This window comes from Peromyscus californicus, unplaced genomic scaffold (assembly GCF_007827085.1).
Source record: "Peromyscus californicus insignis strain IS unplaced genomic scaffold, ASM782708v3 Scaffold_7__1_contigs__length_154581171, whole genome shotgun sequence".
NCBI lineage: Eukaryota > Metazoa > Chordata > Mammalia > Rodentia > Cricetidae > Peromyscus > Peromyscus californicus.
This window is the reverse complement of record NW_026294595.1, coordinates 41,940,110-42,001,057: the sequence shown is the minus strand read 5'-3', so window position 1 is coordinate 42,001,057 and position 60,948 is coordinate 41,940,110. Positions and strand designations below refer to the sequence as shown.

The 60,948-nt window shown below is 38.5% G+C and overlaps 1 long non-coding RNA gene across 1 annotated transcript; it reads right to left on the bottom strand.

The window, feature by feature from the left end:
• Positions 1-24,224: 24,224 nt before the first annotated feature.
• On the bottom strand, positions 24,225-35,531 carry LOC128101709 (uncharacterized). Its single transcript, XR_008215169.1, has 2 exons — positions 35,201-35,531; positions 24,225-24,439 (listed from the first exon to the last, which is right to left on the bottom strand). It is a non-coding gene; the product is annotated as an uncharacterized LOC128101709 (long non-coding RNA).
• Between the last annotated feature and the right edge of the window lie 25,417 nt (positions 35,532-60,948).

The following is a 60,948-nucleotide window of genomic DNA, read 5'->3' as shown; positions in this document are numbered from 1 at the left end:
ATATAGGTGAGAGATCTTTACAGGGGCATACATGAATCAAAGATAGCTGCATCACCTAGTCCCACCCCAGAATGCAATACGACAGCTTAGAACCTGGAGCACACTGCACAGCCTGCAAGCAGCTCAACAGGTTGGGGACTGTCCCTTCTGGTGCCTCAGTTGGTCCAAACCTCTTCTAGTAGCTCAGCTGATTTCTGCTTCTTCCAGGCAGCCACTGAGGTCTCGGAGTATTCTTTCCCAGTTTGACTGGATCTAAGAACCTTCTTTGAAGCATGGCTTGTCAGAAATAGACTGTCAGCAGCTTCACTTGTTTACTCTGGGGCGGGGGAGGGGCCTAGAGAATCTGGTCAGTTTCTGGTTCTTCCTGGAGCTATTTTGAGTTGTTTACCCGTTTCTGTTCAAGGAGCTTCCTTATAGAATGAAATCTTTCAACCTCATAGGACACAGTTTCACAGCATTGGTGCCAAATAGAACCGTCACTACAGACCATGCATATAAGACACTGAACTGTGAGTGAGTTCTTACATATGCCATACACAGCCACTTTAATATAAAATGAAAATGAATGCATAGAATTTATAGCACAAATTATTCTACTTAATTTTCTGAGTATTTTAAAAGTCAGGAGCGATAAAATTAAGAAAATATCTTTTTAGGTGCACATAAAGCTTAGCTATGCACCACATCTGACTATACATCCCAAGTAAATAAATAAAACAGAAACTCCACAAACCTCAGTAAATTTTAAAAACATAACAAATATGAACAAGTCTGTGGTTAAATAAAATAACCATGCATAAAAATAGACAGCTAATGACATACTTTCGTAACTCGTCTTTGTTATCTGGAGATCAGCTTTGTTGAAGACTTCTTGGATCAAACTGGAAAAAGATCCCAAACTGAAGCTAATGGAAGCCCTACCTGTCAGTCTCTGGGATGCCAGTAAAACAGTGGGAAGAAGGAAACAATTAGTCAAATAAAAATGAAACTGGAGGAAAGAAATACTTTTCTCAACAAGGAAGGGATGCATCAAGTTAAAGCATAAAAAGGAGAGTGGAAAATGTTTTCTACTTAATAAACAACAGAACATCTCAGTGGAACTAAGAAAAAAATCTTCAAAACTAATCAGCAGCCGGGGCAAGAGTAAAGTGCCATCAAAAGAGTTAGTGTGGCAGATACACAAGAATCACCGTGAAGTCACACTGAAATAAAAGATACAGTGTAAAGGAAAGACATAATTCCTAATGGCTAATTTCCCATACAGACACAATTGATCAAATTTCACTCCAATAGAATTAGAAAGTTTTAAACTTAAAAAAAAAATCTGTAAAATAATCAACAAATGACCCAGGGAAAAGTATCAGGCTCATACATTTACACCTGCCTCAAACAAGATAATCCTAGTAATGGTTATAAATACGCCAGAAAACGCAAAAGGAAAGAGTAAAGCCAGAACACTGCCAAGGTTTTCATTTGAAACAAGTGCCTTGTTGATATGTGAATCTGGCAAAATCAGAAAAAGAAACTGAAGTCCAGTGTCACTGGTAATCATGGATGTAAACATCCCAAGTTAAACAACAGCAAACAGAATCCACAGTGCATTTAAAACCACACATCATGACTAAATTGATCTATAAATATAAAACTTGCTTGATGTTAAGAAGTCTATCCACATAGTCAAAATACTACTTATTCAAGAAGGAAAATAAAACATGTTTCATGGAAATTTTGAAGTCTCTTTGCAGACGCTAATGTTTCTGATCTAGCAAGCACACTGATGTTAGTTTGTTTTCTTAAGCACACTGTGCTCTGGCTCAGTACTTCTGACCATGTAGTATGGAGAGCTTGTCTTGGACACCCAATTTCTGGACCTCCTCTGGGGAGTGGAGTGGCTAGAGGTGGCCAGAGGCTGTGGGTTGGAGACATCATTGTGATTCTGTTCTCACATGCTTGGCATCTCTACTGGGAGGGCTCTAGGCTGAGCTTACTTGGGATGATTACTAGAACACACGCCACACACATCTTCTACGTTGGGTTTGAGCTTCTTAGAGCCTGGTCCTAGTTTAACAAGGTGTGTACAATCATGGGTGATATGAAGAGCTAACTTAGAGGCTCCAATGGACCCTGCTCCGGAAGTCATGCAACATCACCTTAGTCTCATTTTACTCAAGGCAGGCACAGATATAAGGAGGGTGGAAATAATAAGTTTCTCTCCTTGAGAAACTAGCTGCTTCATGTTGCACAAATGAAGTCATGATAGGAGAGTGTGTTGTGACTATTAATTTTTTAAAATGTGAGTTGTTTCAGCATTTTGTTGAATATGTAGACATGAAATGCATACATGCCAGAGTCAAGACAAGACTCTCTTCATTATTCTTTAACTATAGATGATAATCTCTGCAAATATAATCAGAAAGAGCAAGTGATAGGTGATAGTACATAAATCAGAAAGGGTTTTCTTATGTATCTATGAGATATTCATTCCTACAGAGACAGAAAGACACACACACACACACACACACACACACACACACACACACACACACACACACAGATCAGAGAGAGGCTAAGACAAAGAGTCAGAGACAAAGAAATGAGGGGAAAGGAGAGATGGAGGGAAGGAGAGAGGTAGGGAGGACTGAGAGGAGGGAGAGAGGTGGGTAAATCTGGCACAAAGTTAATATAGAGAGCATATAGATGTTCATGGACTTGTTTTTATTTATTAGGATCACAAGACATGTACAACATTGCAGCAATATTTTTCTAGGTATGCAGAGTATATAATAAAAATAGGCTTAGTCTTTGCCCTACAACAGATACCTATCCTGCAGTAAAATATACAAAATATACAATTGACAAAGCAATATCATAAAATCTAAAACAACTTCTTTCCAAAAAAGAATCTGAAATGTGATTAAAGATGCCCTGACTATAACAGGCTTCAGAGAGGGAGGTGGATGTTGATGGAGTTTGGAAAAACACATGTGGATTTGCCAGCTGGAGAGGGAGGAGACGTATGTATAAGGCTAAGTTTGGAAGAGGCCTGATGCAGGTATGGAAGTCAGAGCTCGTGCACATGTGGAGAATGTTTTAAGTGGACCAATGTGCTCCAGGTTTGGGATGAGAGATTGAGGTAGAAGTTCCATGAAGATTATTTGTTCCTGTAGCTCAGTGATTACATTGTTCAAAAATCTCCAAGAAATTTTGTTAGAGAGACAACCAACCATAACAGAATCATCCTACATCAAATCTACTGTATAATAAACACAGTGCTTAGTAAGAAATGCTGGGTTGGGCTGCAAACGTGACTAAGCTGATCGTGTCTTCCTAGCATGCACATACTTTACGGATTAAATCTCCGGTACTACATAAAACCAGACGTGGTGGTTCACACCTGTTCTCTTAGCTCTTGGGAGGCTGCAGCAACACAGAAGGCTCAGAAGTTCAAGGTCATCCTGGGTCACACAGGGATGTTGTGACAAAGCCTGTTCCAGAAACACATAAAATGAAATGGAAGCATAAGAAATATTAGGTTCACTGCCTCTAGTGGTGTTTGCTGGATCACAGCTCCTTCTCTCCAGACTCATGTGTGCCCTCCACGCTCACAAAACCCAAGTATAAACACACCAGAGACTTTGGCGTCCCTCCTAGTCAGTGAGAAGCACCCTGTGACCCACCTCCTGTCATTGTCCGAAATCAAGGAGGAGCAGTGGGTATTACTGTACATGGCCATGTCATTAGCATTCAGGTTTGGTCCGTTGCTTTATGATGAGATAGGACCTGCGTTTTCAGGATGCTCCATTAAATTTTTTCCTAACGCCTGAATCTCTCCACGATAGTGGGCAGATAAGATGCCCTTGTCCTCAGCGTCCTTCATTGTTCCCTCTAACCTGGTTCTCGGGTGGCTCCATTCACCCATTCAGAAGCCTTCTTTTGCTAATCTTTGTAGATTATTTCTCCATTTTTTTGAAGACTGGGTAGTTGGCTCTTAAATGTTTCCTGCAGTCCTTTCATTTCACTGAATTTTAAATATTTCAGCCAATTTGAAGAGTTCATAATGATGAATAAGATTAAGCTTGGAGCTTAACCTTTTGAAACTGGGTGACGCGTTAACTCGGCTGGAACGCTGGTTAATTTAACAGCAGGAGTTGAATTAACTTGTCACAGCTCTGCCATTGTTAAATTTCCTGCTCCTGATCCGTGTCCCAGTCTTGCAGAGCTTGGTTGTACTGGGACCAGAGGATGAGTCTGGGTGAAGAATAAGGTGGAAATGGAAACAGAAAGATGGTATACCTGTTAGGAAGCAAGAGGTACTCAGACAAAGAGGAGGGCATTTTAGTTCAGAAAGCTGGAAATGTGGGGAGGGGGGACATAAGAACTGAAAGGCTCTGAAAGGGTGTGAAGGGTAAGAATCAGATGAATAATGAAGATAAAGAGGTACCAAAGAGACAAGAAGAGGCAGTTGTGGTATGACTTCAATTCTCAGGATGCATTGCATTTAGCATGTTAGGAGCTCTTAATACTGGAAGGATAACCACAATTTCTGCTTAAAAATATCCTATGCACCAGTAGCAGTGAAAATATTGAGCCATGGGCATAATTTCCAAGGCGATCTCAATGCAAGAGACTTTATTGTAAACTTTTTTTCCGCAGAAATATGTACTTGGCACATTGTATTTGTAGATACTTTTTTAATTGTTGCTGTCTAGTGGTTTGGCATGGTGCAATGTGGGAAAGGTGGAGACAGAAAAGAGGTGAAGGACCGGGGAAAGAAAGTCAGTCAGGAGACAGCCAAGTCACAGAGGGGCAAGGGCAAGAGCACACAGCCTCCCTTTCCCCCCCTGAGGACATTTGTGTCAGGAGAGAACAGAAAGCAGAGCGGGGGAACAGGTGTGGCTGAGGAGCAGTCTGTCTTACCCACAGTAAGTAATCACCCTTGCCTGCCTGGGCTGTTCTGTGCGTGGGTTTCTTGCTCCCTGAATAACTCTCAAATATGCATCATCTCAGGTTTGCTATTCACTCTCATACAGGAAGTTATGTGCAGTCGAGGAAGCGGTTTGGCCTTTGGGGCAGAGGCCTAATGGCACCACAAATGCAGGCAAAATAAGCAGCCCTTTAAGCACCAGCCACTTTGAGTGCCATCAATAGAGATCGCCCAGAGCCCAGCTCCTTTTCAACCTTAACTTAGCACTGAAAGGACATTTTCTTTTCTATTTGTATGAGTTTTGTTCCAGGGCTCACGTTATCCCACTGATACTCTAACAGGTTTTCAATTTCTAAGGTAGCTGCCAGAGAGGAGGGCTGGCTGTGCAGGAGCCTAGCCAGTGTTCAGTGGCTGGATCTCAGGCGGATTACCAAGGATTCCAGAGCCTTTGGCTTCTGTCCCAAATTACTTTAAGGTATAGAGAGGAGAAGGCTGGTTTGTCTCATGGATCAAGTAAGGGAAGCGAGGAGGAGAAAGGTGAAAAGGATAAGGAGGGGATGGAGGACAAAGGTAAGATTGTCAGAAGGTGTAAGAAGAGAAAAAGAATGAGGAATTTCTTTTTGTTTAGTTTAAGGCTGGAAACTAAACTCCCAAGGCTTTTGCTTTGCTATTTTGGTTTTGTTTTTACAGTGCTGATGCTTGAACCCAGGGCCTTGTACTGTCTTTGTTAAACCACTGAGCCATACCTCCAGCCCTTCAAAGCATTTAAAATTCACCAACTAGTGCTAAAAGTCACTAAGAGTCTTAGATCCAGTTGGCTAGAAAAAACATAAAAAAGCCTTGTTCTCTGTGAAATGCTTTTGGAGATGAGGATAACTTAGTCTCATCCACTATCCATCACATTTCTCCCATGGAGGACAATGCTTGCCTTCCTCCACACATTAAAACAGAGATTGTATTGCTAGTGAACACTGAGAAGAATCTGGGAGTAAGATTTGCACACTGATTTCAGCTGTGATGGTCTCAGCTACTTGTCTCTATCCCCCTTTTTAAAACAAAGACAAAATTTAAAAATAATACTCCGTTGTCTCAAAAGACATGTAAGTCCAAGAATAAAAATAATAGTATATAGTTTGAGCTGGACTAGCACCAGACAGTTTTTCAGGTTCTAAGAACTTTAAATGAGCAGGTCCATAGATTATGAGCTCTAAAGACTACTCTGGTGGAAGTCTAGTGATGATCTTGAGAATATGGTTCTCAGTATTACTTGGTATAGTCCAAGTTCGACTTGACTTTACATTTTGGTTCAGCAATGAAATTGAATGGGGAAAAGTTAAAGTGTGTGGGGGGAATATGGCTCAAGAATTTCCTGAGATCCACAGTAATTTTCAACCTATCATTTATAGACAAGTACACAGAAGTACACTCCAGGCACAATGGATCCCCATGCTTTATTTCCCTATATCTTCAGGGCAAAAGAGAATTCTCCAGATACACTCACCCCAGAATCATCACCCCCATAACATCCCATCCTTTACATTTCAAAACAGAGTTCAAGAGTATCACAGAAGTCTTTTCCCTGATGTGCTCTGAAGGTGGTTGAACCTCACCTTGATTTTCACCAATGTGAAACCAGAAGGCAATTCAACACATCTGATCTCTCCATGTAGTCTGATAACTGTAGATGCCATAGGAGAGATTTTCAACTATTTGCACCATGCTGACAGGGGCAGGTCCTCAAGTAGTACTGACTTTTAATCATGGTAGACAGTGCCACGGGCATCTCATGTGTCCCTGTGAAAGAGGTGCTATAGAGCCACAGCAAGGAAGCTAAACCTCAAGGGTTCCCTAGCTTTGACTGGGTGTGGTGGTACACATCTGGACTGAGGCAGAAGATGAGAGAGTTCCAGGCCAGCTTGGAGTCCACAACATGATTTTTCTTTAAAACAAAACAGGGAGAGAGAGAGAGAGAGAGAGAGAGAGAGAGAGAGAGAGAGAGAGAGAGAGAGAGAGAGAGAAAGAAAAGGAAGGAAAAGAAAGGTTTTCTGGGTTTTTCATGTAAGCTCTCTGGCTAACAGGAGGAAGTCCTGGATGCTGGGGAGAACATCTGTACTCCAAGTCAAATGACCATCTAGGCACCTTGCTGTTACTTTATGTGCCTGTAATTTCCATTATGACTTTAGACTCTCATCTTTCAGCTTATTTTCATTTATTGTTGTAGCTACAATCAGGGCTGTAATAGGAGAACAGTTCTAGGTAGTGTGCAGATAAAATATGTAGACCCCGGCAACAGTGAGGTCTCCTTAGCCACGCCTCATTTTTCAGTGGGCAGAAACGTGTGTGGGGGTTGACATAAGTACTCCCTGTTGTGTTGCTGCTCATGGCTCACTGGCCCTTTGAGAAGACTGCAGAATAAAAGGCTGCAGAGAGGGAGTGTTGTGGAAGCCAGCGGCGCTGGTGAGGGGGCCTGTGAGTACTAGAGAGGCGTTTGTGTATTCTCACAAATGCCTTCTTGGTATAACTCTTAAATACTAACTGCATTCTCTTCTCTAGCCAGCCCCTTCCGTCGAGTTTCTGTTGCCCCAACTTCCTTTTGAGGCATTAGAGAACTTGAAGGAACCCAGTGTGGTGGGGATTTGGGAACGACTTGAGTCCTGCTGGTTCCTTCCTACCCGGAGGTGTCACTGAATGCCACTCAGACACTCACAGCAGGGCCACAGCTGATCAATAATTTCCAGGACTGTCAGAGGCAAAGCCCAAGGAATGTCACCCAACCAGTTAGAAATAGCACCCTGACAAGAAAATTCCAGGGCAGTCAAAAGATAAATTGTAACATTTGGTTATATTACTATGTGCTAAGACTTGTTCTTGACAGGAGACATTTGGTTCCCATTTGAAGGCTGTGGAGGGCTTTAACTAAACATAGGGGTAGGAGTGTGATGAACGAGGGTTTCTAACAGCTACATTAAGAAATTGAAGTTGTCAAATCTACCCATGAGAGGAAAGCAACCATCCAGACATATACTAAAATGTTCCATTAGAAAACTATTTTAAATGCTCCAAGCCTGGTAAAGCCACCCACTCCTCCCTCAGGAAACGGAAGCCGTATTTTGATTTCTGAATGATTTTTGCTTGCTTTCAGCTAGATAAGTCTATTATTCAATGTAGTGCAATTCTGTTACTTTTAGCTTATTTAATTAAAAAAATTTATATTACGTGTATGGGAGTTTTTTTCCCTATATGCATGCCTGTGCACCACACATGTGCCTGGTGCCTGCAGAGGCAGAAGTTGGCATTGGATATCCTGAACTGGGGTTACAGATGGTTGTGACCTGCCATTTAATGCTGAGAACTGAAGTCAAGTCCTTTTCAAAAGCAACTAGTATTTTTTTCTTTTTTTTTCTATCCCCCTCCCACCATCCACTCCTCATAATAGGAAAGGCCTTCCATCGGAGTCAATAAAGCATGGTATATCAATTTGAAGAAGGACCAAGCTCCTCCCTGCTGCATCTAGGCTGAGCAAGGTATCCCACCATAGGAAAAAGGTTCCAAAAAGCCAGCTCATGCACCATGGACAGATCTTGGTTCCACTGCTAGGGGTCACAAACAGACCAAGTTACACAACTATCACCCACATGCAGAGGGCCAACTGTCTCTTACTACTGAGTCATCTCTCCAGCCCTGTTAGCTTATTTCGAAGTATTACTAGTAATTCCAATTAGATAGTAAATTCCAACACTTGGAATTCTGACAGTTCACTCACTAATTTAAAAAAATCTTGGTAGAGTGATTGTTCAGAAGACACTAAGTAGAAGCTACTGTGTTATGGTATTTATGTAAGATTTAAGATACGTAGGAGTCTGTCTGGTGTTGGAGAAACACAAAATGACCTCTTCTCCCTTGTACTGGCCACAGAAATCCTAGAGGACAGGCACACTATTAACAAAGGCACGTATTGATGACTAGAGGTGAGTGGAAAGGAAACTTGAAGTTTTAGACTCCATCTTTGACTTATATGATAGAAGATTGAAATCCAGACTCCATAAGTAGTCCTGTAGGTTGTGAATGGTCAAGGTCCGAAGTCCCCACAACTCTATACTTTGTTCCACACAGCACTGCTCTCTGGGCAGTGATGAAAATAGTTGACACTTATAAATCTTGAACTTAGAAAGTTCTGAAGCAGTGAAGACTATCATTGTTGCCTACTTCACCTATTTCATCTGTAAAGTTTCCAAACTGTTGTAAAGAACAAATGCTAGTAGGCATATATACAAAACTACCTATGAAGAACCAGTGGGATGGCTTAGATGGGAGAGGCATTTGCTGCCAAGTCCAGAGATCTGAGTTCCATCCCTGGGAACCACATGGTGGAAAGAGAGAACTGACTTCTGCAAGTTGTCTTCATGACTTCCATAGCCATGTTGTGGTATATGCCTATACAAATAAATAAATAATAAACAAATGTTAAAAAATTTACTACTGTAGCCTCTGCTGATCGTCTTCATCCTCACAATCATCCTTACCCACAACTAGAACTGCAATGTGACATATGAAATCAGTCTGATTAAGAACCCTTCAAACAGAGATGAGAATAAGACTGGCTAGCTCTTTAAAAGGGTCTGACTCCATAGAAAACAGAGAGTGTGATGTCCCAACTCAGAGCCAAAGTGTTTACTTTAAATTGGTGGAGACATTTAACAGGACTCCCTGGATAAGACTGGGGGGAGGAGTGCCATACACAATGTTGGTCATTTACTCAACAAACATTTAATTAGTGCCCCTTTATGCCAAGCCAGGTAGTAGGTGCTGGATTGATAAGATTTATAAACCATGTTTCCTGCACTCAGGGAGCTCACAGTTAATGAGGCGTTACCTAATGTACCAATGCTCTTTGGATGGCGACCTATTGCAAAATAGAGCTGTGTGCAAGGGATGGTGGTGGCAGTGAGCAAGAAGCTCACTTTTCCTGATAAGCGCAGGAAAGCTTTCTCTAAAAGGTGTGGTTTAAAACTCCACTCCTCCTTGGAACTGGTCTGAATTTCAGAGGATTATGGCCCAAGAGTCTCCACACTAAATTGAAGGATCAATGGACTTAGCAAAGAAATTCCTTTACCTATAGGCTGGAGTAAAACATGGAGAGGCAGAAATATCTAAAAAATCAAAACAAAACCCTTTTACATTATCTGAGAAGGATAGGCGTGACTCTGGATGGATTTGGAAACAATAATGGATAATGGGTACTGTGTCAAAGGTAAAAGAAGAGACACAGCAAATATATTTATAAGCCTGAATGTTGTCAGAGATAATTGTGTCTTTGATGTGTACACAGAGAGATGAAGAGCCATGCAAAATGTCAGCTTGAGTGACTTAATTATTCCCAGCATAGAGAATTCTAAGATGTCAAGAAAAAGAGCAGACTGGTAAAACTGAATAGTTTATAAGCGTTTTCTGATTTGAGCCTGTTTCATTTTTACGGTGTCCAGAGGAATATTGTCTACAAAGATGCAATGGATGATGAAGATGAGATGTTTTTTAATTTAAATTTATTTATTTTTAGTTTGTCAAGAAAAGGAATATCTAAAAAACTACCCTGTATAAAAAAAGGCAACATCCAAATATATTTCACAGCTTGAAATGGGCTTATGTTTATTCCCTGGTCTATCCCCCAAGGTTAGTGTCAATATGTAAATAGAGGGTATGTTTGTAAAGTTCTTCAAACAATCTGATCCATTGTTTCTTTAATATGAATATGAAAACGTTGGTCAGTTGTTGTGTCTTCAAGAGGGGCTTTCTCTTCAGTTACCTCAGTTAGGGTTATTGTACTGAAGTAGCCATGGTAAAACGTGTCATAAGGATGGCTTCATATATTCTAGTCTGATTTTTAACTTATCAATATTAGTGATAACAGGACCTTTGGAAGAGAGAAAGGTGCCTTACTTACTTTTCAATCATGTGAAGATTTTCTTAGAACAAACACATGGGGATGGTTAATATCTTCTTTTTAATCTTCCATGTCATTGAAAGGAAGTATACTATCCCTCAAATAACATGAAATAAAAACCCAGGTTAGTAAACAAAGATCTAAAAATCTGTGTTCATTATTTGGACTGATGGAACATGGCACGTACAAAGGATTTGACTTTTGTTTAATGGGAATGTCAGTTTTCCTGGCCATACCTTGAGGAGGCATAAACATTTTAAATCGATGAAATCAAGACAACATTCTCAGAAGCACAAAGGAAATTCAGAAAACATGGAAACCATATCATGGTGGGTAGAGCACAGAGAACAAAATCACCATAGTAGAGACAGAGAATCCTGAGGTAAGCATATTTGTTCCTGGTGCACTGAGCCAGTTTCAGACCCCATGGGGGATGTCTGGAACTCAGGGCTAACTGGTAAAGGACACTGGCTGGCCATTAAACAGATTTGGATTCCAATTCTTGTTCCCTAGGGAGTTTTGTGGAAGTTATCTCTGCAGAGTATCGTCAGTTCTCTCATCAAGGACGGTGGTGAGGATGAAACAAAATGGGGTATATTTTCAAAATCCTGAGCCTGTTACATGGCATGGTGAGTGATCAGTGATACATGCTACCAAGGTTGAGATTGTGGATTTCATTTTCCTCAGCCACCTTTGAGAGTTCAATCCAAATGAAGCATTGCAGGATTCTGGGTGGGAGATTTAGTTTCTTCTCAGTGGTTTATATGAGACATCAACAACTTTAAATATTTCCTTTAACAAACTCAAATTAGTGTTCTGCCCACTCTTCAAACTTCAGATGGTTGACTGCCTTTTAAATGAGGATCCTGTCTGCTCATGCACCCAGAGCTGCCTGGGGATGGCAGGAAACTGAGAGGAATGTGCTTCCAGTTGTAGGGATTACCTGGATGGCGGACTCTAGCCAGAGTCTGTGGATCAATGGCTGTGAGAAGGTGTGAGCCAGCTTTCAGTCCTGTCTGCATCTCCGTCTTAGTTCTTGGTGAAACGAAGAACAGGTATGAATTCATGCTCCAGTTCCCAGTGTGGGATTCTACCTCTGCCTTTCCATGCCTACAGTGAAGAGTTTACACGCAAACGGAAATTCCAAACACAGTCTATTAATTTCTTATTTCTTGTGTGCTTATTTTCTGGATAAAATAGAACTGTTGAGACTTAAGGTGACTGGTAAAGACGACGCAAGTTTCTTTTCTTACTTCAAAACCTTAACTATGCAGGAGAAGACACAAACTTAGCTGGAGGCTGACTGGTGAGGACCAAATGAAAATATGAAATTCCTGTGGGGCAGTGGTGTGTGAACGGCTGTCCCTCTTTCTTAGTGCTGTTCAGACGGTTGCCTTTTGCCACCACAAACTCCCGTTATTCCAGTGACTTGATTTCTCTCTATCCACAGTGTAGGGAGAGCAGGTGCCCTAGGGGCTGCAAGAATTGCCTTAACAATCCCATCTAATCTCAATCTTATGCACCTGGAATAATGCAAACATTGGGTACATTTCTGGAGGGCAGTTTTTGTCAGGGTTCTGTTGAAGGGAGCCACATCTTTAGGAGCTTGGACCCAGTTTTTGGGACTGATTAGTCAGGGAAATTCAGGGTCCATTCAGAATCTCCCAATGATTTATGCAAAGACTGGAAAAAAAGACAGTTTCTTTTGCTTAGAATATATCATCTTGTGACTCATATTATTTAGGGTATTGAAGAGAGCCAAATTTGAAAAAATTGTTAGCACAAGGAAACAGTGAATTAAGGAGTGAATTAATACTGACCCTCAAATGAATGAGCATCTTTCAGCTCCCTAAGAATGTGGTTTACTAGGAAAGAAGAAAACAGTTGATGTTTTGTAACAATGTCCAGGATTTTACATTTCCTTTTTCCATCAAGGAATGAAAAATGTAATAATGATATGACTGTCATTTGAAATTAGTTTCAAAAGCTTACTCACTTTACTACTTAAGATCAAAACCTACATTTTTCTGACATTCTTTTGATACTAATTACCATTGCAGCTTAATTGACTTTCATCTGTGGAAAGACACACATACACACACACACACACATACACACACACACACACACACACACACACACACACACCACAGAGAGTCAGAGCAGTGCTGTGTTTTTTACACAAGATGTATATGTGCTTATATACATTTATACTCAGAGTATTGTGGGCATATACACATATATATTATACACACATAAACATGGAGATACATTGTTATTTAACAAAAACATCTATAGAATAACCAGGTCTTAGAAGGTCTCGAATTTATTAGGAAATGTTATAATTATTTTACAAAATAATATACTAGAAGCAGCATGAGGGTGAGTTGAAGAATTCTAGAATTTTCCATAAGACACCTTGCTACTGTGTAAGGCCTTTGTGAATCAGAAGCAGAAGCCATTCTTCCAGCTTTCTTTCCTTTCTTTCTTCTTTACATTTTATAAAACTGCAGTTTTATTGCTACATAATACAGTAAGAAGATTCATCGTAAGGGTTACCTAACAACGTTGGTGGTGTTGATGAATAGTTGCAATTAATACATTCCCTTAATTAGTCTGATACCCAGAAGATGCACCTGGCAGGTCATTTTAATACTACAATTGATTTATAGCTGCTAGAAATGATTTTACCGGCTATCTTCAGAGAGTACAATTAGAGTAGATTTCATTTTTTTATGCATTTTCACTGAGGAATAAACATAAAAGGTCTATGTAATTCAGAACAAAGCAGCTATAATGTACTAATGGTTTATGGATTTTATTAATATTCAGCTAACATTAGAGGCAATTTTAGGAGCGAGCAACCTATTTTCTTTATGAAGTATTCAGTTTTTTAGTATCTGAGTGCTTTGTTTAAAAAATAAACCTTGATATCATCTCATGAGTTGCTTCTATTTCTTTCAGGAAAAATATAAAATAAAAATTTTAGGTGCCATTTACCAATAGCATATACAGGCACTCACATATGGTATATTTGCTTTATAAATACATATAACATTACAAATAAGTCATTAGGCATTCATGTGCCTTAAATCATGCTTCCATTAATATAATTGTTGAGCTAATGGGTGAACTCTGTTAGTAATAGAGGGAGCTGCATTTTGTGGTTGAACAGGTAACAGAATATTTTAAGTACCTGATTATATATCTGGTTTTCATTCTGTTTATCTAGGATATTAATTTTACTAATCGAGAATCTTTGTTCTTCTCTCCCCATTCATATCATGGGACCAATTTGCTTGTTTAGCTTAAGGTAGTAGGACAATGAGAAATCAGTGCCACAGACAAAGCCTAGAGTTTGCTGAAAAGTATTAATGGCTAAATACACCATTTTTACAATTAATATGAACTCTACTTAAAACTATTTAGGTAGTAGCCAATGCCTTTCAAAGGGTCAGTGATGGAAGAAATAAAACACAAATTCATTTAAAATATAGCCTATAACTATACCCAGATCTAGCTACTTATAATGAATTAAGTTTAAAAGTGTGGTGGATTTATGAGACACGGACAAATGGTTTCTCTCAATGTGTAATCACATAGTCAACTGGAGAAAGAAACAAGAGAATTCACCTACTGATTCACAAAGAAAAATCAGAAGCTGTTAAATTATAGGGAGGAAAGTTGAGGGGACTTTAAAAGGATCCATAGTAGCATTTAGTGTTTCAGATTTTGACCTGAAGTTGACTTCTTGGTCCAAGCCACCCAGAACTACTCAGTATCTCTAATGTCCAAGAATCTCTCCTTTGTAAGACCTTTAGAATTCCCATCAGCTCTTCTCGCTTTGCATTATTTCAGAAACTCATAGATTGGTAAAAATCATCCAGTCTCTCTTTCAGACTTCTTCACACCACACATTTCAAAGAGGCTGAGCAATGATCAGAAGCAGAGTTCAGATTCAGGGATGTGACTCTTTAAAAGTCAGTGGCTACACAGAGGAAGTTTATCCGACCTTAGAACATATATTATTAAAATAAAACTTACTGGATGCCATTTTAGAGATCAGAGATTAATTCAAAATTAGAGTTTAATTTGTCTAGAACCATTAAGGCAAAGCAACCCACCAAAATGTTTAAGATCTCTGAGTCTGTACATCTCACATAAAAATCATAAATATAAAAAGAATTTGTGTCAGCTTACCAACCAATACAATAACCCACAGTGGTTCTAATATGCTCGAGAGCAGTGATTCTCAAGCTGTGGGTCATGACCTCTTTGGTTGTCACATATTAGATATACTGCATATCTGATATTTCCATTAGTATTCATAACAGTAGCAAGCTTACAGTTATGAAGTAACAACAAAATAATTTTATGGTTGGGGGTCACCACAACATGAGGAATTGTATTAAAGGGTCACAACATTAGGAAGGTTGAGAACCACTGCTCTAGAATGTCTTAATACTTATAGGAAGCCACCGGATGGAGATCCTGGGACTTGGACATTTCTTAGTAGTCATTCTGGCCTAAGGGTTCAAGAATGATGATACCTGTTGGTTCCAAGTGATACTCAAGGCATCACCACATCTGTGGTTGTACTGAAAGATTCAATAGTCAGCTTCTAAATTACCATGATGGGGACTTCAAGGGGGTCATTTTGCCCATTCCTCCTGATTCCAGGGAGGACAATATGTAATTATCTTGGCTTAGAGAGCAGAGCTAGCTCTGAAGCCAATTGATGATGCTTAGGCGTAATCATCTGCCTCAGGGGGAGCATTATCTTAGGTTGCTAGGTAGTTTTTGTTTATTTCTAATTTTGGCCAGTGAATATTTAGAAATGAATTTTTTGCTGCTTAATTTTATTTGTTATATGGTGTAAATTATATTTTGCTTTGGTTTTCATGCAGCAGGAGTTTTTAGTGCTGACCAGAATCATTGGCAGCCATCTGTGCCTGGCCCCAGGCACGGACTCTCCCAGGAAATGTCTACACACCTGTTTGAAGCACAGTTTTAAGTTCCTAATATCATTTGACAACGTTGCATTAAATCAAAGAGCAGTAAAAAGTTAGCTTTGAATGCAGCTTGGGAGCCCTTATTCTTATAATTTATCGGGCAGCTCCTCTTCTACAATTTATGTAATATTCAGTATGGAAACAACTCTCATTACAATGCAATCTGTTTTCAATTTCTGGTTTAAGCAATGAAGAGTTAGTTGTCCTTGTTGCTGCTTCTTCTAATTCCCCACTAACATCCTTACGAAAACATCATTGTTACTTCTTTCTCCATTGTGTCTAGATACATGACAGAATCAATTTAAGGGAGGAAGGAAGTATTTAAGTGCACAGTTTGCAGGGATTTCAATACTAGGTGGACAGCAGCATTGTGGTAGTAGGTGATACGATTGAAGCTTGTACACATCATGGCTGTGGACCAGGAAATATGGAATGAGATGAAAGATAAAACAGGCTATATCCCTGAGAGACTCAACTTCAGTGCCCCACTTGCCTCCATCAGTTGGTTCCCACGGTTTCCAAAATTTATGCCAAGAGCCACAGAACAGGTGTTCAAACATAAGTCTGTTAAAGACATTTCATATTCAGATTGTAGCATTTGCTACAGTGACCTCATGTTTCTCAAGTCCAACTTTTAGAGTCCTCATAATCTTAACAGTCCTGACATTGGCGAAAAGTTCAAATTCTTCTGAGACCTAAGGCAAACTCCTAGCTGTGACCCTCTGAACAATCTTAAAAATGTTATAAAGTTCCTATCCTAAATAGCAGAGCGAATTTTCCAGATCTAAAACGGAGGAAAAGATGCATGTCAAGGAGAAATCAGAGCCAAGAGTGGCTGAAACTGAGCAGGGCTGATATTAAAATAGGCATTCTCTATCCGGCACCTGGAGCATGTAGAGGCATGGTGTGAGCTCCAAAGAGCTTGGGCAACTCAACCCATGTAGCCCTACCAGTTGCAGCATGCATGACTCTTGGGACAGTTCCACTCCCTTTCTGTAGCTTTCCTCAACAGACATTCCTATTCCTGGCATTACCAACATCTGGGAGTCTCCACTGCACTTTAGGCTCCACCCCCACTGCAGCATGCCCTGGGCTCCTATGCCTCTGTGCAGGGTCTATAGCAGATTCTTGTTTTTTTTTTTTTTTTTTGGTTTTTAGAGATAGGGTTTCTCTCTGTAGCTTTGCGCCTTTCCGGGATCTTGCCCTGTAGACCAGGTTGGCCTCGAACTCACAGAGATCTGCTTGCTTCTGCCTCCCGAGTGCTGGGAGTAAAGGTGTGTGCCACCACTGCCCAGCTGCTTCTTCTTCTTTTTTTTTTTTGACACTTTGTTTTTAAATGAAAGGATCAGATTTTTACCCTGGAACCTAAGGTGGGTGGGGTCTAGTCATCAAGCCCCATTTTCTGTTGTTTCTATGACAAGTGTATGGTTTTTCTTTTTCTTTCTTTTATTTTTAGAATTTTTTTTATTCATTTTACACACCAACTACAGATCCCCTGTCATTTCTCCTCCTACTCATCCTCCCAGGCTCCCCCCGACCCACCCCCATCCCTTCCTCCGAAGGGTAAGGGTTCCCATGGGGAGTCAGCAAAGCCTAGTATGTTCAGTTGAGCGGGACCAAGCCCCTCCCTCTTGCATCAAGGCTGGTCAAGGCATCCCACCATAGGTAATGGACTCCAGAAAGCCAGCTCATGCACCAGGGATAGACTTTGATCCCACTGTCAGGAATCTACAAGGATGACCCCAGATTAAACTACTAGCAATAGCAGAGAGAGTGCCTGAACTGGCTTACCTCAGTAATGAGATTGGCAAATACCCTAATGATCATCATAGAGCCCTCATCCAGTAACTGATGAAAGCCGATGCAGAGATCCACAGCCAAGGACCAGGCCGAGCTCCAGGAGTTCAGTTGAAGAGAGGGAGGAGGAATTATATGAGCAAGGGGGGTCAAGATCATGATGGGGAAATCTACAGAGACAACTGAACCAAGCTCATAGGAACTCACGAACTTTAGACCGACAGCTGTGGAACCTGCGTGGGACCAGACTAGACCCTCTGCATATAGGAGACAGTTGTGTTGCTGGGTCTGTTTGAGGGGCCCCTGGCAGTGTGATCAGGATCTGTCCCTGGTGCATGAGGTGACTTTCTGGAGCCCATTACCTATGGTTTTTCTTTAATAAAGCTAGCATTTAATAATCAGAGGTTCTTTGCCTGTGCCCTCCTTGTCCACCCTTGTCTTAGTCAGGATCACTATTGCTATGATGAAACACCACATTGGGGAGGAAAGGGTTTATTCAACTTATACTTCCACATCACAATTCATCAAAGGATGTCAAGACAGGAACTCACTCAGGGCAGGAACCTGATGCAGAGGTCATGGAGGAGTGCTGCTTACAAGCTTGCTCCTTGTGGCTTGCCCAGCCTGTTTTCTTATAGAATGCAGGACCACTAGCCCAGGGGTGGCCCCACCTACAATGGGCTGGGTCCTCCCTCATCCATCACCAATTAAGAAAATGTTCTGCAGGCTTGCCTACAGCCAGGTCTTATGGAGGCGTTTTCTTAATCGAGGTTCCCTCCTCTCAGCTGACTTTAGCTTGTGTCAGCTTGACATAAGACTACCTGGCACAGCCCCGATATGTCCTTGCTACACTATGTTCTTCTCATCATTTTGTTCTGCTTCTTGTTCTGAAGTCTCACTGTCAACCTGGATTTCAAATAGCACCCACTAATAACCATGCCACAGCCTGTGTGCAACACTGTCTTGAAATTTTTCTCCACCAGAGAAATTAGTCCGTCACCTTTGAATTCATCCCCACTACAACTTTCAGGACCTGGGGAAAAAATAGCCAAATTCTGCTCTGAAATGTGACATGAATGGCTTCTAGACAATTTTTTTTATAGAGTCTTTGTTCCCCTGAAAAACCCCAAGAGTTTAATCTTTATTGTGCACATGCCCATCAGCATTCTTGGCCTTCCAAACTCCTGACAGAACAGCCAATTAAACTGTGGTCACGCCCTCTAAGGCTTCATCAGCCTACAGCTCCACACTCTTCTGTATCCATTTTATAAACCAAAGGGCCATGGACCACATGGTCAGGATTATTGCAGCAACACTCCTTATCCTCTGATATCAATTATCTGTGCCAGTTAATTTTCTTGTCAATGTAACAGAATATCTTACAGAAGCAACTTAAGGGGAAAAAGAATTATTCCTGGCCCCAAGTTTCAGGGAATTTCCATTCATTATGGTGAAGTAGGCATGGTAAAGCTGCTCTATTGGGCAAACTCATGTGGCAGAGCGCCATGCATCACGGCTCAATGCCGAAGCAGGACGCACTGCAGCCCTCCAGTTCCCCCTCCTCCTTCCTACCAGCAAGGCCTCACAATTTCTCAAAACAACGCCATGTCTGGGGACCAGGTATTCAAAGGGATGTATGTGGGGGTTGAGGAGCAAGTGCCAGATTCAATCCACACAGATGATACAAAAAAATAATGCCAATAGAAACATATAATCAATATGTGGTTGGTATATTGTTTTCACATGTAGCAAATCAGTCTTTAACACTTTTGAGAAAGTGGCAGATGCTTTCTAACTCTTTCAAAAAACATGTGTTCCCTGACACAGAGCCCTAGGGGCTACACCCAGCAAAAGCCCATTGTGGTGGTTTAACTGCAGTGCCCTTGATAGCCCTGGGCATTTCAATGCTTGGCCTGCAGTTGGTGATGCTGTTTGGGCGGATTAGGAAAGTGGCCTTGTTGGAGAATGCGCATCACTGAGAGTGGGCTTTGAGGTTTCAAACCTCACACCATTCCCGGTTTATTCTCTTGTTTCTGCTTTGTTTTTCAAGATGTGAGCCTTCAGTACGCCATCATGGCCTCTAAACTTCTGGAAGGGTAAGGCAAAATAAAGTCTTCCTTCTGTAACTTACCATGGTTGTGGTGTTTCTATCACATCCATTGATAGAGAGATAATTCAAACAGCTGGCCCTCGCTGTGGCACGGACTGGAGTGGGAAGCAGACAAATTCCAGACCCTGGGACCAGTGTCAAGCTGAGTGCCTTGGAGTTCATAAGGGATTGAAATTCCAATCCCATCTCTAACTTCTGAATCAGAAGCTGCATTGGAAGAAATTTCCAGAAGTTATCTGTGTACTCATTAAAGTTTGAAAAGGACTGCTGCATATCCCAAGACCATCTCCCCAAATTCAGCATTAGGAATGAAGATGTTGAAATAGTTGTGGAGAATGAAAATATTTATGGCACTTGTTCTATTTGGCTCATGATAAAGAATTTTAAGTTAGAATCCCCCTCCAAAGTCCCTTTGTCTGTTTATCAAGTGCAGAGTTGAATAGTACAATGAAATAAAATGACCCTTTATTCATTCTTATAATCACTTGCTTCCTTGAATATTCAAATCTTGTGTATTTAAATTTACATTAAATAAGCTGAATCACGATTATTTGCTTCAGTTTGAAAAGACTATCCAGTGGTACCCACACCTTAGTTTTCTTTCCCTTTCAGATTTCTGAATGACTAGTTAGCTATATTTAATAACTAGAACCTAAAAATGACTTCAGCCAGTTTTTAAAATGTAGAGGAGACATTGTTTTAAGAAATTACACTAACTACTAATTATGGTGTTCAACCCAGATTCTGGATTAGATATTTTTCCTTCTCATTTTTCTGCATAAATCAATTTTTCTGTAGGAAGTATATGTCAGTTTCATTTTCAGAAAATCATATTTTTCAATTTATAACTCATAGACTCTTGTTCATACATTTAATGAAACCATAAAAGACAAACTGTTAAAAAAATCCCAAACTATGTTAAAATATTCTCTGTGCTTTTCTGTATTATTGGTTTTTTTTATATAATGAATATGATTTTTCTAGAGGAGTTGCCATAGGCCTTCAATAAATGTTGACGTTGTTTGGAAAGTATCATTGACTGGGTGAGGAAACCCAAAAGCACAGTTTTCACCTCAAAAGGGAATAAGAGAGGTTTTTTTTTTTTTTCCTATAGCCAAATATGAACACTCATGGCCCTGGAACATAGATTCATGTTTGCTCAAATATCATGTTTCACTGTAGAAGTGGTTACATATGGTCTTTATTACTGACAGAAAAAAGGAAGTCGTAAGTCCAAGTAATTCCCAAACACACTGTTGGAGGCCACAGATATACAGGTCAGTGCAAAGCAAGGGAAACCCCCTGTACCTTTCAAAGGCTGTCTCTCTGATGGCGTTCTTCTTAGCTTTTGGTTTGATGAAAGCTAGTGGCCTGTTAAGAATACATTGTAAGGTATGGAGAGTGACACAGATGTTAGGTCAGACACAGGTAGGAGCAATATGTGGCTTTCAAAGGGACTGAAAATAGACCAAGATGATTTGGCTCTGGTCTATAGCATTGGTCTTGAGGTCCAGTAATTTGGCCTCATAGAATCTTTAACAATGATACTGTATCTCTTTCTGTCTCTCTGTCTCTCTATCTGTCTCTCTCTCCTCAGGAAGTACCTGTAATATGCATTTTGAGATGCTGTCATCCACAGTGATTGCTTCTAGGGGTTAATTTGTATCTCTGCAATTAAGTCAAATTAGTGAATTATAACAGACAATCTTCAACATTGCCCTCCATCCAACATACTGACATTTTTATAGGGATTGTTTAACAAAGTTTTCAAAAACGTAAATGCATTGTTTGTCTATAGTTTCAAAGATAAGGTTATGTAGGTATTAATAGACATCTCTAAATGTCTTTAGATTTGATGGGACCAATTATATTCATTAAATAGCTTAGTTTTTAACAAGAAGATAGAGACCATAAAATTGAGAGGTTTTAAATATTTTAAAGTTTTGATTCTTCATAAATTTCATTCTTGGTGATAGAATAAAGAATAAGCACCAATAATAAGCCCTGGTTGCTTGGAGTGGGATAGTTCAGATGCCTTTTGGACTCTTTAGAAGTGTCTAAAGGGTTCTTCTGTGTTTGGCAGTCAGCTGAGAAACCATGTGTCTTCACAACCATAAAACAATCTGGAATACTGAGCCAAAGTGCAATGTATTTTTTTCTCACAGTACAACATGTCCCATTAAAATACCACCTTCACATAATATATTCACGTGTATCATCTTTTTTGGTTTTCTCGGTAGCATTTAGAGATAGTTACTCATATTACAACAAAGGAAAGAAAGGACACTCAATGGCCTGCCCATGGTCCTATCAACCGTGAAGCTCTAAACCAGCCTTTGACCTTAGCTAAGAGAGTGCAAACCTCAAGTACTTTCTATTCAACCGGGCTATACACATTAGCACAAATAGCTGACAAGTTGGATGCCATTGTTAACTAAAGAGGCAATATTGTGTGATGATCAAGAGGTCAAGTCCTTGACATTCTGTGTTCAAAACCTGCTTCTGCCACTTATTAGATTGGACCACTCCAGTTCTCTGATGGTTCTTGGTAAGTATGGCTGTTTTAAGTCTACCTCATAAGATCAGTTTGAAGTTCAAAAGAGTAGCCATGGAAAAAGCAGTCACCACAGGCCTAGCAATAGTAAGTGATTAGTAAATGCTAATGATTTATTGAGCTTACATTACCCTGGATGCTCTAGGAATTTCATGTGCACTACTAATTTCTACAAATACCACAAGGAAACATGTTTTGAAGTTTCAATTTTGTAGAAAAAGAAACCAAAACTCAGCAAATGTAAGAAATATGTAAGGATAAGTCATGAATCTGAGATTTTTAGCCCAAGTCTCACATAGTTCAAAGCTATTCCTCTTAATTATATTTCTGTTAAAAAAAATCATAGCTTCTGGTTCATAAGAATGCAAAATTTTTAATGAATTTTTTTTCTCAAATTGAGGGAAGTAACGATAATTCTTGAGGGTTAGTGAGTCTTATCCCTCTGGCTACTTTAAATGTATATTCTTATTTTCAAAAAAAAAAAAAAAACCAAAAATGCGTGTGAGTGTATGTTACTTATGAGTTCAGTATGTGGACACACAATTTTGTGTGCATGTGGAGATTGGAGATAGACCTCTGATTTTTTCCTCAATCTCTTGTCACCTTTCTTTCTTTCTTTGCTGTGGGATGGTCTATATGTCAAATGTGTTGCTGATTGGTCAATAAATAAATCACTGATTGGCCAGTGGCCAGGCAGGAAGTATAGGCGGGACTAACAGAGAGGAGAATTGAGAGAACAGGAAGCGGGGTGAGGGAGACACTGCCAGCCGCCACCATGACAAGCCGCATGTGAAGATGCCGGTAAGCCACGAGCCATGTGGCAAGGTATAGATTTATGGAAATGGATTAATTTAAGCTGTAAGAACAGTTAGCAAGAAGTCTGCCACGGCCATAAGTTTGTAACCAATATAAGTCTCTGTGTTTACTTGTTTGGGTCTGAGCGGCTGTGGGACTGGCGGGTGACAAAGATTTGTCCTGACTGTGGGCCAGGCAGGAAAACTCTAGCTACATTTCTTTCTTTCTTTCTTTCTTTCTTTCTTTCTTTCTTTCTTTCTTTCTTTCTTTCTTTCTTTCTTTCTTTCTTTCTTTCTTTCTCTCTCTCTCTCTCTCTCTCTCTCTCTCTCTCTCTCTCTCTCTTTCTTTCTTTCCTTCTTTCCTTCTTCCTTTCTTTCTTTTTGAGACAGTGTTTCTCCCTGAGTGTGGAGTTTGCTGGTCCAGTGAGTTAGCTCCCATGGGCTGGCCTATTCTGTTGATGCAGCCCTGGGATCACACGTGTCCTGTCATATTTGGATTTTCACATGCAAACTAGGCAGGAGACTCAGCTCTCCATGTTGTACAACAAACACTCTGTTCACTGAGCTTCTTGCCAGGGTGTCATTTGGTTTTATAATAGCTCTATAAAACAATAGGTACAAGTCGTCCTGCAAGACTAAAATGTTAATGAAAATGAGTTTATGAAACAAAAATCAGAAGTAATGTCTATTTTTATGGAAAGTTAAACATATAAGAATGTAAAGCTGGATGGAGAATGTATTCTGTCCTTAGGAATTGATCCTTATAAGTTTCTATTTAATAGACTTAGAATGTTATTACTTCAATTATGTGTTTTTTTCTGAGACATTCTGTATAATATCTAGAAGTATTTAGAATAGCTATCATGAATAACTAGCATTTTCTTGCCATAACACTGAAATTGATAATTATTTTCTCCTAATTAATATAGGACATTTGGGGGTGTCAGAGTTCAATGGAGTCTTTGTTGGCTCTTGGTGTGCTTAGAGAGGGAACAGAGGGTCCTGTAAAACTTAACACTCACCAATGCTGCTCTGAAGAACCATGTGTTCTTCAGTTCTTGTCTCAAAATAAAATTCAATGGTCACAGAGGCTGAGTTTTAGAAAGGATTTTATTATAGGTTCAAGAGAGTGGGGGCAGAACTCCTGTATAGCAGGTCAGTGTCCAGGATACAGAGCATAGGGGTACTAGTCTGGAGGATTTTTAATGAACTATGGCAGAAACTGGGATGAGAAGTGGGGAAGGGAATGAGCTGGTTTCCCAACACTGTGTCCAGGGGCCTCTTCTCAGGTCCTCAGATGTAGCTTCCTGTCAAGAGTAAGGGATAACAGTGAAACAGGAAGTAGCACTCTTCCTAGCCTTGAGCAAAGGTATCCTTGAAGTTGTTGTTTTGGGGTTCCTAACCCACTTGACCAGTTTCTATAAGATGTTTTCATCACAATGGTATTCCCTGAAGAATTATCCCCTGTCTCCATATGGATTGAATGCCATCTGCTAAGGGTAAGTTCTTTATACTTTTTAAACATATAAAGCAGTTTTAAAGATACATCAGAAAAGTTAATGTTTTTATTTTAAGAAACAACCAAGAGATTGAAATAAAAATGTGAAAACTTCATGGCAAACTGTGTCTTAATAAATCAATACATGCCAACTTAGCTACAATTCAGAAGAACCGTGACTTCCAGGAGTGGCTCTTAGTCATTATGAGTTAAATCAGAGAACTAGATCTAGTTACAACTAATTGTTACCTACCAAAACGTAGATGTTATCCTATCTTATACTGAAACTTGCTACTACTTAGCAAAGTGGACCAAACTTTAATAGAGAAAACAACTGGTCTACACTTTCACCAAGAAGTTGTCCTTTTCGGTTGGGATTGAGGCATGTTTCCTTTATTGCAAAGGGCAGTTCATATTGAGGCTGTCATTTATATTGATGTTCTTTTTTCAAAATGACACCTCCATGTAATTTTTTTTCTGCAGAAAAATTGGACTTCAGTGTTCAGGGTCATTGGTAAGAGATCTTTCACTGATTCAAAATTCATTTAAAATTTTTAGGAAGAAGGGGGAAAAACAAACAACAAAAACAGCTCAGGAAAAGGAATGTGTTTTCAACTTGGAAAACTCAGTATGTTTTAAATGGGCTTACTGAACAGAAAACACTTGTTTTTGTTTTTTCTTTTTCCACTGGAAATTTAATAAGAACACATGGAGAAACTTTTCCCTAGAATTTTGTGAAAACTTACAATTACCACAGAACTGAGTACAGTTTGTTTGCTCCCTCAAAAGCAGAGATGATTTTTATTGACCAATCTTTGATCTGAGAGATTAAAGAAAATACTGCATGAACAGCAAGAAGGATAACACCACGGGGGTCAATAGGCATTACTCGAATCGGAAATGAAAGGGAATCATTCTGTTGGGATATGGAATAATTTAGCATTCTTTCTGGGAACTAGAGACTCATTCTCTCTTTCTTTCTTTCTTTCTTTCTTTCTTTCTTTCTTTCTTTCTTTCTTTCTTTCTTTCTTTCTTTCTTTCTTTCTATTGTTGTTTTTGGGAAAAGAATCAACTATGAGGAGGTTTCTCCATGACTTAATCCCATGGCCACATGTGAGGTCATTTGGAGGGCACTGTGCTCACTCACCAACATAATTCTGTAAGAAGCTTTTTAGCCGAAATGGTCTGGCTGTCCCATTCACACACCCTTGATTGAAATGTCTCTGGCAGACTTTTGGAATGCAGTTGAAAGGCTTAGTGACTCAATATTTTAACAGTGAATACATTTCCAATCTCATAGAAAGTTGCCACTAACTACTGCAGAGGTTACATCTCTCCAGTTTTCCCCTGAAATTGTGAATGAAGTGGTATTCCAGTTTAGCTGAGTGTGGGGAAATCAGAATATGATCAATTCACACTGCCATTATTTGCCATTTTAATGCACTTTTCTTCACTGGAAAACTATTCGGCCTGCCATCTTTGAAATGATAGTCTGTCAGAGCAGTTACCTTCTTTGCCCTTATTTTCATAAAGAGAAGGATGCTTTTCCTTTTATTTTTACTATGTGCCAGGGAATGAGAGTTGGCTGTGTAACATCTGGCATGATTGTGACTGGGGATAATACTGAATGTTCACAGCTTACAGAATATTTACCAAGACTCTTGAGGTCTGACAAAATGTTCAAGCTGTGCTTTTTCATTCATCTCAAAGACTACCAAAGAAATAACTAGTTGTATTTCTTTCAATTTGATAAAGTTCTATGGAAAGGCTGGGCAATTTATTTTGGGTTTCTGTTTGGGTTATCTGTAGCAAAGTTCTTATTTGCAAATTTAAAAGCCCATTTCTTTTCTCTTGGAAAAAATTTGGATATGAAAACACTCTCATTATCATGTCAGTCACTTACTACCTAGATCAATCCTATTCTTGTCCTCTAGGAATCTAAAGGAGACTTAGCTTTGCAATGACATCCACAACTGGAAAGTTTAGATTGAATTCCCTGGTTTTTCTCATCTCAAGGTACCAATCCACATTCTCTTAGGAGAGGCTGAAAAGGATATCCTCTATATCATTCCCACTCCTCTTCTGATCAATTTATTCTAATTTAGGATTAGCATAATAATAAGGAGGTTTCTCTTCTGCAGAGGGTAAAATCACATTTTCACAATATTTGCAGGGGTACTGTTGCCAGCTGACATGGTGGGCTGTGATTTCTCTCTTTATAACACACTTGATTTTACTCTTATTTATTAGGATTATCCTGATGCCACTCACTATTCTATTCCTTGGACAAATCAAACTAAGCCAGTTGGCTTGTCGTCTCCTTCTCAGGGTTCTCACTCTGGCTGCTATTAAGAATTTTGTGTAAAGCAGTGCTCTCCTAAACATCATTAATATGCTAAAGTTGACTACTGTTTTAGAATTAAAATTAATATGAAATGTTAAGTAATCCAGGGGACTGATATTTTAGCTGAACTAAGCATTGATTTATCTTTGACCCAATGCAGATAATTCAACTCCTTCCAGGTGGATGGAATTTAGGAAGTTTTTGTATTGAAGAGGGAACCTGAGCAACATTTTATAAAAGTTACAAAGATTTCGCATTCTCTTTCCCTCTCTACCTTCTCCTTATTTCCCTGTGTGTGTGTGTGTGTGTGTGTGTGTGTGTGTGTGTGTGTGTCTGTGCGCGCAAGTATGTTTACATGTTTCTGTGAATGACTGTTCATGTGTATACAGTCACATGTGTGGAGACCCGAGGTCAATTTCCAGTATCATTCTTCAAGTGCCTTCCACCTTGGTTTTCTCTCTCTCTCTCTTTCTCCCTTCCTCTGTCTGTATGTGTGTGTGTGTGTGTGTGTGTGTGTGTGTGTGTGTGTGTGTGTGTGCATTGTGTGGTGTACACACATGTGTGTAAGGGTGTACACTCATGTGTAGCACGAATCTCAGAAGGTCTTATTAATAAAAACAAACCCTGGGCCAGGTATTAGGGTGAATGCTGAAAGATCAGAGAGACAGAACAGGCCACAGCTAACCTCACCTTGACAACTTCTCAGCCGATCCTGTTTCCTCAAACTGGAAACCTCTGTGTCCTCATCTGAGTGGATCTCAGCTGAACTGCAGCTCAAAATCCCAAAAGCTTAACCAGGTTCTAGCTCCTGGTCCTCACACCTTATATACCTTTCTGCTTCCTGGGATTAAAGGCATATGTAACCATACCTGGCTGTTTCCAGTGTGGCTTTGAACTCACAGAGATCCAGACAGGTCTCTGCCTCTGGAATGCTAGGATTAAAGATGTGTGTGCCATCATTTTCCGGCCTCTATGTCTAATGGCTATTCTGTTCTCTGACCCCAGATAAATTTATTAGGGTGCATAATATATTGGGAAACACAATATTACCACACTCATAAGTGTGCATGTGGAGACCAGAGAATGATATTATGTGTCTTGCTCTATTTATTTCTGTCTTACTGCCTGGAAGCAAGGTCTCTCATAGAACTAGAAACTCTGTTGTAGCTAGGACGGCTGAAGAGAGAGATTGCTAGATCTGCTCTTTCTAGTCTTCCATGCTGAAACTGAGGACATGTGCAGATGTGCCCAGCTGTTTGCATGCATTTTGGGGGATTCTAACTGAGGTCCTCATGTTTGCACAGCATGTACTCTTACTCACTGAGTTATCTCCCTATCCTACCTTGTTCTTTGTGAAGCAGGGTCTCCCATTGGCCTGGGGCTCACTGCTTGGGTTTGGCTGGCTGGCTATTGAACTCCAGGGATCCACCTGTCTCCATCCCAGAGTAGGGATTACTATGTGCTACTATGTTGGATTAAAAAAAAAAATTATTTAGACCTAGAGAGTGAATTCAGGCCCACATTTTTGCATGCCCAGCACTTCCCTGGCTGAGCTATCTTTCCTGACCCCAAATTTCTCTTAATATGGGCAATCTTTGGTACTCTGACCAGTAGTAGAATAATAGTGCTAGCAAGCTAAAGTAGCTAGCATCCTTCCTCATCTTGCTATGTGGTTTGGGCTGAAATCAGTTGTTGGGTGCGTGTTTATCTGAGTGCTAAGGGACTGTTGTATGATGAGTAAATCAGTGCCGTAGATCCTCTTGAGTCTTGGTAAGCTAAAGGACTGTACTATAGCAATTAAAATAACAAGAGACTGGTTTATGTCTATTGAAGCCTTGCTGAAGAAGAGAATTTTGCTTAACATAACATGTCATTTGATCTTTAAGAAAGTGTTTGGTCACAAGACAAGGAAAATTAGTATGATAGGAAATGAATTTATTCTCATTCTATAAACTATATATTCATTAAACAAGCTAAGAAAGGAATAACTAAGTAATTAAGTGTTGCAAAGGACAAATTTTCAACTTCATTTGGAAGCAAATTAGATTCAAAACATATATAATTATAGAATATGCATGTGATGTTAGAAACATAACATCAAAGATGGCTCCCAACAATAGATTTAGAGTTTATATATGTTTTTATTTTATATAATTCATTGTTCTGATGTTCACATTTTCACTTTTTCAGATATTCTATGTACAAAAGGAAGGGACTGGATATGGTAGTAGCTACTTGGATTCTAAAAAAAAAACCAAATGGATTGATTTTAAAGATCTGTGCATGTATATTAATTCCTCTAAATCAGATTTTAGCTAGGGACCTAAAAGCATACAAGAACATCTTCTAGGGATGGATTTCCAGCATGTTTTCTACCCACAGGTATTGTAATGGGTATAACCTTGGGCTTCAGAAGGACTACCTAGGTTCATATTTCTGTTCTGCTCCTTAGCAGCTGTTAAGAGATCTTTGTGATTGTGCTTTTGTTCTTCTAGGAGTCAAGCCCAGGCCCTCACACACACTAGAGAAATCCTTTATCACTGGGCTACACTTGCAAGCTAATACTCATCGATCTTGAGCAAGCAACTTAGCACCTTTCCTCAATGATTTTTGTAAAAAATAAAATGGATGCTGCTTGCCTAACAGAGCTATTATTGTTATGATTAAATGAAATAAGATATGAATACAGATTCTGACAATACATAGCCATTGTCTTAAATATTGTTTTTATGAAATACAGAGATAGGATAAGGTCTTTGTTGTGTTCAGGTCATGAGACCAGGAGGCTTGACTTCCACTTAGAAAGATTCAAGAGAGGTTAAAAAGTGAAAGAAGTTGTGATTCTTCTCTGGCCAATGAAGCAGTTAGGGCCACAGTCCTGGTCCTGGGCTTTCTTCATCATGCAGAATCCACCTTGCACCTTGGCTGCCAATGAGAACGGTACTATCTATGCCCCTCTTGTTTACTTGGTGTCTTGGGCATCCTGCCTAGCTATTGGCCATTCAGTTCTTTATTAGACCAATCAGGTAAAGTAACACAGCTTTACAGAGTTACACAAATACAACATAAATGCTGTGCTGTTGTGCAGAGGATTCGGGATTATTGAAGATTTGATTATTCCTTATCTACTTTCATTGTTTTTCAAAGTAAATATTCCACATCATTAGATAAAAATTGACAATAATGTTGCTTGATCCATGTCCTATAGGGACTCTTATAAGGATCAAACCCTCTACCCTGATCTTAGTGTGTATATCCCTTGCTCTGTTATGCTATATTTTAAATTCATACCTGTATTTTGAGCTAGGTATTTCTTAACTTTGGCATTTTAGAAAGAAAAAGTGAAAATAAATTGAGTTATTTTTTCAGAGGTGCAATTGTGGCATTTTCACGAAAAGCCAGGGCTCTTTGATATGAACATAAAAACTACCTTTCTCAGAAGAGTCAGACAAACTCCTTGAATTTTACCACATTAAGAATATATTTGTACTTTCACTGAAATAAGCAACATGAGAAAGAAAGAGTCTTGTAGTCAATTGGTTCTATGTTAACAACTTTTCTCATTTATTTCTCTTTAAACTACCTGACATTACCATTTTTGAGTACAGATGGTGTATAAATAAATGAAAAAATACATTATAGATACAAAAAATACTGCTTTAATCCACATAGATTCAGATTAACTCCATTCTTGCCCATAGTTTGATATAAGTAGACACCATGTAGGTTATATTATTTTCAACTTATGCAATATTAAGAATAAATCATTTTTTTTCAGAAGAAATTCTGAATTTTTGAAATAATACCCCAGGACATTCAGCCTCTGCAGAATGATGGCTTCCATCCATCTGACAGACCCTGGCGATGCACTATATTTATTTTCTCTGCTTATGAATGATACCAGACAATGTGAAATTTGCCTGTGGTTAAATCTTACTTTGTGGCTGTAATTCTATCTTACTAGTGATAAAACTCTTTGTGGTATAAATTTCAACTAATCAATATCTTTGAAACAAAACTATTTTTAAAATTCTGATAGGCTAGTGCATTATGAGATCTGCTCTAAGGTCATGTAGAATCAAGTCTTTCTGCACAGAGCACAATGCAGTTATCACAGTAACTATGTGGAGGTAAGAGAAACTTCTCAGGTCAAGGGCAAATCTGCCATCAGACTTTCCTCACTTCAGCCACCAGCTACATATTCTGAATTCCCAGGATACCTGTATTTCTGGCCAACTGCCTGTACATTCAAGGGTTCTTACTGCTTCCTTAGGCTCAATAATTCACCAGGATAGTTCATAGGACATAAACATTATTCAATTTATGACTATACTTTTTATTATAAAGAATGCAGATGAAGACAAGGAGAGCTATGTTAAGGAATGCTCTAATGTGAGGCCCCTCTAAGTTTAGGAAGTGGCACCATCTAGCACAGCAGTGTGTGTCATTTACCTGAACAACAACCCAATGTTCAGTGTGCAGGGTTTTTGTTGGATTTCACTATGTATAACCGGTTGACTAAATCATTGACCATTTCGTTGAACTCAACCTAGCCTGTTTTCTCTCCATCACAAAGAGACTCAGAGTCTCAACTTATTAACAGTTACTGTTTTGTATATGGCCAGCTATTGTTTAAAGGCTCACTTTGAGCCACTTTGTATGCATAAAGCTGTAAGTGATATCTCAGGTCCATCATGAATAACAAACACAACCTATGCCAGGATTTGAAGAACTAAGCCCAGATAAATTCTTTATTATACAGTATTTAAAAAATTGAGAATTGTGGCTTATTTTATATACAATGGATATAATGTATTGAACAAAAATACATTGTCAGTCATCACCCTTTTGTGTTAGAACAGCTTTACCATGCTGTGTAGTTGATTTTCTTTCTTTTTTTTTTTTTTTTTTTTGGTTTTTCGAGACAGGGTTTCTCTGTGTAGCTTTGCGCCTCTCCTGGAACTCACTTGGTAGCCCAGGCTGGCCTCGAACTCACAGAGATCCGCCTGGCTCTGCCTCCCGAGTGCTGGGATTAAAGGCGTGCGCCACCACCGCCCGGTGATTTTCTTAATCTTTGGGGCCTGCTACCCAGCTACCAAATAAATATACAGACTTATTTTTATTTATGAATGCCCGGCTTTAGCTTGGCTTGTTTCTAACTAGCTTTTCTAACTTAAATTATCCTATTTCTCTTTATGTTTTGCCTCTGGGATTTTTGCCTTTCTTTATTCTATATATCTTTCTTTCCTTCTTACTCTGTGGCTGGTCGTGTGGCTCGGTGACTGACCCCTGGAGTTCTCTTCTCCTTTTCTCACTCCTCGATCTCTTCTCTAGATTTCTCCTTCTATTTATTCTCTCTGTCTGCCAGCCTCACTCCTGCCTAGCTATTGGCCATTCAGTTCTTTATTAGACCAATCAGGTAAAGTAACACAGCTTTACAGAGTTAAACAAATGCAACATAAAAGAATGCAACACATCTTTGCATCATTAAACAAATATTCCACAGCATAAATGAATATAACACATCTTAAACTAATATTTCACAGCAGTGCTGTCATAAAATTTCTGAGAAAATCAACTTAAGGAAAAAAGGCTTATTTTGGTACAGAGTTTAGAGGTTTCAATCCATGGTAGTTTTACTCTGTTGCTATTTAGGCCTGTGACAAGGCAGAAACCTCACAGCAGAAGGGCATGTTGGAAGAAATTGCTTATTGCATCACAGTCAGGAGGCAGAGAGGGACAGAAAGAGGGAATCTGAGGTAAGCTCTATCTTTCAAAGGCACATGCCTAATGACATACTGTAGCTAGAGTTTTCCTGCCTGGCCCACAGTCAGGACAAATCTCTCTCACCCGCCAGTCCCAAGCCACTTAAACCCGATCAAATAAACACAGAGACTTATATTGGTTTCAAACTGTATGGCCGTGGCAGGCTTCTTGCTAACTGTTCTTACAGCTTAAATTAATCCATTTCTATTAATCTATACCTTGCCACGTGGCTTGTGGCTTACCGGTACTTTACATCTTCCTTATCCTGATGGCGGCTGGCAGTGTCCCCCTCTCCAGCTACCTGTTCTCTCAATTTTCCTCTCTGTTAGTCCCGCCTATACTTCCTGCCTGGCCACTGCCAATCAGTGATTTATTCATTGACCAATCAGCAACACATTTGACATACAGACCATCCCACAGCAACATACGCCCTTCAACTGGAACCTGCCTCCTTGTAGTTCATTCTGCTATGAATTTACCAATGGCTGAATCCACCAGTGAGGCACATTCATTATCCAATCATTTCTTGGTGGTGCCACTAATGGGAGACCAAGGCTTCAAAACAAGAAACTTTGGGGACATTTTATATCCAAATCCTATGTCCCTTTTTTAGAAAAATTAAGAGCCATCTTACTGGAATAAACCCAGTGTGCTTGCTTCATTCTAGTGGATGCTGTTATTCCATGTAGAGAGTGTCTTTTTCCAGTCTTCTCTCCTAGAAAACTGCATCCAAACTATATCCTCATACTTTCTTAAGAAACTCCAGAGTTACCCCTTATAAGAGGTAACTCACCCCATGTCAACACGTTGCTTTTACCATCTGAACTTTACAATAGTATGAGTTGCTGGTCACATGTGATCATCATATTTTTTTGTCCCTACCTCCTGCACATATGTATATATTGAGTTCTCAAACATTAGAATTCAAAGTCTTTGAGTGTGGAAAATTAAAGATGACTGAAAATGAGTATTTTTAGGTAAGATACAGGAAGTTCTGGATCTAGTCTACTGCCTATGCTTTCAGTTTTTTATTCAAGTTATAGTGCAATGGGTTTGCTCAGTCTGACATTGTTCTCCATTCTTTACCTACAGGATATTCAAGATACAGAGAACAGACAAGTTTCCAAGGAGCACACATTATATAGAGAGAAGGGAGGGAGATGGAAAGAAACACACATACATGGGCTACTTTTAGATAATGAGAGGAATGTGAAGACAAGGCAAAGCAGACTAGGACAAGGAGGTGGGTTCAGTTTGGATGGCCAAAAAAAGGGTTCCTTGTGGATGTGAGAGGTTGAGCAGGATGATATGGCGGACTCTGCCCTGCAATGAGCTGGAGGAGAGCATTGCAAGTGGGGAAGGGGAGGAGCAGTTTCCAAGACCAAACTGTGTGTGGTATATTTAAGGAAAAAAAAAAAAGCAGGAAGGCCAGAGGACCTCAAGGTAAGGTACAGAGAGGGAGAGGGAGAGAAGTTTGAAAGGAGGTCACAGAAAAAGTTCGAAACCAGTGTCACTGGAAGGGACAGATTTGATTCTGAGTTTATTAGACATTGTAAAACCTACAGAAGTAGAACACTATCTGCCAGCTCAATAGTGAACATGAACCGAGGATGAAATAAGGACTTGCTCCTCTTTAGTCCTGTTTCCTACACATGTAAAAAAGACCAGGAGTACCTATGTCGTTTTGTGGCTTGCTTTTTGTGTTCACTAAAAATATACCTTAAAAAGTTTCATATGAATGCATATTAGTCTACAATGTAATATGACAATAGAGTATTTCTTTATGTGATATGATATAGTTTTTTATTCTGTCTACTATTTTTGAACATTCAAAATAATTTTTGATTTAGTTATTAATTTTGTATATAAAGCCCAAAACATGTTTATGATTATTGTCTCTAATTGTATTCTTAAAGTATAAAATTACTAGGTTCAATAATGTAAATACTTTAAATATGTTTGACGTGTTCCCTCCCAGTTATGTTAGCTTGCCTCCTTTGGACACGGTTAAATACATTGAACTGGTGTAGAAATCACTATGTAGAACACGCTGCCTTTGAACTCACAGAGATCCACTTGCCTCTGACGTCTTTGCACTTGGATTAAAGGAATGCACCACCATACCTAGCACTCACTATACACACACACACACACACACACACACACACACACACACACACACACACACACACACACATATAAAATTTTAAAAAGCCTCTTTGCCACCTTAATGAGTAAAAACTGTTGCTTTGAGGTGGGAGTTTTAGAAGGGGACAGCCTTACCTGAATTTTCTATTGCTGGAAATTCCTCCTGTTGAGAGAAGGCTGACTCACTTAGCGTGTGAGACTTTGTTCTGCTCTGCTAGACCAAGTGTATTCAGGGGAGAGGAGAGAGAACCCTGGAAAAGGATCTTTAGGATGGAAATGAATGTCACCAAATTACCTACATCCTCAACTCACCAAAGGGAGAAGATAGAGGAGTATTGGCTCCACCTGAAGTGTCTCAGAAGGAAATCTGTGAAAGAACAAGCTGCTGCCGAAGGTAGTAGAAGTCTCACAGGGGCGTCAGCTTCAACAAAAATGTAAAACCCGTGTGCCAGCTTCAAGTTGGCATTTTCAAGCTCTCTTCACTGTAGTCAATGGCGTACCTTCACACAGTAAGTGCAGCTGAGGCAAAGAGGAAGCCTTGCAACTGCCAGAGAGAGAAGAGAGGCCTCTGAGATGAAATGTTAACCTAAGAAGTGGAAATGGCCTGTCATCGTCGCGAGCTGGGCTCTTTGGGGTTCACTTTCCTATGGTGAGTGAACTGGAGTGTGGTACCCGAGCAAGAAAGTCTCAGTAAAATTAGAACCATCATTTAAAAAGAGCAGAGAGAGGGCGTGGAGAGGGAGGGAGAGCGAGTTCTTTCTTTTGTGTGTGGGTGATAAGAAGCTTAACAAAAGTAGGGAAAAAAAATGCTTTCTACGGATGTGAGTTTTCATGGCAGTCTCAAGCCAGCACGCTGCTGCCTTTATTGTGCACTAAGCTACTTTAGCAAGCAGAAGATAATGGAGAGACAGAGAATGGTGGAAACAACAGCCAGGAGGGCTGGGGGAGACCTTTGACAGGGAGTGTTTGGTAGCTAAAGCAACAATACATGTGTCCTTTGTGTCTCACATATTGTGCTCCTTAGAAGAAAGGGAAAGGATATGTGAGTTTCTCCAACAGCCGAATTCTTGTCATAAAATGTGCTTGAATAGCAATCTTAACTTTTGCATATAAAATAGTGTGATATTTCCTGCTTACGGTCAGAAAAGGCATAGACATATATTAGAGAAAAATAGCACATGTGGAGTGTACTGAATTATTAATCATTGAAAAAGTTTCTTTCCACATATTGTACTGGAAAAATAGAAAGGATTTATTTATTTGGGGAAAGGAGTGTCATCCAATTGTCTTGCTCTCTTAGTTTCCAAAAGGTGTACCGCTATCTCAGGGATGGCAAGAGTTGAGGGATCAAGTTAAACTGTATGTTGTTCCAATTGTCAGACTGACTATTGTTCAAGCTTTTAGGGTTTTCTTTTCTTTCTATTCAAGTAAGACTCCATGTTAACACAGACAGTAGACTTCTAAGGAAGCATCGATTATGCACCTCTGCCATACTGTGTGAAATGAAAATCTGTTTGCAGTTTCCACAGACTGTTCTTCTATTTAGGTCCATCCTAATCAACAAGTATCTTCCTCCTTCATGATGTACCTTTCCAAAACTATGGAAAACTGTCACAATTCACTTCTACATGTCAGGGACTGTCTGGTTCTTCCTCACATTGTGTGCGGCTTTGGGCTGTTTGATCAGTGCAGAATAAAGAGAGAAACCCTTCAAATCAATTTGAAATTCAGTGGCACTTTACAGTGTTAGCTTCTTTTGAATGTTAGTTTTTCTCCTCAGGAAATATGTCCTACGTCAATGGGAAGCTCTGAAATCTGAGGTGATGATGTGGTGATGTTTGTAAAGACACTTAGTCTTGTTTCATGCACATAGTAACAAGTCAGGTCCAATTTTTAATTTTTTATTGAAAATAAATTGTTTTCATATAAAATATTCTGATTATGGTTTCCCCTCCCTTAACTCCTTCAAGATCCTCTCCACTTCCCCACACATTCAAACACACACACACACACACACACACACACACACACACACACACACATACACACACACACACACACCCCTCTCAATACAAATGGGTATCTAAAAAATAGTATCAATAATAAAATAAGATAAATAAGATGAGAAAAATCAACAAAGAAACCAAATAAAAAGTGCAAGAAACACATACAGATGCAGAGACACACACATCACACAGAGAGAAAACCCATAAGGACACAATCAGAGACTGTAATGTATAAGCAAAAGGTCATAAGGTAAAGAAAAAATGCTGTGACAAAGAACAGTGAGACAAAAAAAACCTCCAAAAATACTCTTGAATTCATCTTGTGTTGGCCATCTATTTCCTGGACATGGGACATGCCCTTAAGTGGAGTTTGTATACCCTTTCTCCATTGGAGAAAACTCCTTTTTTCCTTTGTGAGCAGTTATCAGTTGTACATAGCTTCTGGGTCAGGGATGGGCTCTTGTGCTCACTTCTCCCTGTTTTGTAACCCCAGCTGGCCCAGACCTGTGCAGACCCTGTCAATGCTGCCACAGTCTTTGGGAGGTCATATGTGTGTTAGTCCCATTGCATCTTGAAGGCCTTGTTTCCTTTGTGTCTTCCATCCCACTGGCTCTTACAATCTTTCTTCCCCATCTTCTGCAGAGTTCTCTGAGCTGAGGGGAGGGATTTGATGGAGACATCTCACTGGGGCCTGAGTGTCCCAATGTCTCTTACTCTGTGCATATTGTCTGGCTGTGGGCCTTTGTATTTGTTCCCACCTCCTGCAGGAGGGAGCTTCTCTAATGACGACGGAGCAAGATATTGATATATGAATATAAGAGAATGTTGTTAGAGTTATTTTATTGTTATGTTCCTTTAGAAGAACAGCAGTATTTGGTTTTCCCATAGACCCATGGCTTATCTAGTCTCAGGTTCTTAGCCACTGGACAATGTTGGTGATGTGTTCCACCTCATGGAATGTGTCTTAACTCCAATCTGATGATTGGTTATTCCCACAACTTTTGTGCCATTACTGTACCATCTTATCTTTTAGGTAGGCCATCCTTGTAGATTGCAGGATTTGTAGTTAGGTTGGCATTTATTATTTTCCTCTGGTAGCATGCAGAGTACCTTCCTGTACCATGAACACTAACCAGTAGGGTTGAACCTCTGGGTAGGCACCAGTTCTACTTCCCCATGTTCAGGGAGATATGTAGGTATTGTCTTCAGCAACAGAAACAATAAAACTCAGAACTGAAATCAGTAAAACAGAAACAACAACAGCAACAAACAATACAAAGAATCAATGAAACAAAGAGTTAGTTCTTTGAAAAAAATCAGTAAGATTGATAAATCCTTAGCCAAATTGGCTAAAAGACATAGATTACCCAAATGGATAAAATTAGAGATAGCAACAGACACTGAGAAAATCCAGAGACTCGTAAGTACATACTTTAAAAATCTGTTCTCTACCAAATTGGGAAATCTAAAAGAAATGGACAAATTTCTTCATTTATAACACCAATTTCTTAACTTTTCCAGTCTTTTGATTTGAGATAATAATTATTTGTCCACTGTGTTTTTTAATTTAAAACTAGTGAAATTATGCAAATGGCTTAGAATAATGTATGGCATATAGAACCCAGTGTGAACTCATCATTGCCCTCATCAATACTCATGGTCATTAGTGTTTATCTGGAACTTAAAGGCAGGTGCACAAGGGTGTTGTCACTTTTGCTACATATTGCATAGTTGCTATATCAGATTAATGAGTATGAGTCCCAGGAACTGCTTCTAATTTCCATACCTTTATTATACTCTAGATATTTTGCTACAAAATAGTTATTACATATTAGAATGAGGAAATGTGTATTTGATCATTGTGTATTACAGAGGATGGGAAGTAAATAAAGATGATGTATTCTCTAGGAAATTACAAACTAGTTGGTATTTTGTAGACGAATCATAGATTTCCAAAGAAACTAAAAATGATATTTTAGAAGAGTAAGTTATTCCATATATCTTTAAGTATTTAATTTTCATTTTTTATGAAATAAATTTATTTGCACTTTTACTCTACCGTATTGTTCTCTATAATGTGAAATATCTTATTTAGTTTCAGAAAGACACTGCATCTTCTCCAGATAGGAACAGCTTGACAAAACAGGGGTGATGGAGAGAGGGAATTGAGCTAACTGCGGAGTAGTCTGTCTACAGCAGAGGCCACGGACATGGGTGAAGAAATAATGAGTAATAATAATGATAGGCTATTTATTTGGATCATTTATATCTCTCTATATAATTTATTATATTAAATATTGCATAAAATATGTGATTTTGTTCACTTTCATTTTATACTAAAAATTTTACAACTAGATATCACTAAAATTCTTTATACTAATTTTGATTATGGTTATATTGACATTCATTTGAATATAGTAAAAATAATGAATTATAAAGCTTGATATATCACTTGTTTTCATAGATATGAATGTTTAAATAAATTATAGTTTTTCCTAAAAATAAAAAAGTGCTTAAAAAAATACTGCTGAGTACTTAGTTCCAAAGCAGTGGGCACATGGATTCTGTTTTATACTCTTCCATATTCCCTTATAGAGATTTTTAAGTGACTAAAGATTGCAAATCCTACCCTAAAAACACCACAGACAAAATTATTTTCAAAGGTTAAAGGCATCCATGTGGAAGCCAGATTTGTTACATAGGCTAAATCTCACCATGGTGCCATTTGGAGTTTTGACAAAGTTATACATTTGGGGGTGAAAAATAGTCTTTGAAAATACCAAGGAAGACTCATAATATGGAAGGGTCATATAAGGCGTGTCAGTATTAAAAATAGCAAACACGTTCACAAAACATTTTTGTAACTATCTTATTTTTCAACAACCAGCATATTTCTTAGTACACAAGAGGCATGCAATAAAATGGCTTTTGAAGGACTAAATAAATGAGTAAAGTTGTGAATGTAATTTCCCAAAATGCATTCCAAAGAACAGACTATTTTCTCTCCTCACAATGTCTGTCACTTTACTGTCTTGGAAATAAGCAGTATTAATGCTAATGGAGATCCATGAACACTGTGTATAACTCAGGACATGCTGGAGTTTACTAAACAGTGAAATTTGTATAGGGGTGTTGTAAATCTGTTCCGCAGTTTTGTTAATGATCTCTGATCGTTAATCCAAAACAGATCTCACAGGTGGAAGACATCCTAGAGACCATGTAGTACAATTTACTAACTTAAAAATAAACTTCACTGTAAAAAAAAACAACAAAATTTGCAAATAAAAAATACCACAGACCAAAATTAACCAGATCCAAAGTCAATACATCTCAATGTATTCTATACAGTTAGCATAGGCACTCTGATCTGTGGAGATATTCATTGGATTTTACACGTTGTCGCTGAATATATATTTTTATATCTTTATCCACAACCCAAAATAAAAAGCCCATGGTAGAGTGAGAAGGAGAAAAGCAATTACTATCATATCCTCTTTCATAACTTGTGTCCATCACTGCCTTCATTCTTCCTTATCCCATAACATCTACCTTCCCCCCACGCATGCTATACTGTATCTACATGTGTCACATGTCCGCCTTCCTTTGCAGAACCTAGCCAATAACATATGCATATACATCAACCACCTATTAATTCTAAAGGTAAAGATGCTATAGCTCAGTGAAGAACTCAGTGGACATCAGTGAATGCCTATCAATAGAAGCTACATTTCTTGACTCTCGGTTACATGTCATGTGCTTTCCTGTTGCCCTGCTTTGCATACAAATGATGTAAAGTTGCCATTTTACATGTTTAGCAAGTGGCCCCTGAAATGACCTTAGGCACTACTGAATTGCCATTGAGCCCTGATGCTGATGAACCCAGCTTATTTATTTGAATTCTATTAGTTATGTTGACCCATTTTAAGCAGTTCAACTCCAATTTTGATTATCGCTCCAACATCTTAAAGCTGACAAAAATTACCTAGTTCTTGTTTTTCTAAGGGAAACCGTGCAACAGTTAGTTATCTTCTCAGAACAAGAAATGAGATGTTGGCTGAAATATATGATACCCTAGCATCCCTGATGATGAAGGTGCATCATAAGTATAATTTTCATTCTGGCTACTTTTATTGTTGTTGTTTATTTGTTTGTTTAGTGACTTTTCACCACTGTAATGAAATACCCTATAGAAACAATTCAAAGGAGGAAAAATTACTTGGCCTCACTGTTTAGAGAATTCAGTTTCTAGTTATCTAGATTCAGGGCCTGGGAAAAGCAATGTGATGGCAGGAGTATGTGGTAAGAGCTTCTGCAAGGCAGACTGGCAGCTGAGACCAGCGCAAGAAAGAGGTACTAAAGAGATGGCGCAGCACTTAAGGTGGAGAGTGCTTGCTGCTCTTCCCATCACTCATGTTTGGTGGCTCACCCCTAACCTCCAGCTCCAGGGGACCCGATACCCTCTTCTGGCCTCCACTGGCACCTACACACATGTATGTGCACACAGAGGCACACAGTGTTAAAATTCACACAGACACAAGTTAAAATCTTCTTCTCCTTTTATAAAAACTCCAAATGAAAAAAAAAATGAAAGAAAGTCCAGGGAAAAATGTCCAGTGACCTACTTTTTCAGCTGGAGTGCCTCCTAAAGTTTCCCAGATATCCAAAAGAGTACCAGCAGGTGTGAACCAAGCACTAAAAACATGAACTTGGGTGGGGCATTGCCTCTTTAAAAAGCTACAGGGCTCAGTATGAACTGATGCTTTATCTTCCCAAGTCTGTTCCTAGAGTCCTTGGTCCTTATTCCAGTTTTATGTGCATTTCTAGTCTTATGCTAAATCTTACTTTAAGTTTCTCCATTTTTATTCTGAGCACACATTCCAATTTGATATTACCTCTACTTTTAATGTACATCTCTTTAAAACTCACTTGCAAGGAGGGGGGCTATTTCAGTTGAGACTTGAATGAATGAATGAATGAATGATAGGACTGTGATAATCTTTGTCTCTGTGACAGTGAATGTCATCTTTATTTCACGATATGCTTAGCGAATCTTTCTGTTCAAGCAAAAACAGTCTTGTGCCTCAGAGGTTAAACACTCATTTCTTGCCAAGCTATTAAACTGGCAATTATATTTGAAAGTATTTCTGCATCATATTATGTTCCTGCCTTCGTATGATGTCCAACCTGGATTAACATGACTGGAACAGGTGCTAAATGACTGTACCCAAGACACTTGTGTTCTATTTTACACTTCATTTCATGGACTGCGTTAGACCAAGAGAGCATTCGTTACTCAGCTCCAAGTGGCACCATATGTCTTCAAATTCATTGACTATAGACTTGTAATCAATTTACTACCCACCAGATCACACCAGTACTTTCTTAAAATTTAAATGGAAAGAGATATACAGAGCAATAAAAGACTGAGTTATAAGGATACACATAATGTGATTTGTAAGTTTTTAATAGAATTAGTTTCTCATTAGTGTCAGTTGGAGAATAAGCAATTATTTTTATTGGTTGAAATATAAAACTTTAGAAAGTACATCTATTGGATTTATGCAAAGGACTGAAATTTAAGGTGTCTGAACAAAATGTTAAATGCAGGTAGAGTTGAGACAATATTTTTTTTTAAGAGATAACGAAATTGTTCTAAAATCATAACATGCCATCCTATGGTAACAGCAAGAGTGCCTTTTGCATTATACCAAAAGTAAAAGTAGACCATGAAGCTAAGATTCTTTACAAATGGTGATGAATTGAGAGGCAGTCTTCCCTCAATTACGTTTGTTGTGGAATAATTTTTTTGTACACTGTGAAGATGTGTCACTTAGGTTGGTCTAATAAAAAGCTGAATGATCAATAGCTAGGCAGGATTTGGGGGCAGAAAGGATGCTGGGAAAAAGAAGAGGAGAGGCCAAGAGACACAGAACAAGCAAGGCATGTAGGAGGAGAGGTAACAGCCATGTGCCACGTGGGCTGCACATAGATAAATAGAAATGGGTTAATTCAAGTTATAAGAGCTAGTTAGAAACAAGTCTAAGCTAAGACTGAGCTTTCATAACTAATGAGAAGTCTCTGTGTGGTTATTTGCGAACTGGCAGGTGGGACAGAAAAAATCCATTTACATATGTTTTTCAACCCAATAGTGAATAATAAATTCTGTGAACGTCTGCATTGGTCTTCTGAAGATACTTCTATTTATATTCATAAACTGATCCTCTGAGGTGACTTGGGGCATCTATGACCACAAGTCAAGAGAAGGAGTGGGTCCTCTGAAAATAGAAGTTTCTCACAGGGATTTTCAGTCTCAGGATGCATGGCCAATTTCCAGACATTCTAGCTTATTTGGAGTCTGATTTGAAGGTAACATTGGATTTGTATTCTGATTTTATTTTTAGTTGCCAGAAACGGTGCATTTCTGAAACTTTATATTTCTATGAGTGAAGAAATAGGAGTCATGATAAAGAAAATAAAAAAATTAAAAAAATACAATCATAATAAAACCCATGAAATCATCTGAGCAATTTGTCATTTTTAGGACATTGATGAATGTGGAGCCAAGTCTCTCCTTTTGCTACTGGGGAAAGTGAGGCTCACAAGGCTTTCCCTTGGCTTGCTTTCTAAAACCTGCGCCTGCGCCCGGTTAGGGTGCTAGACATACCGAGCAAAGATGTCCTGCTTCTGGTGGTGACAGTCTTCCCTGAGTGGCTTTCTCTCCGCTTGAGAGACACTTGGAGGAAACACCAAATCACAGCAAGAAACTATTCTGTAAACTAGAGAAAGTGCTGCGTGTGGGTGACTCCTTGATGATGTGGCTGGGTGAGCGGTGGCAGCTGAAGGCATTGGTCAGCTTTGCAGCCTCTCAAAGCAGTTCTTCCCTGCTTTTAAGAGTCAAGTGAAGACAGTGAGAACAGCATACAGACATTCTGCTTGTTTTTCCTCATTTACAGACAAAATCTCCTTTTCTAGAAGAGGACATTAGATAGAATCTTCCAACTCAGACACAGTATTTTATCTTTAAATATTATAGATGAGTACATTATATTTTTAGTTTCCAGATAAGCTTAAAGTAATTTTCTCATATTATGTCTCTTAGTGATGGCATTTCAATTTTAATTATTTTTCTTTTCCAAAAAAAAGAAGGCAACCTATGAGTTAAAGCTTCATTATTTCTTTCTTCTACAGAACACACACACACACACACACACACACACACACACACACACACACACACACACACATTGACTACTTTTTTTTATTATTCTGCACGAAGTTAGGCCAACTTTAGTACAGAATTTGCTTTATTTAGTTTTGTAATCTGCTAGAATTTTCTTTTTTATTTAATTGCCTACTTTTTAATTTTACCTTCCTCCCCTAGTCTTTATATTGACTCGGTTTTGAGTGTTTACACACATTAGGCACTCATAGACAATTCTCATGTTCCCTTAGTTAGCCAAGTGAATGTGCATTATTTATTCTTTTAATATTTCCTCTAGAGTAAATACTGTGGTTCCTTAATTATTCCTGTTGATTTCCTCTGAACTTCCTGCTGCATGTCTCTCCTTTTCCTCATAATGAGATCCCCAAACTGGATGCATATTCTTGTTTCAGTCTCTCCTGAATCTCAGAGAGGGGACTCTTTTCCTCGGTTCCCGAAACAGTCTTAAAAATGTTTTTGCATATGCAGTCCAGGAATAACAATGACCTTTTCTAATCAAACTTCGGTATGCATCTGCTCACAATCACCTTCAGAAAACAGAAAATGTTTTGGAAACATAAACTCATCCTTCACCTTGTAACTGCAGGTGTTGGGTAGACATGGGAAATCTCTCTGGTTCTTGGAGGCCCGGACTTTCAAATTAGTGTCATTCTGTTTCATGGTGATCCAACACACCCTAATCAGGTATAGCAGTGCGTCCACTTCTGTGGCATTCTCAGCCTTCGATTGCTTCATAATTGATGAAATGTCAGGGAGGAGACACACTGGCGAACTGAAGGCTGGCTGAAGAGACATGGGGAATTCACTGATGTGGGAGGAGGACCCGTTCTTTGGTTTAGCCTCTACTGGGTTTCAATTACATGAGTTATTGCTATGATTTTCTTCCCTCATCATTTACAACAGTGTTTTAATTTCCTTGAAATCGCATTCTAGAATGTTATGCACCTACTTGAAAAATTCTGTGTATTCCTCTTGTTTACACAACATACCTGACAGATGATAGTTAAAAATCTGAAGTGAATTCTACCACTTTTCTGCAGTTTAGGACCCTGATCATTATCTGAATGTGCACATGTGTATGTGTGCACCTAACCCTTCCAAATTTTTGCACATTAGATTATATTCACTGTAAAATTTGATTCTGTGTTCAATTTTACCATCCTGGTAAAGACTCCTAGAATTTTAAAAGATATCTCATGTGTTTTAATTTCTTAACGTGCCTGGTGAGGCACATTAAAAGTTTCAAACTGCACTTAAAGTAAAAATATGTTAGTAAATATTCACGTTACAAAGTAGGAGCTTTATTAGGACATTTTCCACACAAGCATACCATGTGCTTTTTCAGTATTCCCCTCATTTCCCTCTTCTGTGCCCTCTCCTCCTTCTGCCGAATCCTCATCTTTCCAATAGTGAATAGTGCTCAATAAACACAGACCCGTAGGTACTTTGGTAGGATGCTGACTAGGATCCTTTTGCTATGTTCCCAGGAGTATTACAGTTGCATCATGGGATAGCTCTCATTTCACTGTTTTGAGGAGCATCCATACTGATTTCTATAGTGACTATAATACTTTTAGAGAATTTTTTTACATTTACTGTGTAGAATCATTTATTTGGTCACATTATGCCTTCCATTATTTTATCAGACAGTTTTTTTTTTTAATGTATCTACTGATTATTTCCTTTTCAGAATTGCAAGCTCCTTGAGTGTAAGAACTGTGTTTTCCCATGCTTATTTTCTGGCACGAAACCATGGATGGATGGTTTACAGCATAATCCATGATGTTTAGGGACAATGGAAATGGTCAGCAGCCATGAGAGCTAAGTGTTCAATTATGCTCTCCCAAGCTTCATAGGCTGAAGTCCTGGGCCCCAGTACCTCACAGTGGGACCTTGTTTGGAGCTAGTGCATTGCAGGTATGGTAAGTTAAGGTGTGATCATGGTACTGTAGAGTGGGCCTCTAACTCAAGGCAATGATATCGTTAGCTTTTACAGACAACTTAGACAAAGAAGCACACATAGAGATGCCAGAAGAGAGGCTTGGAAGATCCTGTTATCTGGCTGGACCTCAGAATCTCAGCCTCCCAAAGTAGAAGCTCATGCATTTCGGTTATAAAAGCCATTCAGTTTCTAGTGCTGTATTCACTGTACCCATATATTTGATGCAATGATAAAAAATTAATTCTTTATTTAAAATACACAATTAGCAATTTTGCAACAGTAACGCATTTTCTTCTCTTTAAAAATTATGTTCTTAGAGACTAAAGTCAGATCTTTTGAATGAACTGAACGATCTTGAATGCATCTCTGGATGTGGTCTGTTGTGAATGCTGTGCTGAAAAACAATAATCCTTCTCTCTCTAGTCACAATAGACAGTTTCAAAAGTAGATCCGCTGCTTCCTGGCCTTGACATGTACGATTTTCCTCTGAGATTTGCCTCTCGTGTTGACATAGATTTGCTGTGCATGATGAAGTGATAAAAATCAATGAAACAGGCATGTGACTGCTTTAATGCCAAAGGACTCTATATTTCACTTCTTGTTTTGATAACTTAAGCCACCAAACTAGTGCATTAAGATGGAACTATTTTTAAAAACTATCTCATTCTGCAACAGCTTAGAGATTGCACTTGAAAATATATATGAGATATTTCCAGAAATACTGCTTTCATGGAAAAAAAATTCAAGTGGCCACAAATCCTAAAACTATGCCCTCCTTGCTGAATGCTCCTGACCATAAGACACTTATGGCAACATTTCAACTTACAAGCCACAAAGCACTATGCTTCTGCTTGCTTTTCCCAGGGGAAAAAAAAAGCCCTTTGATACATGGCCAATGGGTGTATTATTTTTCTCCCATGTTACCCACTTTTAAAAGAATGATTAATATTATTTAAAGGTGAGCTTTTAAGTTCTAAAGTTAATAAGAATTGCCTAAGTGTTAAGTACTGTACTAACCACAGGGTTTCCAACAGAACTCAAGACTAGAGAGCCACACTATCAGATGCACTTAGAGAACATGTCTTGTGGAAAGCCTGGGCCAGAAAGTGCATGAAAGCCACAGTAAAGTCTCAGATATCCTGCAAGGAGCATGCAAAGTATTCAAACTGTTAGAAACTTGTAACCTGCTGAGTGAACAGGAGAGCTTGTTGATAACGTAGCTTTGTACTTAGTCATTTGTAAGGAAGACCATCAACAGAGAAATTAGTGAGAGTGATTTAATAAGGTGGTGTTACTATCATCATCATCATTTCATTCATTCAGAGGAAAATAAGAAAACCTACCATTTCATTGTCTGATGAATAAAAGCATGATTAGAATTAAAGAGGCTTGATCTGAACCAGCTCCTAGAATTCTTTCATCATCATTATGTGTTTTGAGAGATGGGTTCATTCAAAACTGACGATAAAGAAAGTAGATGAGAAAAATTTAAAATATTAATTGTCAGGTTCTGGTAAACTACTACCAAGAATTTTTGTGTATTATGGGGAATAATCTATGTTTCAAGCACTTTCTCTTAGGTTGGTTGCACAATGAGAGATCTTCCCTTGAGTATTTTAGTGACTTGGAACAACTTGATTATAGGATTGTAGAATGAAGAAATTGGCTTCTCTCAACTATGTAATGTGGCTGCCATGAAATCATGGCAGCTGTACTGTTCTCAGGTGAATATTTGGTATTGTTTTAGAGTTTGTTATTTTTCCCTTCTATAAGTATGAATATTAACATATTTTTATATAACTTTTAATGAGAAAAGACAGTCATAACAGGTTAAAAATTTGAAGAAAGTACTGGAAGAATAACAGTAATGTCAAGAGATCATAAACTAAAATTTACAAGACAGTTTATAAAAAGAATGAGCACCAAAGAAAGGACACACAGTGCATCATTCCTAAAGTCTACATTGGAAGGGCTGAAACATGTCTTAGTATAAGAGCATTGGGTGCTCTTCCAGGGAACCAGGGTTCCATTCCCAGCACCCATATGGTAGCTCATAACTGTCTGAAACTCCAGTTCCAGGGTCTCTAGTTCCCTTCCTGACTTCCACAGGTGCCAGGCATGCATTTGCTGCACAGATATACAGGCAAGCAAAACACCCATTCAGATAACCACAGATAAGTAATTTTTTAGAAGTCAGCAAAATACATAAATAAAATAAATGAGAGTCACACACTCCTCTTCCCACTAAACAAGTGCAGAAGAGTCAGGCTGTTCAAGTTGACAAATAAGAGCTGCTTTGAATTTGTAGGATTTTCACTCTGCGTCTCATACTATCACTGCAGCATACCATTCAAGAACTACACCAGCACATAGGATGAGGGGACCGGAATAATGGCCATTCCATTACTCTCCTTCTCCTGTGTACCATCGCAGGGAAGCCCAAACACAAGTCCTTTCCTCCTGGTCTTAAGAGAGTTGTTTCCTATGTTTGTAAACATAGAAACCTTTATCAAATGAAAGCTGTGGAATGAGGAATGGCTCAGTATATGTTCTGGGTGTTGTACCTTTTCTTTTGTAGAGATTGAAAAACATTTACTATCTATACATTTAGATATCTCTCTACATATACATCCATAAAGATACATACACACAGGGAAGTGGAGAAGGTGATATAATTGTTTCTAAGTTAATTTTGTACTCTGAGACAGAATCTTGTTTGGTAGCACAAACTGGCCTTGAACTGAAGTTTCTCCTTTTCAACCTCCTTAATGTTGGGATTAGAGGTGTGTGCTAGCATGCCTGGTTGATTACTGACTTCCTAATATGAACTTTTAACTGGTATCTGTTAGTTTAAACCAGGAATGACTTAATGTTGTCTTTAGGTCTATGTGTATGGAAATGTCTTAAATTCTAGGTTCAAAGTAATTTGTATAATTTGTAATAATACCAAATTTTGTCTTTAACGTATAAAAAGTTAATGAACCTGCCACTTTTCTGGAAGGTGTGAGGTAGTAGTATGGCTATAAAAGGAGTGTCATCACTAGCAAATGGCAATGTCTGTTCACTGAGGACGAACACAGCAGTGAACAAGTGTGTCTCATGTAACAAAGCATCTGTAGGGAAGAAGCTACTGTTGAGTGGCTCACTAGTGCTGGTCCACACAATCTGAAATGGTTCCCATCCTTTATCTCACACTTGTGGTCGCATGCTCAGAGGACATTGCTAGCTGTCATCTCTCGACTGCAGCTCACAGAGAGGGCAATGATGGATACTGGAAACTGAAAGCCAGATTGCTTTATTTTTGAAAGCGTTAGAGTTAAAGTTGTCTTGGAGCCCTTACTCAACCAACTGCTTGCTGCTTGAGTGTCAGGGGCGCTTTTGTCCAGTCGGTGGCCAAATGGGAGACATGGGCAGTGTTTGTTTCACTTCCTTCTCAGTTCATCCAGGGCTTAGTTACAGCCCTACACTCCCTGACGCAAAAGGTGTTCCATCTTGCATGTGGGAGTTGGAATTCTGTTAGCCTAAATTTTCAAAGTTATCTCACTTGACCAACAACTTTTAGAGATGACAAGATTGGACTACTCCTCCTATCTATTTGATTATCTTCTACGGTGATCGTATTTCATATTTTCAGAAGGTTCTGGATTTATAAAACGTATCTGTAAGTCTTAATCTTGCATAGAATTCCAGCACATTCAAAGCATGCCTTTATTGTGTTCATCTTAGCTAGAGGAGGCATTAGCTGAGTGTCCACTTTTACTTCAGGTTCTTTGTAGATCTTCTTTGGTTTCAAGCTCTGGAGTTTCTTTGGAAAAGCCTGATGAGATCTTGCTTTTCATTCTTATTATATCAATCTTACTTTACCTTGGTTTCTTGGTAGCTTACTTTAAAAACAATACTAATGAATTTAACAAGGTATTACTCTTGGTATTGAGTTTATTCTATATTTTTTGCTCCAATAATCATGAGTGAAAGCATCCTGTGGGCACAACCCCCTCCCCCTTTTTATACTTTCAAAGCATTCTTAATTTTCATTTATATTTAAGTAACTACACCTCTCATCCTTGTCATATCAATTAAGTATATGCAGGATAGCCTCAGTCTGCTCTCATAGTTGTCATTTTCATTCGGAATCCTTTATATTAGGAAGACTTTCAAATTAACATAAGATCCATCATAGGCCATACGGATAAATCAAGTAAGATTTAATACTTTCAGAGGTACTTGGAAATGAAGTGAATGATTGATTAGAGATGATTCAGAAAAAAAAATATGATCTAACTGAGATGTGCATCTCTGAAATGCGCTCACTCATCTGAATATAAAGATAGCAGGCAATATTCCCACAGTCTCAGGGATTTTGAATTCGTCAGAGTGAGACTAAACAATGGACTAGTTCATCATTCTACTTCAAAGCCAGTCCACATACAGAGTGATATGCATAAAATCCTAGTCAGGGTCTTTAGGGGACCATCGCATCCGAAACCAACCACTTCTTAGCCTGAAGATTGTATGATATGAATATGGCAGATTATTCTTAGATATGAATTTCATCTTAGTGTTTCTCTCCCCCGCCACACACTAACTAACATGGTCTGATGAGAATGAAACACGATAAAAAAACCTGAACTTGCACTTCTACATCTAGTTCAAATGTCACAGGTCTGGGAGCCATCTTAATCACCAATCACACATGTTCTTTGTGCATATATGTTTCATTTTTCTCATGTTTTTTTTTTCTTATTTTCTATGGACACATTCATTCATTTTCCTTTGTTTTGAGTCTATAAGACCTTCACTATGTCGTTTGAACTTTTGTGAGTGTGCACATTCACTAGTGGGTTTTTTCACTATGTCATCTGAACTTTTGTGAGTTGTGCACATCCACTAGTGGGTTTTTTTCACTATGTCATTTGAACTTCTGTGAGAGTGCACATTCACTAGTGGGTTTTTTTCCCACTATGTCATTTGAACTTTCATGAGCTGTGCACATTCACTAGTGGGTTTTTTTTCACTATGTCATTTGAACTTTTGTGAGCTGTGCACATTCACTAGTGGGTTTTTGTGTCATTTGTTTGTTTCTCTACATTTGTCCCAGTTCCTTATATTTTCTGTTTTACCAAAAATCATTTATTTCATTAAAATTTGAGAATTCATAATAATTTGTTCTATAGGCAATAATAGCAAGAGAGTAATATTTGAAAGGATGTCTCAGGTAATTTTCTAATGCTAAAGAAATACAGCAATCTTCAAAAACTAAATAAAAATTAAACTAAGCTTATACTAGCTGAAGTGATATTAAGGAATTTAATACTACAGGTAGAATTTTTTTGTTTGTTTATTTGTTTTTGATTTTGTTTTCTGAGATAAAGCTTCTCTGTGTAGCCCTGGCTGTCCTGGAATTCATTCTGTAGCCCAGGCTGGCCTCAAACTCACAGAGATCCACCTGACTCTGTCTCCCGAGTGCTGGGATTAAAGGAATGTGCCATACAGGTAGATTCTTAAAGATAGTCAGAGAAAAGAAATTCTGACTTCATAGTAAGGAAACAGAAAATAGGTTTTATTGACAGTGGGTATCAAAAACTATAGAATATTTTAAAATGTTAAGAAAACTGTTAACTATAGAATTATATGCTAATCTGGAATGTCCTAACCAAGTGAAATCACAAAATAAATATTGTAATCTGTAGTCTTGTGTTGGACCATAACTGTGTATGGTCTGTCCCATCTACACAGTGAGACAGATGAATGCTGAAGAGCCTTGTGGAATGCTCAGCACACAGGGAACATGAAAGGCAAATCTTCAGAGCAGAAGTGAGTAGGTAAGGAATATGTAAGTCATTGCTTTTGATAGTAAAGTTGGAGTACAGGCCGAAGTAACAGAAAGACAACTCCAACATCACAATTGTCATAAGCTCAGAACATAAAAAATGTTTCCTCTTGGGAAAAGGTAGCAGAAGAAGGAAAGACTCTCTTTGATGTTCTGTGATGTCTTTGTGTAGTGTTTAACCTCATTTCTCCTCTTTTACATTCATTTCATGCACAGTCTTTTGTTTAAACATAGGAGGAAAACCCTTCACATTTAATCAGAACACTGAAATCTTGTTAAGCTTAGTCAGGTTTATTAGTTGAAGACATTGAGAGGGCTCTATTATAATATGATTGGAATGCACCTGTTTATCTTGGGTCAAAATTTGGTTCCAAGATTTTTCAAGAACTGCAATTATTTAAACATTACAAATCTTTTGTATGTGTTGCCTGATTTTAATTTAATTTTTTGTTTGCTCTTTGTGTTTTGTTGTTGTTGTTGTTTTGTTTTTTGTTTGTTTTTGTTTTATTTTGTTTTGTTTTTTGTTTTTTAGAATGTTACAGCTAAAGATAGAATTATTTTAAGGAACAAGCCATGGTGGGATTTTTAGGAGTTGACAAGTGTTAGGAAAGTAATCTAATGACTTCTGATGACCAATTCTCTCTCTACCATTTGTGAGGTCTCCTTGTGTAAGGTACAAAGCAGGACTTGGGGCCATTAGAAAAGAGTATGATTCTCTCACATGTGACAGGTGACACAGAAGTGTAAAGAGAGTTAATTTTTTATGACCTTAATTCTCAAGCTCTTCTATTACCATACATCTAATTACAATTTTTTTTAGAAAAAAAATTAATGTTTCCCCACTTTGATTTATACATCTGATTAAGCAACCTTGCTATCAAATGTTTTCAGACTTTTATTGATATCCAGATAGTCTTGACAATATTAATTAAGATGCTGATTCGAGTTGGGCATTTTGTATTTTGCTATATATTGCTATGGATATTGCTCTGTATGCTGTGAATGTGTTGCTCTGATTGGTTAATAATTAAAGTACTGATTGGCCAGTAGCCAGGCAGGAAGTATAAGTAGGACAAAGGGAGAGGAGAATTCTGGGAAGAGGAAGGCTGAATCAGGAGATGCTGAGAGCCACCACCATGAGAAGCAAGATGTAAAGGTACCAGTAAGCCACAAGACAAAGTATAGATTTATAGAAATGGGTTAATGTAAGATGTAAGATCTATCTAGAAAGAAGCCTGAGCCATTAGGGCATTCATTTTTAATTAATATAAGCCTCTGTGTGTTTATTTGGGTCTGAGCAGCTGTGGGCCCAGGCAGGACTGGAGAAAACTCCAGCTACAATATATCTTTTAAGGAAAACAGTAGTGATGTGTCAGTTTTTCATGGTTGCTGTAAACAGTGAGAGGCACTGGAAAATGTCTGCTCATGGTTGTAGACTGTGGAAGTCCAATCTCAAGATGTTTGCTGCTGACTGCATTCCCACCATGACCTCATAGGTATTTCCTATGTATTCAATCCCTGGTGTCCTGTGTGACTAGATTTCTCTTTATAAGAACATATACTATAAGCCCCATCCTAAGTATCTTACTGTTGTCACATTCTGAAGTCCCAGGGGCTGTGACCTTCACACATAAATTGATGGGGTAGGAGCAATTCTGTCCTTAACATGTAGTTTACATATCATGCTCTAAGAAGCCATGATTTCATCTTTTGTTATCTTCCTGCTTCAATATCTAAGGCAATTCAAGTCATGCATTGAAGATTCATCACTCTCAGTTATATTGTGAAAAGTAGCTGGCCTTACCTCCTTCTGCAAAATAATAATAAATAATGATGATGATGATGATGATGATGATGATGATGATAATAATAATTATAATAAAGACTTGCATTATCCCCAGTAGTGCCTTAAATGTGTATATGTGGTTTGTGACTATTCTCCAGTGTTCCTTTACTAGGACCTGCTGATAGCTACCATGAAATAGCATGGACACATCAGCATTAGTGAGACTAAAATCATCATAAGACCAGCTCACCAAAAGGAGGATCTTTGATCCTGACAACTAATATATGGGTGAAACATTTTCATTTCTAGCTATACAGAGACCATGGGGGAAGAGAAGCAGAGGAGTGGATTCCATGCCATTTAGAGAATTGTATTTCTAGAGGGTTGTATGTAAAAGGAGCTATGAAATCATGAACATCCTTATAGTCCCAGCTAATTTAGGGATGTCAAAACCCAATGTACAGACTTGGAGGTAGTCAACTCATAATAGTTTATGAGATGTCTCACATTAAAGAAAATAAGCATAGGCTTTATAGCCTTGAGTTAAAAAAATTTCCACGTGGTCAATTTCAAATGACCCAAATTCTGTCTGTGTGAAAAGAGGCCTCCAGAATGAGCTGTGTCATCAACACAGGACTTGCCGAGACACAAACACTGGAGAGCATTTGTATGGACAGTCTGGAATGATTTATGGGGCAAATGGTACTTGTAGTGTGAATGAACATAGAGGTTCTTAAAATCTTATAGTTCACTGTATAACCTGATTTATATGTTAATAACCATTGCACACTTAAGGACACAATAGAAACTAATTTACTCAACAAAACAGTAAAGGCACCTCTCCCTTTATGCACTGCCCATTGAAGCATTTTTTTCTGATACTGTATCAAGTATCTACACTTCACAGGACTGTCAAATGCTTTTGTGAGCACCATATCAGCAAAGTGAAGGATGAGTCACATCTAAGCAATTCAAGAGAATGAGAACCTCCCTTCTTATGAAGCCACCAATAAATCTGAACACAATTCTTGTCCCTTTCACTGTGAACACATTCAAAAACACAATCTGAACATTATTATATCATTTTTCTCAAGTGCATGTTTAGGGATTGCTTTGTATAAAACCTGTATGTACAGGGCATTCACTAACAACAATCATTGTTACTGGTTTTATATAGATTTGTTGGTAAGCTCTTTTGAACATATTTTTCTTCACTTGTTTGTGTCTCTGTAAATTGGCAATGAAACTATCATCACTTCCCATTTCGTTTTGCATCTGTAAAGGCAAGTTTGCACCTACCTCAGCGTCTCTTTCAGAGGGAATCTCTTACAGCAGAAGGTCACATTTGTATGCACTATCCTTATAAGCCTTAAAACATCAGAAATTTGTCTTGTGTATCTTGTTACATAGCTGATAATTGAAAATGACAATAATTGAACTCAGATGTGAATGCTTTATTCTACACTGAATTATTTGATTTGACATTGGCTGAAATAGCCTTAATCAGCTCCATAGATTTCTAATCTCTTCTGTCCTTCATCTATGCTTTCTCCCTTCTTTGAAGTAACCTTTCTTTTTATTTTTACATCTGTTACTGTTCACACACACACACACACACACACACACACACACACACACACAATTTGAAGATTTTATAGAATATATTTAAGTCATGTTCTTACCCTCCCTCAACACTGCCCTCCACTCCACACTGCCCTAGTCACCCAACTTCATGTTCATTTGCTTCCTCAATAAAAAGAAACAAAAACTGTAAAAACAAAAACAAAAACAGGAACATCAAAACAAGAACACAAAACAAAACAAGAACAGTAGGATTAAACAATTCCAAAACAAAATAAAAGGAAACAAAAATCCCCCCCATACATACATACCACCATCACCCTCACCACCACCACCACCAAATATGGAGTTTGTTTTGTGTTGGACAAACATTCCTAGGCTTGGAACCTGTCCTAGAGTATGGTTGTTACAATCAATAACATTTCACTGGAGAAATATCACCCAAACATTACAGAACATTTATTGACAAGGCTATGGATTACTCTCTACAACCCAATCGTAAGTCCCTCTTGCTGATGACAACTCTTACTTATGTCATTGAACTAGAAGTTAAGCTGGTACCCAACCAGAAGCTTCACTCCTACTGAGTGGGATTCTTGGTGCTGGAAGGAACCCTGTGTGTTACCAGAGAGAAAGGTAATCACCAATATCATACAGATACAAATTCTTGTTTTGATATGATTGTGTTTTTATAAGCAACAACAACAAAAGTGTGTCTTATCATTTTCTTGGGATTAAAAAGACACCAGATCAATGCCTAGAGTTTGGCCAATTCTAGCTAGTTTGTTTCCCTTACCTAACTCTCTTAGTTAAAGAAATGTCAAAATATGTAATATTTCCTTCAAACTGCTATGGGGAGTTTATTGTTATGTACAGTGCTATTTATGGATTACAAGCTAGGAATCTTTTAGATCAAGCAAAACCAAACCAAACCAAACAACTTTTTACCCTAAAGGGACTTTACAGTCAACTAGCTGAGCTCTCCTTAGAATCAAATTTTATTTTTCTTCTTACTCTATATTCTCCAGTTAAAGAGATTGTTTAAAATGTCAGCTCTCACAATTAGCTATTCCAATTAGCTTCTTGTTTTACATACAAATATTAGTATATTCAATAAGTATATTGACTATATTAATCAATAGTATTAATATATTCAAATGTAACTCACTATATTTTTCTTTCTTATATCACCAAAATACCGCTCTCCATATCAGCTTCCTACATATGTACTATTTCAGGGAAAAATTATTACAATTCATATTCTGATCAATATAGAAGTCTGAGAGCCATACTAAACATCTTGCTCACAGGTAACATACTAGAAACTCTTATTTGTGTGTGTAAAGATGGATCTTGCTTTGGTGCTTTTATTTGGTTCATAGACTATCATGAATTTGGATTGAGGCCCCATCATCATCTGTCAGGATTAATACCATGGCTTCCTCATTGCTGCCTTCAGTTCTGGTTTGCTTCACTGTACTAAGGTTTTCACATCATAGTGAGAATAGTCTGTCATAAGGAGACTGTATCACTTCACTACTTGAAGTCCTGCAACACTCTGCTACTCCTCAGAGACACCAACATTGTAACCGTGTGGCAGCCAGTGCAGCTCATCAGGACTACTTCCATCTTTCTCTCTGAACTCCAGTCACACTTTAGGCTGTGACCTGAATTTCATTCTCACTCCTCTCAGAGGCTTCTTAAGATATTATCTCTATATCCTAAGTTATGTAAATTCCTCAGCTCTCATGTGTTTAATTTAATTCCTCTGAAAAATATTTTCTCCCTCATAGTTTTTTTTCCTGTTTTAGTACTTTTTCACTATTTAATATTATTGTATCAATATGTACATTTGAATGAACATCTAATGATGCAACAGCAGTGAGTGAGGGCCCATTAAGGGAAAACTACTTCCTTCTGGTCACAAGGATAAAATCTCTGGCCAGGAGGTGACCTAACATTCCAGTTTGGCAGGGTCAACGACCTGGTCAAGGAACCGCCCCTCGGGAAGGCAGAACTACTCCTAGGAAGGCAGACTCACCTTAGCTGTGCTGAAGAGATAGGCAGAGCGACTATCCCTGGAACGAAACATTGTAGTTTTCCTCTCTAGACTTTCTATCTCTTAGTGAGGTAGCTTAGCGCTGGGGGTAGGGGGGTTGGCGTGGGGGTGGGGGCACAGCCATGCAGCTTTGGAAGTCTAAATTAGTCAGAAAAGTAAAATGTTTTCTTTTTTATCTCTCCTCTAAGCACACTTTCTCTTATACTTTGACTTTCCTTAATCTTTCTCTAACACCTACCCCACCCCCAATATGGCTGACCGCTGTGCTGGCATAATTCAAATGCCATGGCTTTTTTTGTCTCCCTTTTCCTAGTCTCCTTTTCTAGGCAGCTGCTGAGATTTATAGCTTGCCTGTCTTGATTTTTCTTTCAAATTAATAAAATTGTCCTATTTTATTGCATTTTAAAATTCTTTTAGTAACACGACAAAGAGCCCTTAGAGAGGACCCAAATTTCCCCAGTATCTTCTGGCAACCATGAAGAGACACCTTAACACTTCCAGCAGCAATCATACACTTGTAGCACAAATCTTAGGAAGTCTTATTAATAAAATCAAGCTTGGAGCCAGGTATTGGGGTGAATGCTGGAAGATCAGAGAAGGAGAACAAGCTGCAGCTACCTCACCTCGACAATTCCTCAACAGATCCTGTTTCCTCAGACTGGAAGCTTCTGTGTCCTTATCCAAATGGATCTCAGCTGAAATGTGCTGCTCAAAGCCTAAAAGCTTAACCAGCTCTAGTTCCTGGTTTTCATGCGTTATATAACTTTTTTGCTTTCTGCCATCACTTCCTGGGATTAAAGGAGTGAGTCACCGTGCCTGGCTGTTTCCAGTGTGGCTTTGAACTTACAAAGATCCAGACAGATGCCTGCCTTCAGAATGCTAGGATAAAGGTGTGTGTGCCACCATTTTCTGGCCTCTGTATCTAGTGGCTGTTCAGTTCTCTGACCCCAGATAAGTTTATTAGGGTGTACAATATTTTGGGGAACACAATATCAACACATACACTATTTATGTTAAAACAAAGACTATGGTTTGCTGCTTTTTACTTCAATATTTAAGGAGCTTAGAAGTCATCAGCTCTGTCCTTGTAAAGAAAACAACAAACCGGGAAACTGAAAAAAAAAAAAAAAAGAATTTCTTGACACTAATACAGAGCTAAATTTTTAGGGTAGCTTCCCACCTCAAATCAGGAGACATAGGTTAATCAAAATAACTGAGATCTCCTGTCCAAAGCAGAAGACATTATTGTCATGACTGTTTGGGAACAATTATATGGTGAGTTTGGTCAATTTCTGAATGACAGAATAAGAGGGAGAAGTCTAATAGGACTGATCCATTTACAGGATCTCCCGCATTTCACAAGTTTTCATTTCTAAGCCTCTCTAAAGTCTAAGGATAAGTATGCCAGAAGTGTTCTCTTACATCCTTGTCTACACAGGGCTGTTGAGATCCTTATGAAATGCACATGTTGCCTACTACAAGGAAAAGGAGTTTAGCAGGTCACAAATGGAGATGGACATTTTTGACATTTACATTTATCACAAATGGAATCTGGGAATTTTTAATACTGTATTCCAACCATGTTTTACTTCTCAACCAAGGGAGAAAGCAACCAACATAATGAATGCTTAGATTCAAGGGAATAGGTTGAGGATGATACAGTTAGGAAAAATAAGATACATTATTAGAAGAAGGATTTCTAGAGTCACAACTACTAGTTACAGATGAATGAAAAGCCTAAAGTTTCATTAGAACACTATAGAATATTGCTCAGCTCTACATACCTCGTAGTCACATGAACAAAAGCCCAGAGTAATAAATTTTAAACAACTCTAAATAGTGGATGTTCTTTGAGGAGGAATATGTAGGGGAAACCTAAGCCAAGCTACTGGAGTTACTACAACCTCTATCAACTATATGTATAGCAAACAATTTTAAATTATTATGATTATCATGGAAAATATGGAGAACATGGCAGAACTGATAAGTAGTGAAAGATTAAAGATGAAAACTAAAAAACATCTAAAAGGGCCTAAAATGGCACATTTTACAAACAAAAACTTCAGCACAATTGAAAAATGTATTTGTTGGCTTCATCAGTATAATAGATATGGTGAATGAAAAAACATTAGCTTTCTCAAAGGTAAGCTAACAGAAAAATATCAGACATTAGTACATAAAATAAGAATGAATGAAGGAAGAATAAACAGAACCTTCAAGAGTAATGAGATAACCTTTAAGAGTATAAATGCTTAAAATTTATCCCTAAGAAGAGAAAGAGGAATAAATCAGAAGACATATTTGAGGGGATATGACCAAGAATTTTGCAAAATTAATGTTAAGTATTCAAGTATAGATTCAGAAAGCTGATATCACCAGGAAATAAATAGTTCTCAAACTTACATAAGCATGTAGTATTAAAACTAGAGGAAGTCAAATATGCAGAGAAAGTGCTACAATAAGCTACAGTAAAACATATTATTTATAAGGAAAAAAGTGCAATAATTTGAGCGAGACTTCATAAGAAACCCACAATACAAAGATTAAGTAAATTGCAATATTTATGTGCTGAAACAGAAAACACACTCACCCTGAATTTTATGTCCAGCAAAATGAGCCTTTTAAAGTAAATAAATTTAAAGTAAATAAAGTATTTTTTTTCCTAAGAAAAACAGTAAGATTAATCACAAGCAGTACTGTCATACAAGAAAGATGAAAGTTTATGAAGAAGACAGAAAATGATACAGGTCAGAAACTCAGATTCATGCAAAGAAAGGTGCAAGAAATGAAAAAGTGAATGTCTTAAAATATTTTTATTTTACTTATTCTCTTTTCAAAGAGTTTGTTGATTATTTATTATTGTTGTTAATCGTGTGTGTGTGTGTGTGTGTGTGTGTGTGTGTGTGTGTGTGTATGAGTTCAGGCATGTGTGCGGAGGGCAGAGAAGAGGGTAACTCTTGAGAGCTGCCTCTTTCTTTCTACCTATGGGAGCTAGCAGGCCTTTAATCTTCCATGTGATTGTTCTGTCACTATGTGATGATGATGATGATGATAATAATAAAAATTATAATAAAGACTTGCATTATCCACGATAGTGCCTTAAATGTAGTCCCTGGACTACTGCCACATCCAGCATGTTTTACAATGGTGTCCTGGGATCGAACTCTAGCCATCAGGCTTGTGCAGCAACCCCTTACTTGTTAACTTGTCTTACCGCCTCCTACTTTCCTTATTCTCAGTTGAACTGAAGGCTAACTTCTTAGGAGAATTAGTAGGTCTCTGCCTCTTTTGCCTGCCCTTGGAACTCGTTTCTTCCTATTGGGTTGACATGTCTAACTGCGAGATAAAAGTTTTTGCTTCATCTTATATTTTATTTTGTCATGTTTGGTTGTTATCTTTTAGAAGCCTCTTCTTTGCTCATGAGAGACAGAAATGGAGTAGCAGGATGAAGGATAAAACAAAACTAATTCTATGGTGTCTTGGAGCAACCTAAAGACTTTAAAACATGAGAGTAAAAGGATAGAGAAAACATGCTATCACGTCACCAAGCAAAATTAAGCAGGAGTAACTATATTCACTTTGAACAAAAACACTCTCAGAATTAGAAAAATGGTGGATGTACATGATAATCAAG